General features: G+C 34.5%; 1 protein-coding gene across 6 annotated transcripts; it reads right to left on the bottom strand.

Moving 5' to 3' along the window:
* Nucleotides 1-43,788: 43,788 nt before the first annotated feature.
* LOC133676128 (actin-related protein 4-like) lies at nucleotides 43,789-52,287 on the bottom strand. Of its 6 annotated transcripts, XR_009835547.1 has the most exons (21): nucleotides 52,055-52,285; nucleotides 51,860-51,951; nucleotides 51,554-51,655; nucleotides 51,389-51,462; nucleotides 51,202-51,282; nucleotides 50,499-50,559; nucleotides 50,338-50,387; nucleotides 49,625-49,679; nucleotides 48,651-48,728; nucleotides 48,481-48,534; nucleotides 48,225-48,278; nucleotides 48,086-48,146; nucleotides 47,217-47,268; nucleotides 47,034-47,100; nucleotides 46,223-46,285; nucleotides 46,057-46,119; nucleotides 45,747-45,809; nucleotides 45,175-45,239; nucleotides 44,424-44,492; nucleotides 43,908-44,245; nucleotides 43,789-43,864 (listed from the first exon to the last, which is right to left on the bottom strand). XR_009835547.1 is itself a non-coding variant. In XM_062097715.1 (20 exons), exons 1-20 carry the CDS (start codon nucleotides 52,065-52,067, stop codon nucleotides 44,200-44,202), a joined length of 1,230 nt encoding a protein of 409 aa, XP_061953699.1. In that variant the 5' UTR covers nucleotides 52,068-52,285; the 3' UTR covers nucleotides 43,789-44,199. The 6 variants fall into 6 exon arrangements, 5 of the variants coding, with proteins under 5 accessions (XP_061953699.1, XP_061953700.1, XP_061953698.1 ...); XM_062097715.1 differs by having other exon boundaries at nucleotides 43,789-44,245; nucleotides 51,202-51,235; nucleotides 51,389-51,476; XM_062097716.1 differs by having other exon boundaries at nucleotides 43,789-44,255.
* Between the last annotated feature and the right edge of the window lie 19,802 nt (nucleotides 52,288-72,089).

The following is a 72,089-nucleotide window of genomic DNA, read 5'->3' as shown; positions in this document are numbered from 1 at the left end:
CATTGGTGCTTAAAAATTGAAAATTTGTGTGCTTTGATGGGATATCTTGTCTAAAAAAATCATTTTTTTTAGAATGCTATACTTCCTTTGGTTTTAACCTTTTCTTTTCCTTTCTTTTACCTCACCTTAACCTTAGCCCCATGACAACCAAAAAGTAAGACCTTTTGATTCATGCATTGCTTGTAATATTTTAGTAATGTAGATGGGATTGAAGAGCAAGCTTATGCTGGAACATATTCATTGATTAAATTTCAGAGATATAAACACATAAGCCTTAAACACATGAGTGTTGCAGTGTATATCAATGAGAGGACCTATCACTTTGGCATGACATAGATTTCATTTAAATCCCAACGATTAATTGCATTTTGAAGTTCGCATGTAAATAAATTCATGAAAATTTATACTCTTTATCCTTCTGGATTGTATTCTTGTTTATAATGCATATATTCTTGGACATTGATGGGAGATTAAGAGATTAATCATAGTTATTTTATTTATTTAGTTTAAGTTTGATTTTGTCTATCCTTTCTCGAGGTTGAGCAAGAGCTAAGTGTGGGGGTATTGAATGCAGCCATATTATTCGATAGTTTTACCCACATTTACCTTATGTTTTGCCAATGTTTTATATATAAAATGCCTTGATATTCTTTGTTTTATGTTTTGAAGGCACTTTTGGATGTAAGATTCAAATTGGAGATAATTGACAGATTCAAAAGAACTGTGAGATTTATTTTACCTTTTCTTATGATGAATGAATATGTTTTTTCTCCTATGCTTATTTTATATGATTGTTTATTTTAATTGCTAGAGCGGACTTTAAATTATTATTGTGAATAATTTATTGCTAAGTTTGCTACCAAAACCGGAGTTATAGTATATAAACTTGTGAAGCAACTGAGTTTAATAATTATGACAGATCTACATTATTAATCTTAGGGAGAACATTCGAACAAATCAAACATGAATTGTGAACAGTTATGTTGTCTAGATTAATCAATTTATCTAGTTCTTAAGACTTCCATTAAATTAAATTACTAGTGCGAACACTATGGTTGTTTGATGGTTAGGATTAGTTATACAACAAATCTGTTAACTAATCAATGTTAAAAAAGATAAATATTTGTTTTGTTTCCATGATCAGTTCTGATTTCTGTAGGTGGATGTTTACTTAGGACCAATGTTTGTTTTCTTGATAAATTTCGGTTTTATTTGATTTAGCATTGATTGTTTCTTTATGTTTACTATAGCATAGCATAGATAACTTCAAAACCCCCAAGTTGCATATCATATAACATAAAAATTTAAACTAAACCTTCCTTGTGGGATCGACCCTTACTTTCTCTATACTATCTTGTTTATTTAAGCTAGGGTAATTAATTTGTTCGACTGCGATATCGCAACAATCTACAGCGAGTCAGCATTCATTGCTGAAATTTGTGTTGTCTGCAGTGAATGAACATTCACTGCTGAAATTTGTGTTGTCTATAGCGAATCAACATTCGCTGCTGAAATTGTGTTGTCTGGAGCAAATTAGCGTTCGCTGATGAAATTATGTTATCTATAGCGAAACAACATTCATTGCTGAAATTATGATATCTACAGTGAATTAGTGTTCGCTGTTGAATATTTGTTGTCTATCGCGAACCAGTTTCGCTAACTAAGTTCTGCAGTAAATTTACATATTTGGATTGGCCCCAATGATTAAAACAATTGTTTTTTGTGATTGTAGTACGTAGAACACTGGAATATGAACTCGTGTATGCTTGAGACATGTGTGGTGACGAGTTGTGTGATTATTGAATATGAATGTATTGATTTGTGGCCATTGATGTTTTAGAGGGGTGCATTTGGGATCGAACCTTTGTCAGGACAAGGACACCCCATGGGTGGAACAAGTAGGTGGTTTCCTATTGCGATATTGTGGTCGCACAAATTAATTACCATAGCTTAAAACACAACACACAAGGTAGTATAGAGCAAGCAAGGGGTCTATCTAACAAGGAAGGTTCAAGTTAGATTTTTATGCTAGATGATATGCAATTTTTTTTGGGGGGGGAGGTAGGGGGTGGATGTTATCTAGGCTAAAGCAAAAGAAAATAAAAAAACTATCAAGCAAAATTAAATAAAATCAGAAAATTATCAAGAGAACAAACCTTGGTCGCAAGTAAACATCCACCTACGGAAATCAGAACTAATCATAGAAACGAGATGTCAATTTATACTTTGAATATCTATCTTTTCTTATATTGATTAGTTAGCAGATCTGTTGTATAACAAATCCTAACCATTAAACAACTAAAATGTCCGCACTAGTAATTTAATTTAATGACAGCCTTAAGAACTAGATGAGTTGATTAATCTAGACAACATAACTGTCTGTAGTCCATGTCTGATTTGATCAATTGAATGCGCTCCCTAAGATTACTAATCTGGATCTGCCACAATTATTAATCTCAGTTGCTTCACAAGTTTATATACCACAACTCCGGTTTTGATAGCAAACTTAGCAATAGATTGTTCATAATAATAACTTAGAGTCCGCTTTAGCAATTAAAATAAACAATCATAGGAAATAAGCATAGGAGAACAAACATATTCATTCATCATAGAAACTAAAAAGAAAAGGTAGAATAAATCTCACAGTTCTTGAAATCCGAAAGTTTCTGTATCCTTGCAACCAAGAAAAAGAGTTTAGCCTTGCATGTTTGTTGAACAACTAATAAAAAAAGAAGAAGAAAACATGATTTCAGGTTTGTGGAGGAGAAGGGGTATTTTTTCTCTCTTGGTTGGTTGCCCTCCTTATCTTCTCTCATTGTTTTTATATCATAGGAAACTCTAATCTCTCTATTTTACAAATTAGTCTTCCCTTAAATAGACAATTTACATTTCAGTACTTGAATAATTATTGTCTAAAAATGAAGAAATAACCTTGCATGAAATCTTCAAGCTTTGATTTAGAGGAGCTAAATTGCTGAAATAAAAACTTGGATGTTGGTTTGGATGTTTTGGGATGTAATTTGGATTCGTTTCTTCATAAAACCTGTTTGCTGGCAGAATTCATTTGTCATCTTAGAAAAATCATATCTATCTCATATGAGATCCTTTTTTGCTGAAATTTCGTACGTGGATAGATCTTTGAGTCAGGAATCCAAAACAATTGAGTTTGCATCAAATGGAATTTTTTAGCTCAAGATATTGAAGTCGAAATGGCCAAAGGTCAACAATGGTAGATTGCGGGATTGACTTTGAAGGCTGTGATTTCCATGCTCTTTCTTATTTTATTTTCTTGCCTTATATGTCGAGAAATGTATGAATGCTAGCTTTTTAATGCCACTAAAGTCACTTCATTTTGACCTCTAGATCTTATGCTTTGCATAAAATATCGACTGAAAGTCAAATTTGCCAATTACCTCCAATTTACTCCGTTTTGCATCTTTCATCCAAAAGTGTCTTTAAAACATATATAAAAAAAGAATATCAAGGCATTATATATATAAAACATATGCAAAACACTAGTTAAATGTGGGTGAAACTATCGAATAATATGGTTGCATCATTTCCACCTTTTTCTTGTATGTTGTTTATGTTTTGAAATGATTTACTTATAATGATATATTATTGAATCCTTGATGAATGATGAAACAATGATGAAGTGTTTGATTGAATTCTTGATGATTGTTGAAACAATTATGAAATGTTTATCGAGTTCTTGATGAATGTTGAAACGATGTCGAAAATGTTACTATTCTGAAATGACCTGTTTGAGGTGGATGTATATGTTATTGCATTGTAATGAATATTAAACTGATTTTGAGATGTTGATTTCGCTGTTATGAATTTGGATTGCTGATGAATGATTGTATGAGTATTATGAAGGATTTATCATTGTATAATGTTGAAGGTTATTTGTTATGAATGTTTATATAAGTATTGCGAAGGATCTATTATTGTGTTATACATAGCCCTAAATTGTTATGAATTTTGTATGAGTATTATGAAGGATCTACCGTTGTATTATAATGAATGTTAACTGTTACGAATGATTGTACCATTGTATTATAATGAATGTTAACTGTTACGAATGATTGTATGAGTATTACGAAGGATTTATCGTTGTATCATATTGAAGGTTATTTGTTATAAATGTTTATATAAGTATTGCGAGGGATCTATTATTGTGCTATACATAGTCCTAAATTGTTATGAATTTTGTATGAGAATTATGAGGGATCTGTTGTTGTATTGTATTGAACATTAACTGTCATGAACGGTTGGAGGAGTAATACAAAGGGTCTACTATTATGTTATAGTGAATGTCAAATTGTAATGAATCGTTTGAATGAGCATTTCAAAGGATATTATCATGTAATAGTTATTTCATAAACTGTATCTGGAACATTTGATTGGTAAATGATTGGCTTCGGCTAATGGCATCCGAAGTGGATGACCAGGATGAACAAATGATTGGCTTCGGCTAATCCTAAGTGGATGACTACATGACTAGCTTCAGCTAATGACATCCTACGTGGGTGGCCGAGATGAATAAATAATTAGCTTTGGTTAATGGCATCCTAAATGGATGACTAGGATGAACAAATGATTAGCTCTAATAGCATCCAAAGTGGATGACTGGGATGAACAAATGATTAGTTTCGGTTAATGACATCCTAAGGGGATGACCGAGATGAATAAACGAATGACTTCGGCTAATGGCATCCTAAGTAGATGACCGAGATGAATAAACGAATGACTTCGGCTAATGGCATCCTAAGAGAATAACCGGATTTTATAAGTTAGTTTTAAGAATTGATGCGTTCATGTACACTATGTTTTGTTTATACCAAATATATGAAGAACTATGATTGTTATTGTCGCACGTCATAAAATCCGTGCAGCATCGGCTTGCAATTTTATCGTTGTTATGCGTTGATTTAGGGTCTTGAAAGTCGCCACCTAGTATTTAACTGAAGGCTACTAGGAAACCCGGGTACTGGTCTTATCAGAGATTTGCGGGTAAGGGCCTGGTTGTGGTTAGGGAAGGTATTAGCACCCCTAACGCACCCTACCTGAGGTAAGCTGCTTCATGGACTTGATGTGTTAAAGAAGTTTTAAAAATTCTGTTCTTTCATCGAATTTTAGAAATACGACTTACATGTAAGTTCATAATTCTTTATCCGTGAAGAAATCAAAATATAAAATTCTTCTTTATTCTTGCAATTTTATCATAGAAAAAAAAACATTCATTAATAAAATACAAATCACACATTCACTTTCACTATACTTTTCTTTTTTTTTCTTTTTTCTTTTCCCTTTTTCTTTTCTTTTCTTTTTTCTTTTACATCCACATTACAAATTATAAAAATTCAACAACTAAACAAACATTACATCAAACACTTTAGAAATTACAAAACAGACCCCCACAGATCCTTTACAGTGCAGGGAAAACTTTTGGACCCGTATGAACAGTGGCAGCGCGTCCTCCCACGCGCCACCGCCACTGGCGGCGCGTTGGCTCACGCGCTGCTGGCGAGGAAGGTGACAGAACCAGTAGATCGGGGTCTTCTTCCTCTTCTCTGTCTTCTTATGCCGGCGGTGAAGGTCACCGTCGCCTGCAACAAAGGAAACAACGCACAACAACAATTGATTTTAATTCTTTTGTTTTGCAGATCTGCTTCTCTGGTTTGGTTTTTTTTTTCTGCAGCTCAGTGTTTTCTTTTCTCCCCTTCTTCTCTATTTTCAGGCGGGGGCTGTCGGCAGTTGTGCCTCTGTTGAGTCTGGCTGGCTGTGGGAGATGAAGACTTGGTTCGGTCGGCGGGTTTTGTGCTGATGGGGAGGAGATCGCCGGGTCTGTGCAGTGAGCGGCTGGAGGAGGGGACCGTGGATCTGTCACCGGTTGAAGAGGGAAGATTTGTTGGCTGTGCGCTGCTGGAGGAGAAGGGCTGTTGTGGTGTTCGGCTATGAGAGGAGATGGCTGGTGCTGAGTGCAACCGAGAGAGGGAAGTGGATGGCTGCTGTGGTCGGGTCTGTTCGTTGACCCGGAGAGGGAGGCCGATGGGTTGGCTGAGAGGGAGGAGCTCGACTGCTGCTGTGATGAGCTCTGTTCGTTGGCCGGTTGCTGTTGATACGACCAAAGGAGACGAAAATGTGGCGGTTGTGGCTTGGAGAGAGAAGGGAGAGAAACTGTGAGCGGGGAAGGTGAAGGTCTGTGTGCAGGGAGGCTGAAGGGTGAGGCTTGTGTCCGGTGGCTGAGGAAGAAGAAAATCAAAAGGGAGGGGTTCGGGGCTGGGAAGGGGAGATGGTGGAACCGGCTGGTGGTTTTGGTCAGCTGTGTTTTGTGTGATGTGAGGCTGTGAGTGGCGGCTTGGAAGAAACAAAATCAAAACCGGGGAAAGGGAAGATCGGCTGCTGGAAAAGAGAGGGGTTCTCTGGTTCCTGGTTTGGTTTTGAAGATGAGTGAAAATGGGGGGAATGGTGATGGCTGGTTTGGCCGTGTGTGGGGGAGACCTGTGGCTTGTGTTGGCTGGGTGAGGGAGAAGAAAAAAATGTGGGGAGGGAGGCGGCTGCCTTGGGTTAGATAGGTTTAGGGTTAGGTTTTCCCCTTTTTTATGTTGTCTCTCCCTCCAACATTCAAAATTCTCTATGCATAGGTAAAATATTGTTTGGGCCTCAAAATTGATTCCTCAACTTTTTTTTTTGTAAATTTAATTTTTCTTAATTTTTTTTGTATTTTTAAAAACGAGCAATATCAACATCGACTCAATAAGGAAAATCAATGATTTTAAAATTAACGCGTTAAAAGTTGAACGCGTTCGAAAGACCTTTGAAAATTTAAATTCTTTTTAGACGACGCTGAAAATGCTAAAAACGATGCAAATGTATTAAAAATGTATTTTTTGGGTTTTCAATGCTTTTCTCTATTTTTGGATTTTTTCTGAAAATTTATTAAAACATGGGTCAAAAATTGGGTAGCAACAGATGCCCCCTCTTTACAACGCTTACAAAGCAAAACTCCTCAATGTTTTGCGTAGTAAGCTTTGTAAAGAAAAACTTGTCTTTCTGTCTGCTTAACTTGCTCAATATCCACTCATCTAAAGACCTTGCTCTCTTTTTTTTTTTCTGTTCTCTCTTCCTTCTCTTTTCTTCCTCTTCTTTCTTTCTTTCTTTCTTTATCTCTCTTTTTTTCTCTTTTTTTTTTCGTTAACCTGAGATCCCATCTGGTGACCTCATTCAACTAGAACTAAAAAATGTGTAGCTCGGTCAACCTGAAATCCCATTTGACGATTCCCTTTAACCAAAGCTACATGAGATCCCATCTGGCGACCTCATTCAACTAGAACTAAAAAATGTGTAGCTCGGTCAACCTGAAATCCCATCTGGCGATTTCCTTTAACCAAAGCTACATGAGATTCCATCTGGCGACCTCATTCAACTAGAACTAAAAAATGTGTAGCTCGGTCAACCTGAAATCCCATCTGGCGATTCCCTTTAACCAAAGCTACATGAGATCCCATCTGGCGACCTCATTAAAGTGGAACTAAAAAATGTGTAGCTCAGTCAACCTGAAATCCCATCTGGCGATTTCCTTTAACCAAAGCTACATGAGATCCCATCTGGCAACCTCATTCAAGTGGAACTAAAGAATGTGGTAGCTCGGTCAACCTGAAATCCCATCTGGCGATTCCCTTTAACCAAAGCTACATGAGATTCCATCTGGCAACCTCATTCAACTGGAACTTAAAAAATGTGTGTAGCTTGGTCAACCTGAAATCCCATCTGGCGATTCCCTTTAACCAAAGCTACATGAGATCCCATCTGGCGACCTCATTAAATCAAAACTAAAAAATGTGTGTAACAAATGGTCTCATTGTAATGGGTTACCTACCCAGGTGGAAAGAATGTGGAAAACGGTCTCATTATGATGGGTGACCTACCCAAATGGAAAGAATGTGAAGTGTGGTCTCATTATAATGGGTGACCTACCCAGGTGGAAGATAGAAAAAATGTGAAGTGGTCGCGTTATAATGGGTGACCTACCCAAGTGGAGGATAGAAAAAATGTGAAGTGGTCTCATTGTAATGGGTGACCTACCCAAATGGAAGATGGTGGTCTCATTGTGATGGGTGACCTACCCAGAAAAAATGATGTTTGTTTTTTTTTTGTTTTTGTTGTTTTTTTTTCAAAAAAAAATGATCTCATTGTTACGGGTGACCTACCCAAAAAATAAAATAAAATAAAATAATGGTCTCATTGTTATGGGTGACCTACCCAAATAAAAAAGAAAGAGTGGTCTCCTTGTAATGGGTGACCTACCCAAGTGGAAGAATGACCTCATTGTAATGGGTGACCTACCCAGATAAAAAAACATGGAGAATGGTCTCATTGTAATGGGTGACCTACCCAAATGAAAGATGTGATGTGACAAGTGTGAAAAATGGGACTTACCTGGCGAAGTCCTGAAGGGATGATAGAAGAAGGGTCGAAAAACTTGGTGCTTCTTGATAATTCCTGATCGCAGGACTTCGAAAACTCAATGCTTCTTGATTGCATAGTTGATCTTTTCATTTCTTTGAGATTTTCCTAACAGTAAGGTTTATCTCCTCTTCTTCTGGTTCCAAGGTCACAACCATGATTCTCTGTTATTATCAGCTCAATGATTCTCCTTTTTTTTTCTTTCTTTTTTTTTTGTTCCCTAATCTTGCTAAACTACATTGAGGATTTTTCCTGCAACAAAAATAAAAAATGTGTGCAATGTTTTAACGTTAGATGACATGCATGCATCCTTACCTGATGTGAAATATAGGTCCCCCCCTTTGATGATCCATCCTCATAGGGTGCCTTTGTTTGCATTCCAAAGCTTTTTTTATTCTTTCGATGCATTGGCTCGTTCATGTGCTAGCCATCCCCTCAGCTATAAGTGCAGTGCCCATCCTGGGCTGTCCACGACGATTACTGCTCTCGCTGTTTATCAAGCTTGACCATGCCCCCAAGTGTGGTGTTGCTTGATTCATCATGAAGAATTTTCTCTTTTGGATTCTTTTGAGAATTACCCTCTAATTGATTGTGTGCCTCATGCCAACACCCATCAAGATTGTCAACCAGTCATGAACTTGCCTCCAATTGAAACAATACTCTTCAAGTATATGTTATCATCAGTCTTCTTGGAACTGTCAGGTCGTTCAGACAAGGATCTCATACCTTGCAGTAAAAGGGCTCATCGTTGTAAGCTCAATGTTCTTCTTCATGGATTCTTCTTAGCTTGTCAAATCAGATCATGAAAGGAAATGCGTTGGCATCATCAATGATGTTCATCACCTATATTCATGCGGTGAAGTGCGCATTTAAGCTTTAGAATAGATGGTCCCACAGTCAGTCTTGGTGGCGTGCCTATGTTCGATGTTCATTCAAATGCAACGATGCGATAACATTTGTCATAGCCATGTTTCAAAAGATGATGGTATGAAAGTGTCCTTTAGGTACATCTTTGATCCACCACAGTCTTGGTGGAGTGCACATCTTTTCAATATTCATTCAAATACAACTGCATGCCCACATCGATAGCCATGTTTCAAAACATGACGATATAAAGATGTCCTTCAAGTGTATCTTTGCTTTCCCGATTGTTGACAGGGTTCACTAGATCATGGACTATCTTCGAACAACATTGCCCCCAGTAATGATCTGAATGCTTGTCCTACTGATTAGCTTTCTTTAAACACCATTGTCCTCAGTGCATTGATTTATCATTTGATCATCTTTAATTGCCCCCAGCTGATCTAAATACTGCTTGTTTTTCTTCTCAGGGTCCACTGTATTGCGCGCCCAGGTGGTCAACTTTTCAAGGAGTGTCGAGAAATGTTGATGTCATTCTTGTCAAGGATTTCACAGACTCAATCGATGTTCTTCTTTGTTCGACAATCTTTCTTGTTCTGGAATCAAATCTCATATTTCAACGGTCATGTCTATTCAAGTCTAATTGTTGAAATGAAATCAAAGAGATGTCAATTTTTGAAAGTGTTTTTGGAAATCAAGCTTCTTTGGTCAAAGACCCAACACACACTATTCAATGTAATCTTTTGACTGTCTTGTATTTTGAAAGCAGAAATGACCCATTGTAAGATTAAAATGACTTTTTTTCATGGTTCTTTGTATCAGTTTTAATCTTTGATCTTGGGTATATCTTTTGATGGTCTGCGATGAGGTGACCTTCTGTTAATTTCAAGGAAAACAAAAGGCTCAAGTCAAAACTTGAGGATTCATCAAGAAAGATTGTTTTCTTTTTTTAGCACCAATTTTATCAGCATGCATAATAACCAGTAGCTTAATTCATGAAGCCACGACTCTTATGGAAAAAACTCTTCAAGTTTTGAGATCGCCATTTATCGGTTCAGATTGATTACTTGATCAAAAAGGGCTTTTAAAAGCACGTAATGCAGGCTATGGTTCATGGCTATGAAAGAAAGGAAAATTCAGGCTCAAAAGGTGTTTGAGGGTTTCAAAGACCTAAGATCAACATCAAACTATTCATCAACTCTTTTTCTATTGTTGTCTTTGTAGAGGAAATGACATATAACCTTATTAACCTTAAATATCAGAATTCTCTTAACATAGGTTATATGCAAATCCAACTTTTTCTTTGATGAATAACCAATCTCAATCATCTGATAACTTCAGGGGCTTTATCATGGATGCCAAAGGTCATGGCTTTCACATAGCATTTCTCATAGTTTTCTAACACGCCCCCAATCTAGGTCTTCTTTCTTTTAACTCTCTCTCAAACGTTGGACTTTTGTTCTAAGCCTTCTCTTTCACTTTTGTCTTTTCTTATTTGCCCCCAGTGCGGGGTGTGATCCTAGTCAGGGTTTCTTGAAAGAAAATATTTTATCAGGCTCAAATGGGGACCACAAGGGATAATATTTCAAGAAATGTGAAAAGATAACAAAGATGGCCTTTTCTCATTTCAAGCAAGGTCGGTTAGAACCGATAAATTTTGACCTCGTCCAGTGTAATGATTTGGACTTGTAAGAATCATGATTCACGAGTCCATGACTACTGAATCCACTACATGTCATTATGCATACTGTTAAAACTTAGCTATATGATGTGTGGTTCAGTTTTAGGAGGTATGAGTTCAAAATTGTTTGGTCACCTCATGTCATTTTCAAGCATCGAGTCATTTTTGCAATCAAAATACTTTTAATCTTCAAGATTAATTAATCTTAATCGTATGTTCGAGCTTGATCAAAATTTTTTTGTCAAAATAGCCTTTGAAAGAAACATCGCTTGATTTCAAAACAACAAGAAGACAAAGAGAAGACATGTTTCATTCAAGGATGAGATGTGACCCCAAAACAAAATGCAGAAGGGCAAAAATTCCATAACCACATGATTGACAGTTCAACGCCCTTCTTGGATCAACTATTCTGGCAATATCTGTGTTTCGCCGAGCAATTTCAATCTCTTGTCATTCTGAGAATGTTCTGTGACAATATAACCAATGACAAACCTCCTTCACAGACTCTACTTGTCTCTTACTTACCAACTTCCAGACTCGATTCTTGAAATTCTTGCCACTGTTCAATTGAAATGGCCGAGGACCCTACCATGACATCACATCTCTTGTTTGGATTATACCACCTAGAAAATGATGGTTGCATGGGATTTGTCGGAGTCAGGTAAAAAAGTCTGGAATCTGATAGATGCTAGTAGTCCAACTTGGGTGGCAGAAAGATGTCAATCTTGGCAAAGACACTTGAGTAGCTGGTGCTACAGTGAGACTTGACTAAACCACATAACTATGGTTTCTCATCTTCAGAGTCATCTCCTGATTCATCTCTCATCATTGTTCTGGAATTCTTGACAGAACCTTCAATCTTTCTCACCTTCATAGCTAGCTTAATTCTTTTGACAATCTTCACAACATCATGTCAATCTTCTGATGTTGTTGTGGTTGTTTGTGGATTGTTGGAAACCTTCCAACAGCTTGGTAATCTTGGCAGTGCCCAGAAACATGTGGCATCGCCATTACCGACGTGTGGAATCACACATTGTCAAAACTAGAAGAGAACCTGATGAATCTAAAACTCCTTTGTCTCCTCTTTGATTCCTCACTGACGGTGCATCAAATAGACACATAGAGAGGGAGTTCTGCTCTGTTGAAGTTTCAGTTTTCTTCATGTATTTCAGTCTAGTCATGTCCCTTCTCTCTACTTGTGCATTTTCATGCTGACATTGGTAGGAGAAAATTGTAGATGATCCGAAACTACTGCATTCCTTCTTGGATTCTCCACTTGCAGAGCCACAAACAGATTTCTGCAGAGAGAGCTCTGCCATGGTGAAGTTCTATATTTGCTCCTGCTTTCTAGCTCAGGTCTAGCTTTTCTGCCTACTATAGTGTTTCGATGCTGAAACTGGTGGCATAAATTTTCATATGGTCTGAAGCTACTACATCCCCTCTTGCATTCCCCCCTTGCAGAGCCATAAACAAGTTTTTGTGGAGTGAGCTCTGCCACGTCAAATTTTGATGACTGCTCATGTTTTCAGACTAGGTCTGACTCTTCGGCCTACTCCAGTGTTTCGGTGTTGAAACTAATGAGACAAAGTTTTGTAGCATATGAAAATACTGCATCCCCTCTTGCATGCTCCACTTGCAGATCCCCAAACAAATCTCTACAGAGAGAGCTCTGCAATGTAGAAGTTTGATGTCTGTTCATGTTTTTTCAGACCAGGTTTGGCTCTTCAACCTACCACAGTGTCTTTGTACTGAAACTGATGAGAGATTTTTATAGCATATGCAACTAATAAATCCCCTCTTGCATTCCCAACTTGCAGAGCCATAAACAGATTTTTGTAGAGAGAGCTCTGCCACATTGAAGTTTGACGACTGCTAACATTTTCAGACCAGGTCTGACTCTGCTGCCTACTACAATGTTTTTCTGGTGCTACTGGTGAGAGAAATTTTTAAAGCATATGAAACTACTACACCCCCTCTTGCATTCCCCACTGGCAGATCCACAAACAAATCTCTACAGAGAGAGCTCTGCAATGTAGAAGTTCAGTGTCTAATTATGGTTTTTTTTTCGGTATTTTTTTTTTACATCTTGTGCTGCTGAACTGGAATTGAGCTCACAGTGAGGGTAACCTCAAAGAAGGCTAATGCACCATGCACAGAAGGCTAGTAGTTATTTGGTGCCATTGAAAGATGTGGATGCGATGAACAATTAACAGGGCGGCTAACCAAGAACAAAAGTTGTCATTAATTGCTGACTGAAGGCATTGTTGTTGTTGTTCATGACTGAAAAGGAGAGGTGCAGCTTCAATTGGACGTGGACAAACAGTGTTCCCACAGAAGACTGTGTAGACTTCAATTTGATGCTCAACACTTGTTCAAGCAGATCTGAGCCTAGCTACTTCCCCTTTAATGCTCTCAACTTTCTTTGTGATAATGAGCCTCTATCTGACATCTTTCTTCATTTCCATCATCTTTTTCAATCACGTGTAGCAAACGAGAGACAGGGGAACCTATTTTTCCTCATGGTAAATGCATGATAAATGTATGAACATGTAAACTATATGATGAACTCGCCCTTCGAGAGGTGACATATGGTCGTAACTCTTGTATGATGAAATAAGAATCTTGATTCTTGCCCAAACTTTACAATGAAAATTTCCTGAGTGACGGCCATTGGGTCACCCACAAGTCCTGAATTCAAGATGCTTCAAGAAGGGCTTGCTCAGATGCAAAACAACTATTTACGAAGCATACATCCTAACGACAGGTTCTAATCTTTTTACGTGAGACAAAGGGTAGGTTTACTACTTGGTCTCTAAACAAGGGTCTCTCGCTGTCCCAGTGATCGCCCTTGTAAAGGCAATATGGGGGTTCAGCAGATAGTGTGATGGCACATGTACCAATCACTATCAGTCTAAACACTCAGCAAAGAGTTGGGGTTTACACAAACTTAAACCTTGACTCAAGTCATAAGGCAAGCTGCTAGTCCCCCACCTAACCTGAAGCTTGTGTGTGCTTTCAAAAATTAAAACATGTGATGCATGAGACAATTCTACACAATGCATGAATAAAAAAATAAGACAAAAAGCAAAAAAATTAAACACATCAAAAAATACAAAGTTTAGTCCAATAAAGTTGAAAACAATACCTTCCCTAGTGGAGTCGCCATTCTGTCGCACGTCATAAAATCCGCGCCGCATCGGCTTGCAATTTTATCGTTGTTATGCGTTGATTTAGGGTCTTGAAAGTCGCCACCTAGTATTTAACTGAAGGCTACTAGGAAACCCGGGTACTGGTCTTATCAGAGATTTGCGGGTAAGGGACTGGTTGTAGTTAGGGAAGGTATTAGCACCCCTAACGCACCCTACCTGAGGTAAGCTGCTTCATGGACTTGATGTGTTAAAGAAGTTTTAAAAATTATGTTCTTTCATTGAATTTTAGAAATACGACTTCCATGTAAGTTCATAATTCTTTATTCGTGAAGAAATCAAAATATTAAATTCTTCTTTATTCTTGCAATTTTATCATAGAAAAAAAAACATTCATTAATAAAATACAAATCACACATTCACTTTCACTATACTTTTCTTTTTTTTCTTTTTTTTTTCTTTTTTCTTTTCCCTTTTTCTTTTCTTTTCTTTTTTCTTTTACATCCACATTACAAATTATAAAAATTCAACAACTAAACAAACATTACATCAAACACTTTAGAAATTACAAAACAGACCCCCACAGATCCTTTACAGTGCAGGGAAAACTTTTGGACCCGTATGAACAGTGGCAGTGCGTCCTCCCACGCGCCACCGCCACTGGCGGCGCGTTGGCTCACGCGCTGCTGCCGAGGAAGGTGACAGAACCAGTAGATCAGGGTCTTCTTCCTCTTCTCTGTCTTCTTATGCCGGCGGTGAAGGTCACCGTCGCCTGCAACAAAGGAAACAACGCACAACAACAATTGATTTTAATTCTTTTGTTTTGCAGATCTGCTTCTCTGGTTTGGTTTTTTTTTTCTGCAGCTCAGTGTTTTCTTTTCTCCCCTTCTTCTCTGTTTTCAGGCGGGGGCTGTCGGCAGTTGTGCCTCTGTTGAGTCTGGCCGGCTGTGGGAGATGAAGACTTGGTTCGGTCGGCGGGTTTTGTGCTGATGGGGAGGAGATCGCCGGGTCTGTGCAGTGAGCGGCTGGAGGAGGGGACCGTGGATCTGTCACCGGTTGAAGAGGGAAGATTTGTTGGCTGTGCGCTGCTGGAGGAGAAGGGCTGTTGTGGTGTTCGGCTATGAGAGGAGATGGCTGGTGCTGAGTGCAGCCGGGAGAGGGAAGTGGATGGCTGCTGTGGTCGGGTCTGTTCGTTGACCCGGAGAGGGAGGTCGATGGGTTGGCTGAGAGGGAGGAGCTCGACTGCTGCTGTGATGAGCTCTGTTCGTTGGCCGGTTGCTGTTGATACGACCGGAGGAGACGAAAATGTGACGGTTGTGGCTTGGAGAGAGAAGGGAGAGAAATTGTGAGCGGGGAAGGTGAAGGTCTGTGTGCAGGGAGGCTGAAGGGTGAGGCTTGTGTCCGGCGGTTGAGGAAGAAGAAAATCAAAAGGGAGGGGTTCGGGGCTGTGTTTGGCTCTGTTTTACTTCTGGCAAAGGAAAGGGGAGATGGTGGAACCGGCTGGTGGTTTTGGTCAGCTGTGTTTTGTGTGATGTGAGGCTGTGAGTGGCGGCTTGGAAGAAACAAAATCAAAACCGGGGAAAGGGAAGATCGGCTGCTGGAAAAGAGAGGGGTTCTCTGGTTCCTGGTTTGGTTTTGAAGATGAGTGAAAATGGGGGGAATGGTGATGGCTGGTTTGGCCGTGTGTGGGGGAGAGCTGTGGCTTGTGCCAGCTGGGTGAGGGAGAAGAAAAAAATGTGGGGAGGGAGGCGGTTGCCTTGGGTTAGATAGGTTTAGGGTTAGGTTTTCCCCTTTTTTGTGTTGTCTCTCCCTCCAACATTCAAAATTCTCTATGCATAGGCAAAATATTGTTTGGGCCTCAAAATTGATTCCTCATCTTTTTTATTTTTTGTAAATTTGATTTTTCTTAATTTTTTTTCTTAATTTTTAAAAACAAGCAATATCAACGTCGACTCAATAAGGAAAATCAATGATTTTAAAATTAACGCGTTAAAAGTATTAAAAATTAACGCGTTCGAAAGACCTTTGAAAATTTAAATTCTTTTTAGACGACGCTAAAAATGCTAAAAACGATGCAAATGTATTAAAAATATATTTTTTGGGTTTTCAATGCTTTTCTCTATTTTTGGATTTTTTCTGAAAATTTATTAAAACATGGGTCAATAATTGGGTAGCAACAGTTATGATTTAAACAGAGATTAATGCTAGTTCGGTTAACAGTATTCGAGACGGATGACCGAGATTGAGTTCGGTAATTAGCCTCAGTAATTGATGAATTATTATGGTGGTATTTACATAAGTAAAGATAAATGAAAAAAATATGGTTTTTGGTCCATGAACGAAATGTAATGTTAATATTGCTTTATAAGTTTTTTTAAATTGCCTATAATGCTTGAAATTTCCTTGTGCTGTAACAGGGACATCATACCACCATGGTGCGTAAGGAAATCTGTTTCGCGACTCACTCATTTTGAAAAGAACTATATAATGGCATGTTATGGGTGATATGAGTTTTGTATGAACAAACATGTTAATCGCTTAATTAGTCGTCTGACACCTTTTGTAAAGACTTGTAATGAAAAATTGAAATGGAAAACTTGATTTGCTGCGGTTAACACAACTTGGCAATGAAATCCTGATTTACTGCGGACAACACAAGTCGGCTGCAGACAACACAAGGCGGCAGCGAACACTTGATTCGCTGGGAACAACATAATTCGGCAGTGAAAACCTGATTCACTGCGAGCAACACAATTTCGCAGTGAAAACCTAATTCGCTATGACCAACACAAATTCAGCAACGAACACCTGATTCACTGCGGCTAACACAAGTCGGTAGTGAAAACCTAATTCGCTGCGGACAACATAATTTGGCAGCGAAAACCTAATTCGCTGCGAACAACACAACTTGGCAGTGAAAACCTAATTCGCTACGAATAACACAATTCTGCAGAGAAAACCTGATTCAATACGGACAGCACAAGTCGGTAGCGAACACCTGATTCGCTGCAAACTACACAACTCGGTGGCAAAAACCTCATTTGCTGCGAACAACACAATGTAGCAGTAAAACCAGATTGGCTGCAGAAAAAACAAAGTCTGCAGCAAACACCTGATTCGCTGCGGACAACGCAACTCAGCAGTGAACACTTGATTCGCTGCAGACAACACAAATTCAACAGCGAACAACTAATTCACTGCGGACAACATAATTCGACAGCGAAAACTTGATTCGTTGTCGACAACACAATTCGACAACGAATGATTTGCTGCAGATAACACAATTTGGCAGGAAACATTCGCATGCGTTTTGGTTCCAGCACACAGTTTGCCCTAAAAATCCACTAGAATCATATATTTTCAAGACTGAACAACTACATGCAATTCAGTTCTAGCACACAGTTTGTTATAAAAATCCACCTGAATCACATATTTTCAAGCATGAACAACTATATTGAATTTAGTTCCATCGAACACCTGATTGGCTGCAGACAACACAAATTCGGCAGTGACCACCTGATTCACTACGGACAACACAAGTTGGCAGCGAACACCTGATTCGCTGCAGACGACTCAAATTAGGCAGCAAATACCTAATTCACTTTGGGCAACACAACTCTGCAGCGAACACCTGATTCGTTGCGGACAACACAATTGGGCAACGAAAACCTAATTCTCTGCGAGCAACACATTACGACAGCAAACATTTGATTCGTTGTGGCTAATACAAATTCGGCAGCGAACACCTGATTCACTACGGACAACACAATTCGATAGAGAACACCTGATTCACTACGGATGACACAAATTAGGCAGCAAACACCCGATTCGCTGCCAACAACACAATTCGACTGTGAACGTTAATTCATTACCGACAACACAATTCAGTAGGAAACATCCGTATGCATTTCGGTCAGTTTGTCCTAAAACTCCAGCATAATAAATTATTTTCAAGACTGAACAACTACATACAATTCATTTCCAGCACACAGTTTGTCATTAAAATCCAGCAGAATCATATATTTTCAAGCATGAACTACATGCAATTTATCACACAATGTACTCTAGGCATCCTTCTACTATGGTTGACCCTCTTTCATGCTTTGTTCATTCCATTTATTCATTTTTCTTCGTTAAGTGTTCTAGAATTTTTTCCTATTTCGTCCCTATTTTCTTTTTCTGCAAGTTGATTTTGGTTTCCTTCACAGCTGACCTAGAAATCCTAGGTTAATTTTCTTAGGGTCTTCTTCTTCATTTTTCAGTTCTGGGGTTTCAAGAACAAAAGGAAAGAAGTCACATGACCCATACCTTTTAAATCTAAGTAGGTATGGGGAAAGTTTAACAATATTCTTTCTCTTCTTCTCCCTTTCTCGGTTCTAGCCCTTTTCTCCTTCACTCTACGCACTTTTCCGATCTCCTTCTCAAGTTCTCAACTCCCACTCTCTCTCTCACGCACACGTTAAAAAAGGCACTATTCGCTTGTTTGGTTTAGATTTCTATTGGGAAGGAGGAAGAGAAGAGAAGCATGCAGCTGCTGGTGGTAGATTTTTAGGAAGAGTGACCCTTTCTCTCTTTGTATTTATAACCCCAATAAGTGTGCTGGGGTGTTTGGATGCTGGACCAAGGTTGTCCTTATCCCCCTTTCGAGTTATCTTGGGCTAGTTTTTATTCCTATTCTCCTCTAGGATAGGCCAATCCAACACAAATTTTTGTTAGGTTTTATAGTGTCACTGCCGTTTTAGAAATCGACAGCCAAAAACTGTGTCACTACTGATTCAAAAATCGATACCCAAACTATGTCGTTGCTGATTCAAAAATCAGCAGCCAATAACTGCGTCGCTACCGATTCAGAAATCGACAGCCAAAAACTGTGTTGCTGCCTATTTAGAAATCAGCAGCAATCATTTTGGCTTTACTTCTCTTTCTTTTTTTGGGTGTTTACACACTCCCTTTCACAGCTTTCCTCGTCATATAAACTATGTCGTATTCTACTAACAAAAATTAACCATGTTGTATGATACAACATATACTGCATGAGTTTTTTTGCTGCCCATACAAGTGAACAACATATCTTTTCTATCATAGTGTATCTATACTCACATACCATGAACTTCTTACTCAATATAGTAAATGGCTCTTTCCTTTTTTCTTTTTGATTTCATTATGTTGGCCTAGTACACATCTCATAGCTACTTTAGTCATTATCAAATATAATATTAGAGGCCTTCCTGATACAAGAGGAACAAACAGAGATGGGTTCTGTAAGTACTAGTTGATTTTATCGAAGGCTTTTTAACACCTTATTCTAGGTTCCAAGATTCTTTTTGCTCAATAACTAGAAGATTTGTTCATATGTTGTTGTTAGTCGAGATATGAACCGAGCAATATAGTTCAATCTCCCTAAAAATCCCATCACCTTCTTCTTTATCTTAGGAGTTGGCTTGGATTGAATAGCTTTTAATTTATCAGAATCCACCACTATCCCCCTATCAATTACCACGAATCTTGGTAACTTTCCAGATTTTACTTCAAATGAATATTTTATAAGGTTGAGCCTCAATTTGTACTTAATCTCTTTAACAACTTTTTTAAAACCTGGACATGACTCTCCTTTCTTAGATTTGTCAATCATATCATCCACATACACCTCAATTTTTGTGTGCATCATATCATAGAATAGAGTCACCATGGCCCTCTAGTAAATGGCTCTTGCATTTTTTAACCCAAATGGCATAACCTTGTAAAAGAAGGTTCCTTAGGGTGTGATAAAGGTTGTTTTCTCTTTATCTTATAGAGCCATTTTTATTTGGTTGTATCTCAAGAATTCATCTATAAAGGAATACATGGAACTGTATGCATCATTGTCAACCAAAACATTTATATATGGTAAGAGAAAGTCACTTTTGGGGCTACCCTTATTCAAATCACTAAAGTCCATGTAAACATTTATTAGGAGGGGAGAATGTAAACCCTGGAAAAAAAAATCATGGCTGGATTAAATTAAAGAAAATAAACTAAACTAAAAGTTATAGGTGGAATTATAAGAAAAGAAAAGAGGTACAACTTAATTATAAGAAGAAAAAAAAGATGTGGAGGCAAAAATGATACACTTAAAGAAAATAGGTCTTAAATGCAAATAAGAATAATTATAGAGCATAAATACTCCTCTTCTCATAAAAAATCTGCAGAAAATGTAAGGAAAGAAAAGAGGGAGTTTTTGTATCCACTTTTGCAAATCAAGAGAGAAACACCAAAATTTCAAGAACCCATCCAAGATTAAGGGTTATAGGTAGAATAAACACTAGTGGGCAAGGGATTAACAAGAAAATTTGAACAAGAAGAGAAGAGAGGAGGGTCGACTGTCATTTGAAAGAAAAGGAGGGATTTGAAGATCGAAACCTTGATTCTTACCGGGTAAGGTGTTCTAAACATGGTTTTATGAGTCGTTTCAAAGTCGATTATGAATTGATGCATGTATGTTGACTAACTAAGGAAATTGGTCTTGCTCAATTTGGAGTTATAAAACTCTAGCCATGGGCCACCAACCGAGATTGGGTCATGACAGATCCTGTAGGGCAATAGATATGCTTTGTTAATAAGCAATTTTGATTGTCTTAGAGGAAGAACTTGGTTCTCCTTCCTCAGAGAACTTGTAGCCTTGTGTCTTAGCTTTCCAACGAGACCAATCTCACTTGAAATAGAGTTCTATAACTCTAGATATAGTTAAAAATCTAAGGAGAGGTGAGACAATAACAGTTCGAGGTTTAAATAGTAATAGTTCAAATATTAAGAAATGATTGAAAGAAAGACTTATTAACTGTTGATATGGTTATTATAAAACATATATTTGAGCGAGGAAAATTTATGAGATAAACCTGTGATTTGCAGGAGGGACTACAGACGTGGTGCAACAACAGTAGTAGGGGAGCACGAGTAGAGCTTCTATTGCAGGTAGGTAAATCACACCTATACTTTCTGGTTAAATTCCATGATTTAATATGTCACCAATGTGAAATGTGAATTACAAAATATTGAATATTAGGTGAATGGTTGTTGTGTGAATTGTCAAGTAATGAAATTATCACTGACAATGGAAATATGTGAAGTGTAATTTAGGGCATGAACTTGCATACATTTAGTGTAGGTTAGGATCCCGGGTAAGGGGATCACCATGTTTGGACTAGTGTACATTTAGTGTATGTTAGGATCCCAGATAAGGGGTTCAAACATGTATTGGCTAGCATACATTTAGTGTATGTTAGAATCCCGGGTAAGGGGATCAACCATGTATTGACTAGTGTATTTTTAGTGTATGTTAGGATTTCGTATGAGGGGATCACCATGTATTGGCTAGCATACATTTAGTGTATGTTAGGATCTCGGGTAAGGGGATCAACCATGTATTAACTAGCATACATTTAGTGTATGGTAGGATCTTGGGTAAAGGGATCAACTATGTATTAAGTAGTATACATTTGGTGTATGTTAGGATCCCGGGTAAGGGGATCACCTTACATCGATTCCTACGGGGTGATAATGATGATACTAGTGAAATTTGTATCGGTAATGTGTTAAGCAGAAATAATCATGATTGATCTTATAAAATCTGGAAATGGAGGTTGATAATGGGAGGGGAAACGATTTTTAGTAGTTGAACAAGAAAGAGATACTAATGAAAATCAGAAGGGAGAAGTGAACAAAATATGAATGCATGTTGCCCCTTTTAAATTGTTAGATATTTATGTTGCTATATTCATTGTGATATTCATGTTTCAATAATATGTATCTTGTTTCAGGACCATCGCATGCACTACAGGAGTAGATCCTAACTTATGTTCACTTCTTGTAATTTAGGTTTTAGGGAGTATACCTTTGTATTTTGTAAACATGGAAATATTTGTATAACTTAATTTGTATAATTAATGTTTAAACTTGATTAAATGAACTTAACTCTGTAGTTCATATAACCACGTTCCATGTATGCATATTTATATTTTTATCTATAATGATATTTGTATATAATGTATATCATAAATATTATGGTTGATATGTATGATGATGTTTGTGGGATTGAGACCTAGGATGATTGGGTCTGAATTGAGTTAGGAGATGCGGGTTATTAGAAGTGTAATCAGGTTAAATGTTGATAACTTGGGATCTCCTGGTTTAGGGGAGACTCCGTAGAAATTTTCAGTAGACTTTAATACAAACACCATGAATAGATATAGAAAAAAAATTAACTACTCTATTTTTTTTTTTACCGGAACGGGGGATGTTACATAGTTGGTTTAAGTGCCTTTTGGTCTGGATATTAGCCTCATTTGGGTTGGTCCTGGCAGCTATGGGTTCCTGCTTCGGAGTTGGGATTTGTTCTTTTTCCAGCTGGTTCCTGCTTATGCTGTTGCTTTTTCAGCTATGTGTTTGTCTGCTTCAGTGTTCCTGTTGCAGTTTGTTCTCTAGAAGTTATGTGGTTTGTTACATTGCTTTCGGTTTCTATGGTTTGCTGGAGTTTGCTTTGCTCTCTAGCTTGGGGTGTTGGTGCTTTGGTTCTATTTGGTGCTGCTGTCTTATATTCTTGCAGGTTCTGTGGGTTTGCTGGGGCCTGTTGCTGCTAGTTTGTTATTAGCTACATCCATCTATTGTTTGGTCTGGTTCTGATGGCTGGTTGCTGGCTCTGTTTAGCCTACTATCATGTTTTTTGTTTCAGGAAGCATGTTTCCTCTTGTTCAAGAGACTTTGTTCCCTTTGTTTTGTTTTCGCCTGTTCAAGGGTGCTTGTTCCCTTCGTTCGCCTGTATATTCATGCATGTATATTCTGACTTGCTGGTTTCTAGCTTTGTTTCACTTTGATATATACAATTCTTACATTTGATAAAAAAAAAAAATTAGGCACTGTTCAGCAACTTTAGCCAATTTCTTTATGTCGCTGTCACGTAGTGTCATGGGTATTTTCCAACAATTACTAACAATATTGTCCTAAACCTATCAGTGAAGTACATATCACAATTACTAACAATATTTGACGGGACCTAAAGTATTTCACCATATTTTAGTAAAACATCCCCGCTACCACTTTTATTGTGCAAACTGATGGAGCAACAACAAACACTGTATATTTGGTGAATCTATCCATAACCACCATCACTGCATTCATGTCATCTACTTTTGGAAAGTCCACAATAAAATCCATAGAGACTGACACCCTAGGCTTGTCTGGAATCGGTAGTGGCTGAACCAAATCTACCTGATGCTGCCGTAAAACCTTGTCTTGCTGGCTTACTAGACAAGTTCCGACATATAACTTAATGTCTTCATCAATCTTTGGCTAATAATATGTCTGAGACAACAAACGTAGCATATTTTGCCTCCCTAGATGTCCAGCCCACTACGAATCATGTGTCTTGAACATCAAGGATTTTTACAGTTTCCTTTTTGGCATGTAGATTCGACCCCCTTTGATATAGAGGAGATCATTTTCAAACCAATATCTTCGTATTGTCCCTTCTCGTACAAGATTAGCCAACTTTTTATAAGCTACATCCTCTTTAGCAGTTTGGTGAAGTCGTTTTAGCATGTCTGACCCCACCTACACAAGGGAAAAAACAAAAGCAAGCACCCCATGCCTTTTAAATGCATTTGAAACTTAATTATGTCACCCTAGCTTATGTTCCCATACAAAATCATACTTGGCCAAGAACTTTTGTCATCGAGCTTACCGTTGTAATAAAACTCGAGAGCCTGTAAAATAGATGGCAAAAGCTTTTTACGTGAAAGTACTAAATCAACAAAGACATTACCATGGGGAATGGTTTACAAAGCTTGCAAAGCCAATGCTGATTCTTGCATGTTTTGGGGAACACATATGTGCCTCTCCATCTTTTCTATCTCCGTAAAATCATAGTCATAGCCCGAAGCTATACTTAATCCGTCCTCACAATCAAAATCAAAATCAAAAACTTGCTGCACATACTTATGAACTTGGTCATAACATGTGATAGAATAAACGTTATTGTAAGGATATTTCATTACATCATGAAAATTAAATTCAATATTTTCATCTCCTACCTCCATGGACAAAGTATCCTTACCACAATCAATTTTTGTATTGGCAGTTTTCAAGAATGGTCTCCCAAACAATATAGGAGTATTGTTTGATAAATTACTAGAATCACGTTCCATATCAAGAATATAAAAGTTGCATGGAATAATCAAACTATCAATCTTGACTGGGACATCTTCTATCACACCAAGTGGATGAACAAAACTACAATCCGCAAGTTGTATTACAATGCTAGTTTTAATCAAAGGCTTAAAACTAAGAGAATCATAAACATGTTTAGGCATAACACTAATGGATGCACCTAAATCGCATAAGGCCATTTTAAAACTAGCATTACCAATAACACATAGGATAGTAAATGCACCTAGGTCTTTTTGTTTCAAAGGCAGATTCTTTTGAACAATAGCAGATACAACTTCACCCATACTTACCATTTCGTAACCTCTTAGCTTGTAAGCTCTCTTGTTAGTACACAACTCCTTCAAGAATTTGGCACACTTGGGAATTTTCTTGTTACCATCAATCAAAGGAGTGTTAAGTTCCACTTTCTTGAAAACCTCTAAACTCTCTTTTTCTTTATCCTCTTTCTTAGACCTAAAATAACTCACAGCAAAGGGGAGAATTTTCTTTAAACTGGAATTCATTGAGTTAAGACTTACCTTTAGAGTATTGGTCATTGTTTCAGTTTGTGGAGGAGTAAGGTGTATCTTCTTTATACTCAGTTTGGTTTCTATCTCTTCTTCTTCCTTCATCTCAATTTGTTTCGAACTTTGCTCTTTAAGTTCTTTCCCACTTCACAACGTGATCACACTAACATTCTTTTTTGGATTCAATGCTTAGAAAGGCAATTTTCCATTCATTTGTACTTCCAATTTCCCTACACTTAAAGCTACTTGCCCCATTTGCTTCTCGAAGTTATGAATACTTGACCTTGTTTCTTGTTGAAAAGACATGACTTTTTGTTGTAAGGTCACTGTGTTAAAAGCTAAGGTTTTCATCATCTCACGAAGATCATCACTCAATAACCCCATAACATTGGAATTTATAAATGCAGGGGGTTGTCTCGTTTGATAATTCTGTTGGGACTAAAATCCATGGGGATGGAATTGTTGGCCTTGATTGCTTTGTTGAGACGGGTTCTCATAGCGTAAGTTTTGATAATCTCTCCATCTAGGATTGTACGTGTTAGAAAAGGGATCATACTTACGCTGGGGTTGTCCATTGAATGCTCCATCAATCGTATTAGCTTGTTCAATGTAATCTTCTTCCATTGTTGGGCACATATCCGAAGCATGTCCTTGTAAAGAGCATATGCTATAAACTTTCACCTGCTGTATATTTTCACAAGCCAAAGAACACACAAGAGAAGTAAGATCATTAACTTTATTCTCAAGGTTAGAAATACTTACCTCATTTACTTGTTTGCTTGGGAAGTCTCCACGTGTGCCAAATTTTTTCGAGTTGACTGCCATATTTAAGATCAATTGGCGTGCAACCTCGGGTGTCATATCTAATAATGCCTCTTCACTTGCCACATCAATGATTCTGCGGTTAGTAGGCATCAGTCCTTCATAGAAATATTGAATTAGCAGCTGATTAGGTATCTGATGATGAGGGAATTGAATGCATAATTGCTCAATTCTTTCCTAATACTCCAAAAGTGTCTCCCCATGAGATTGTCGAATCCCACATATTTCTTTCCTTATGTTGGCAACTCGAGAGGTTGAGAAATACTTTTCAAGGAAAATCTTCTTAATGTCATTCCAAGTTCTAATGGAACTTGGGAGACTAGAGAAAAGTCATGTCTTTGCTGCCCCTTTTAAAGAGAAAGGGAAAGCTTTCAATTTAACTTGTTCTTCGTCAACTCCGTGCGGTTTCATGCCAACACAAACCATATAGAACTCCTTGAGATGAGTATGAGGATCTTCTCCAGCAAGTCCATTGAATATTGGCAGTAAGTGTATAAAGCCAGACTTGAGCTCAAAATTGACATTATTATCAATGTTTATGCACAATGGTTGATTCTCCATATTAGGAGCAGTGAGCTCCTTGAGTGTTTGTTGTCATGCAACATCCATGGTGTTGACGCGAGCTTTTTTTTGTAACTTACATAAAGTATTTTTAATTTCAAAATCTACTTGCACTTGTCTTTGGTTAGTAGAACATGTTTTAGGCATAAATCGTCAAGAAAACTCAAAATAAACCTACCATACAGGAGATTTAAAATAGTGCAAATTGAATGAAAATCCTACGCTATAACATTAAAACTGCCTAAAACAAACCCTAGAAAACAACAGAATTTGGCCTCGATAAGGTGAGGCTAATGGCCAAAGGCTATTAGTCTTGTTCAGAATGTCTTATTTCCCTTCAGGAAACAAAAGGTCGAGACCTAATTCCACCAAAAAAATGGTTTTGAACAATAATTGTATAGTACCGCCACAAGCAACACTGTTTCTGTTTCTTTTTTTTCAACAAAATAAATAACAATCACAGCATAACAATAAACTAAAATCACTTCCCTGGGAACAGCTCCAAAATTTATTGCGATGTCACAATCACACAAATTAATTACTCTAGTTTAAATAAATGAGATAGTAAAAGCAATCAAGGGGTCGATCCCACGAGGAAGTTTTAGTTCAAATTTTTATGCTAAATGTTATGTAATTTGGGGGGGTTTGAGATTATCTAGACTATAGAAGAATTAAATAATCAAGCGAAATTAAATAAATCACAAAATTATCAAGAGAACAAACCTTGATTTCAACATCCACCTATGGAAATCAGAAACCGATCATTGAAATGAAACATCAATTTATATTCTGAATCTTTATCTTTTCTTAACATTGGTTAGTTCATAGATCAGTCATATCACGAACCCTAACCAACAAGTAATCACAGTGTTCACACTAGTAATTTAATTCAATGGCAACCTCAAGAACTAGATAAATTGATTAGACAACATAACTATCCGCACTTCATATTTGATTTGTTCGAATGTTCTCCCTAAGATTAATACCGTAGATCGGCCACAATTATTAAACTTGGTTGCTTCGCAAGTTTATATACCTGAACTCCGGTTTTGATAGCGAACTTAGCAATAGATTGTTCACAATAATAACTTAAAGTCCGCTCTAACAATTAAAATAAACAATCATAAGAAAAAATAATAGGAAAACAAACATATTCATTCATCATATAAACTAAAAAGAAAAGGTAAAATAAATCTCACAGTTCTTGAAATCTGAAGGTTTATGTATCCTTACAACCAAGAAAAAGAGTTTAGCCTTGCATGTCAATTGAATAACTAATAAAAAAGAAATAAGAATGCATGATTTCGGGTAATTGAAGGAAAGGGTGTGTTTTTCTTCTCTTTTCTGGCCACCCTCTCTTTCCTTTCTCTCTTTCTTTTTATATCCTAGGAAACCCTAATTCCTTTTCTAAAATATAGTCCTTTCCGAAGTAGACAATTTATACTTAAGCGTTTTAATAACTATTTTCCTAAAAAAAGAGAAATAGTCTTGTATAAAATCTTCATGCTTTGACTTTTGACTTTTGACTTAGAGGAGCTAAATTGTTGAAATAAAGACTTGGATGTCGGTTTGGATGCTTTGAGAAGTATTTTGGACTTGTGTCTTCACAAAATCTGTCTGCTGGCAGAATTCATGTCATTTTAGAAAACTCATATCTCTCTCATATGAGCTTGTTTTCTGCTGATATTTGGTATGCTGATAGGTTTTCAAGTTAGAAATCCAAAACAATTGAGTTTGCAGTAAATGGACTTCAAGATAGCTCAAGATATTCAAGTGAGAATGGTCAAAGATCAACACTAGTATAATGCGATATTTGTCTTTGAAAACTATGATTTCCATGCTTTTTCTCTTTTTATTTTTCTTGCCATGTATGTGTAGAAAGGTATGAATGTTAGCTTTCTAATGCCACTAGAATCACTTCGTTTCGACCTCTAGAGCTCAAGCTCTGCATAAAACATTAACTGGAGGTCAATTCTATCAATTATCTCCAATTTACTTCTTTTTTAATCTTTCATCCAAAAGTGCCTTTCAAAACACAAAACAAAGAATATCATGGCATTTTATATATAAAACATAGGCAAAATACTAGGTATGGGTAAAACTATCGAATAATTAGGTTGCATCAGTTACTTTCGACCACCGAAGTCTTATGATAAGACACAAAACTTAGGCATATTTCAGTAGTAACCAGAATCCCCTCGAGGTATGACATCAACACATTCTTAGCCTTTTTCAAGAAGTCCAAGCCAAGAATTATGTCAAAATCATCAAGGGTCACAACCAATAAATCATGCTTCCCTTACCACTTTTCCAGTGCTATAAACACAATAAAGGCAATTCCCAATATCTGTTGTGCCTTCTCCTTCATTGCCTTAATTATTGTATTATTGTTGCTTAATCGCAGACCTAACAGTGTCACCAATCTATCAATAATAAAGTTGTTCGTAGCACCAAAATCTGACATTACAATAATTTCCCTATCCTTCACTCTAATTTTCACATACATTAGAGTGCTCATAACACCCAACTTTTCATGACACAAAGCATCCAGATACACCAAATTAGTGTCAACAATGTTGAATTTGTCCATCGAATCCTCCAATTTCACAACCAAACAATTCAACATATGCATTGGGTTAACATGCATGATTGTTGTCATAACCCAATTTTTGACCCACTGTTTTCTAGATATTTTCAAAATACAAAAAATAAAAATATATATGTTATTGATATATTTGTGTTATTTGTAGTGTCTTCTTAAAAGAATTTAAAAATTAAAAATTTGGTTTTGATGTGTTCAACTTCTAACACATATTTCAAAATCATTGATTAATTCTTCTCATTGAGTCGACGTTGATGTTGCTTTAAAAAATATAGGCAAAGGGACTAAAAGTGAAAAAGAAGAAAAGGAGGAACCAAAAAATATAAGTTGTTTAGGGACCAAACATTTGGAAGGAAAAAGACAAATGATTTTGCCTATAAAAAAATATAGTTATCTCACACAAAAAAAGGGAGGCGGCTAAAAAAGAAAAGAAAAGAAAAACCCAGAAAACCTTTTCTCACATTCTCTCCCCACATACACCAAAAAAACCTAGCCCTATTAAACCTAAATCCAGCCACTAGCTATAAAAAACACTCACGACAGCCCTTCTCCTTCTCTGATATGGACCTCTTGACCACGTGGTCAAGTAACCTCAAACAAAAATGATGATTTCCCAAGAAAGTCAAAAATCAGGTTTAAGAACCTTGACTCAGAGTTAACTTCTAATTAAGAATCGGAGGTATTGAAATTCATGAATTGACGCCAAAAGTTAGTTATACCTTGATAAGCTTGTCATAATAAAGAACATGTTTGCTTCAAGCAAAACACAATAATATTATTATTAATTTGAAGGTAAATGAAATTCACAGCAAGGAAAACATTATATAATCCTAAGATAATTAACCCTAATGGACCCATATTGTGTTGCAAACCATTGAGCTTTCAACTAACTCAAGCTTAATGCCTAAAATAGATCTAAAACACTTAATTTGGGCCAAAACAAACCCAACTGAACATAAAAACCTAAACTAAAATATTATGATTAAAATAATACTTAAAATAACATAAAAATGAAGTAAAATATTCAGCATAATACAAGGAAACAATCAGTCCCCAAAACCATCCCTAACTTGATTAATTTCCTTGTGTAGCCGGGTCTGACTTACGTAGGAATAATGTGTGCTTGCCACCCTTTTTAGACCTCTTTCCATGCTTGGAATATGCTGCCTTCAATGCTTGATCTTCTTCCCTTGTTTGATGGAATTAATGCTTTATAAAATAGGGAAGAGAGTTACTGGATTCTTCCCTTTTAAAAGCCTTCCACAATCTCTCTTAGTAAGGAAATTTTATAAGAGAAAGGAAAGAAAACAATAAGGAAAGTCCTCTAAATCTGGCTACCTCTTGTTCTCCTTGTAAGGAAAGGAATCCTTGCTTGTAATGGACAAATAAATAGAGGAATTTACTCCCGCATGCTTCTGCCCTTTGGTTTCCAAGTTAGATATAGAATCCTTGTCCAATATAGAATTCAACCTTGTAATCCCTCATCATGAACCAAACATAACTATGATTTTTGACTAATCCTTGTAGGAAAAGGATCCCAAAACCCTAATTAATCTTAGCCACTTTTGGACCCCATGTAGCTCAAGCCCATGCACATCCACAAGGGCCAAGTTAGATCTTGCCAAAACATACTCCTCCATAATTAGGTTGAACTCATCAACACCAAGAAACCCAATTTGGACTAATGCATTCTAATATGAAAACCCAACATAGTTTAATGGAATACAAGCTAAAACCCAAGGGAAAATCCTCACTTGGTTGAATGGTCTTCCCCTCAAACACAAGCTCCCAATTGAATCCCCATCATAAGTAACCCAAGGTTGAACCATAGGCACCGTATCATCCTCCTTTTATTTTTTGAAGGATTCAAACTCGAATCTAAAACATGAAAATTATAAACTAAAAGTACATCATCATTATAAGGCCGAAACAATGTATAATCATCAAAACCCTATAAAACCCTATCCATAAAGAATATGTTATGAATCCCTCCTTCAAATACAAACTCTCTTTTTCCGCTCTTTTATCCTCTCTAAGTTTCAACTATCCTCATAAACTTGTTTAAGAGATAAAGAAACAAGAACTATAGATTTCTCATCATTCACAAGCAAAAACCTATTCTGAAATCCATCATGCATAGTTTTGTCAAGACCTACCCAATAATAAGTGACTAGCATGAATAAAAAACTACATCACATAACACTTCATCACAGTATTTTCTAATGGAAAAAGATACAAGAACCTGTTTATACATCTTCACCTCTCCACAATTGACACGACCAAAAGATTGATGTCTTTTCCCAAGAGCAGGAGTGTCGAAGTAATAAATAACCCGGCAAGACCGGGGTCGAACCACAGGGAGGTTACTTGTATAAATTATAAGCAACAATAATACTACAACAATAGTAACAATAATAATAATAATAATAATAGTGATAATAATAATAGTGAAGAAGAAGAGGAAGAAGTTGATGAGAACTTTGAGATGAAAGATTAACGTTAGGATTAAACAATGATAACAACAAATGTCAAGGTTAGAGGATCCACTAATGGTATTTCAAACAAGTATAGTATAAACCCTTATTATTCAATTGAAAACCACACACAAGGAGGTTCCAATCAGATTATAAATTGTTAACATGATTACATTAGCTATCTTATTCGAATAATGCTAATACTTGTAAATGTTTTCAGGCATTCATGATTATAACTTATGTTAACAACAAATCAAGTTCCTTTCATAGCTCAGGTGTCGGTTATACCATACAGTATGGGCTATGAAAGTGCCAAGTATTTGTTGTACCAAGTGTTATACAACATAAATCTAGATTAACCATTTAACAAGCAAAGTATTAAAACTGAATAAGATAACAAATATAAAGCATGTTAGTATCCAACATTAAAGTTCATGTTGAGTTTATATTATACTTATTCTTACACCATTAGTGTACCCTTTTCACCTTGACATAATAAACTTAGTTAAACATAATGAAAGAAAGAAACATAAATAAACAAGGAAAGGAAATGAAAAGCATAAGCAAGAGATTAATATAAGCAAAACTTAAGCATTACAAAATATAAAGAGAGAGCAAAAGCATGATCTTGATCTGAAAACCAAGATGCTTAAATACATGGCAAATGCCTCCTTTTATAGGCCAAAATTCGGAACTATTGATTTGTTGACTAATTGATGAGTGGGTGGCCACATCTTGACTTGGTGACAATTCTTATCTTCTTGTCTGCCAAAAACGTCACTGATGATGTCATAATTTGAACAAACTTCAATCATGAAAGTTCTAAGAAATTGTCTCATCTTTCTAGGGTAAAACTTTGAGATCATTTGGACTTCTAGAACTTGAGATATGGGCTGAACACTGAATAGTGTCTAGGCTGCAGGACAGATTCAGACTTCTTTGTTGTTGCTACAATTTGGACTTGAAAACAGCCTTTTTAAATCTTGGGCTCCACATGAAAGTTGTAGGCCTATGTCTTATCTTTCCATCCATATAAAATGGACCTAAATCCAAGATCTTTAGCTCCAGATATGACCCAATTACCGAATAGTGTTCTAGTTTGGACTACACCAGCATCTCTTTTCTAAGTTTGGCCATCTCTTTGTCCTTTCAATTTCAGTACTTTAACTCATCAATCAATTCTTTCATTTATGTGATAGGCCTGCATTTAAGATGAACATTTACCATAAATTAAAGGTATCTTATAGTATTAGATATGTTATTATAAAACATGTTTTAGTTAAGGAGTTATTGATACTTCAAGTGCAAAATGATGATATAAAACCTTGATAAAAATGCACTTTTAAGTACTAATCACACCCCCCAACCAGCTTATTACTAGTCCCTAGTAATGAAAACGTTAAAATAGAAAAACAATTTGCAAATTTCCACAAAGCAAGGCATTCATCATTCAACTTCCATTAATCTATCCAGATAAACAAACTCTCATTAAATTTTATATATCTGCTCAATATCTCCTAAACAAAATATTAATAAACCTTCCTTGTTATGTGCTCAATGTATGAAACATAGATGATGGGGCTTTTATTGGAAGAAAACAATATTTTGTTCTAATGTTTAAGGTTTACTTCCTTGGGTTGGGATTATTTTATTTTATTTTACTCTTTTTTTTTTAATATCTATACATATAACTTAAAACGCAATGCATCTTTAACCCATGTAACGAGCTTTCGGCTAATGACTCCCAGACCAGTTGGTCTTAGGGCATTAGGTGTTGAGACACCCCTACAAGCTTAGTAACTCGGGTTGCAGATACTGATACGTAGATAATGCAATGTTTGATTCCCTTAAGCTTTTCTCCTTAACCCATGTAACAAGCTTTGGGCCAATAGCTCCCAAGTCAGTTGACTTTAGGGTATTAGGTGTTAAAACACCCCTTCGGGCTTAATTGCTTAGGTTAGGGAGGCTACGAAATCAAACTTATCTACATTTTTATTATCATCATTTTCTTCTTTTTTTTGTTTTTTTGTTTTTTTGTTTTTTGTTTTTTGCGAATTATAGACTATCTTTATCCCTTAGTTGTTACCTTTAACAAAAGAATATAAATAATGTAATAATCCAATGTGCAACCCACAATCATATGTTAAAGTGTGTGTGTGAAAATAAAGGTTTAAGAATATTTGTTAAATGAGTATATGAGCAGAACTAAGTGATAACAATGCGAGAGTTTGTAAACCTGAATATTTCAAGAAGTATTCTAATAGGCCTTGTTATGAATATTGCAAATAACCATTAGAAAATGTTTACTAAGATGCGTCTCAAGAGTCATTCCCCCTTACTCTACCATCCTAGTAATAACAGTTTTTCCAAATGGTTTTTGAAAACAAAAACAGTTAGTTGGTTAGTTTTTTCTTTTTTTTAATTACTACTACCCTCTCCCCCCAACCAAAACGAGACATTGTCCTCAATGTCCTAAGGTAGAAAGATAGAGTATAGAAGACATCACCTGAAACAACGAACACTGACAAACCTGAAACACACTTAAACAAATATAAGAAATAACAGAACAAAATATTATGCTAGAAATAAAACCAAAAGACACAAGGATTCACAAACGAAGGCTCAAATCCAATCTAAGCTTTTTACGGCTTTCTGTAGTTGACCAATTTATGCGACTCATGGAAGGATCAATTACAGGGGTGAAAGATTGTAGTTTGTCGATCAACTGTTCAGCAGTAGCAGCAAAGATTATGATTTGTCGTGCCGAAGATGTTAGAAATTCCTGTTCCACAGCTTGATCAAGAAAAGACAACAAATTATCATAAAAACCATTAACATTGAGCAAACCAATAGGTTTATGGTGAATGTGAAGTTGGGCCCAAGAGGAAATATGAAAGATCTCTTCCAATGTGCCCAGACCACCTGGTAAGGCAATGAAGGCATCAGCATGATTAAACATTGTATTCATTCGATCAAACATTGTGGAGACCTGTAGTTCCTCTCCAATTGTTCTTCCAATGATGTCCCCTTTTGTTAAAGCTTCGGGGACGACCCCCAAAACTTGACTACCTCTTAAAAATGTAGCTATTGCCACACCCCCCATTAACCCAAGGCTGCCTCCCCCATACACTAAATGAATCTTTTTCTCAGCTAGTACCTGACCAAGATGATTTGCTGCTTCTAAAAAAGTTATTTCCTTCCCAAGACTGGATCCACCGAAAACACAAATATTTTTTATGTGATAACTTGAGGAACTTACCATTTCTACACGCTTCTATATCTGTCTAATGTAAGGGTTGAGTAGAAATGAGGGGAAGGAAGAGAAGATTTTATAGATGCAGAATTGAAAATGCAATCATATCATCTATATGTAGGCCAGCTGGAGTCTCACTCTCTCTCTCTCTCTCTATTTATTTATTTGAAAAAGCATGTGTATGTACAGGTAGTTGTGATTGTGGCTCACATCTTCCCTTGGTTTTACATCCAAGAACGGCTTAAACGCCCTCTATGGGTCGGGGATAGGCTTCCCATCCAGTTTTCTTAAAAACTGGCAAACAGGGTCTTTTTTTAGTCAGATTCCCAAGACTAAGTCGATCACGTTCTTTATGGAAATGGGGTCATAAGTCTTGAAATGCACAATGCACATCTTCACCAGGATATGTCTCCAAAGTCAATAGAAGATTATCTAAAGATTCCTTATGTTTTAAAATAAATCCTGACTTTTGACAATTTTCACATGCTTTGCAGAATGCATGCGTGTCCCTGAACATGGTGGGCCAATAAAATCCATTTTGAAAGATTTTTGCAATGGTCTTTTTTGACGAGAAATGACTCCCACATGCTTCAGAATGATCAAATTTAATGACACTACTTACCTCATTGTCCGCAATGCATCTTTGAAATATTTGATCAGGACAATGTTTGAATAAGTTAGGGTCATCCCAATAAAAGTTTCTCACTTCATTCAAAAACCTTCCTTTATCTTCGGTACTCCAATGAGTTGGCAAATCTCCTGAGGCAAGGAAATTGATATTTTTAGTAAACCAAGGCATTGAACTAAGAGAAAGTAAGGATTTGTCAGGAAAGTAATCATCGGTTGGTGTGATGTCAGATATCGAATCTGTTGTCACTCTTGACAAAAGATTCGCATCAATATTTTCAATGCCTTTTTCATCCGTGATTTCTTCCTGAGAATAAGTCATTTGCAAATCTTCAAATTCATCAAACTCAGTATTACTCAAAGTAGATTCAAATTGATCATAAACCAATTCTTCAATAAAATCTACTTCTTGTAAATCATTATCATCTCCAGGTTGCTTGCAAATGTTGAAAATATTCATCTCCAATGTCATGTTTCCAAAAGATAGCTTCATCAGTCCATTCCTACAATTAATTAATGCATTAGAAGTTGCAAGAAACGGACGTCCTAAAATAACAGGAAATGAATTACATGCTTCAACAGGTTGTGTGTCTAAGACAATAAAATCCACAGGATAAATGAATTTATCGACTTGTACTAACACATCTTCAACTATTCCTCTAGGCACTTTTACAGATCTATCGGCAAGTAAAAGAGTTACAGAAGTTGGTTTTAACTCACCTAGATTGAGACTTTGAAAAACTGAATATGGAAGTAAATTCACACTAGCTCCAAGATCAAGTAAGGCTTTTTCAATTTTATGTTCTCCAATAAAGCAAGAAATTGTAGGACAACCAGGGTCTTTATATTTCAAAGCATTATTGTTCTGAAGAATGGCACTTACTTGTTCGGCTAAAAAGGCTTTCTTTTTCACATTCAGTTTTCTCTTCACAGTGCACAGATCTTTCAAAAATTTAGCATAAGAAGGAACTTGTTTAATAGCATCCAGCAAAGGTATATTGATCCTTACCTGTTTGAAGGTTTCAAAGATTTCAGAGTTGTGATTAACTTTCCTTTGTTTCGTCATGGCATGAGGAAATGGAAGTGCTGGCGGAGAATCAGTCTTTTCTTTGCAATGATCAGATTCAACCCCTTCCTTACCCTCAGAGATTGACTCATCATCATTCTTACAAGGTTCAAGAATGAGTTTTTTAATAACCTTACCACTGCGAAGAGTGATGACTGATTTGGCTTGATCCATGTGTTGGCTTCCAGAACTACTTGCATTCACATTGTATTGTCCCTTTGGATTTTGTTGTGGTTGAGATGAAAACTTACCTTTCTCTTGGAAACTGAGAGCAGATGTCAATTTTGCAAGAGTATCTTTAAAATCTGTCATGCTTTGAGCAAGTTGAGTGTTAATTGCCTCTTGCTTTTCCATAAATGCATGCAATGTTTCCTCAAGATTTCTTCTAGGAGGGGGAGCATAAGGAGGTGCATATCCATGAGAATTTTGGAAATTATGGTGTGCTTGAAACGGTGGCTGTGAAGTTTGTGCATTATTGTTATCACTCTTCCAATTGAAATTTGGATGATTTCTCCAACCAGGGTTATATGTTTGCGAATATGGGTTATGGTTGGGCCTTTTAAAACTGTTTAATGCATGGGCTTGTTCATGAAGACATTCTTTAAAAGAAGGCAAGGTTGGACAATCATTGGTTGAATGTTCTTTGGTTTCACAGATTTGAGATGCAATGTCTTGAACAAATTTTAATTGACCACTCCTTTTCAATTCTAGCACTTCGACTTTTTTAGCTAAAGATGCAAACTTGGCTTGGAGGTCATGATCTTCCCTAAGGTTGTACATACCCCTACTAGATGTATGAGGTTGGGTTTTACTTGGTGCCTCATAAGTACTTGTTATGTCCCAATTTTGCGAATTTTCAGCTAGCAAATCTAAGTACTCCATTGCTTCATTAGGGTCTTTATCCTCAAAAGTTTCATTGTACATCAATTCAACCATTTGCCTATCTCTAGGAGTTAACCCTTCATAAAAATGTGAAACTAATCTCCATGTTTCAAAACCATGATGGGGGCAAGTATTAAGCAAGTCTCGATACCTATCCCAACATTGGTAAAATGTTTCTCCTGGTTTTTGAGAGAAAGTAATGATTTGTCTTTTGAAAGAGTTTGTTCTGTGGGATGGAAAAAACTTCTTTAAAAATTGTTGTTGCATTTCATCCCAAGCACGAATGGATCCAGGTCTCAAATTTTATAGCCATGTATTAGCTTTATCTTTTAATGAAAAAGGAAAAACCTTCAATCTAATGGTGTTCATGCTACAATTTGATTCATTATACGTGTTGCAAACCTCCTCAAATTCCCTTAAATGCAAGTATGGATTTTCCAAATCTAAGCCATGAAAAGATGGTAAAAGTTGAATAATGTCTATCTTAAAATTAAAATGAGATGCATCAGGAGGAAAAACTATGCATGAGGGTGCACTTGTTCTTGTGGGATTCATGTGGTCTCTAAGAGTTCTAACCCGAATATTCTCATTATTTTCATTATGAAGTGATTGGTTATCTTCTTCAGCCATATTTTCTGAAAATGATGAGGATACCTACAAAGTCTACCACTTAATGTACGTGACCACACTCTCAAGCACGTGTAAGAAGAGAATAAAAGGTAGAAGAAAACAAAAGAAAAAGAAACAACACCAAAGAAACAAAGTTAAATACAAGAAAAGTAAAAAGCGAAAATAAAATAAATACTATAATTTGTACAAGAATTTACCTCCCTGGCAACGGCGCCAAAAACTTGACACGACCAAAAGATTGATGTCTTTTCCCAAGTGCAGGAGTGTCGAAGTAATAAATAACCCGGCAAGACCGGGGTCGAACCACGGGGAGGTTACTTGTATAAATTATAAGCAACAATAATACTACAACAATAGTAATAATAATAATAATAATAATAATAATAATAATAGTGATAATAATAATAGTGAAGAAGAAGAGGAAGAAGTTGATGAGAACTTTGAGATGAAAGATTAACGTAAGGATTAAACAATGATAACAACAAATGTCAAGGTTAGAGGATCCACTAATAGTATTTCAAACAAGTATAGTATAAACCCTTATTATTCAATTGGAAACCACACACAAGGAGGTTCCAATAAGATTATAAATTGTTAACATGATTACATTAGCTATCTTATTCGAATAATGCTAATACTTGTAAATGTTTCCAGACATTCATGATTATAACTTATGTTAACAACAAATCAAATTCCTTTCATGGCTCAGGTGTCGGTTATACCATACAGTATGGGCTATGAAAGTGCCAAGTATTTGTTGTACCAAGTGTTATACAACATAAATCTAGATTAACCATTTAACAAGCAAAGTATTAAAAGTGAATAAGATAACAAATATAAAGCATGTTAGTATCCAACATTAAAGTCCATGTTGAGTTTATATTATACTTATTCTTACACCATTAGTGTACCCTTTTCACCTTGACATAATAAACTTAGTTAAACATAATGAAAGAAAGAAACATAAATAAACAAGGAAAGGAAATGAAAAGCATAAGCAAGAGATTAATATAAGCAAAACTTAAGCATTACAAAATATAAAGAGAGAGCAACAGCATGATCTTGATCTGAAAACCAAGATGCCTAAATACATGGCAAATGCCTCCTTTTATAGGCCAAAATTCGGAACTATTGATTTGTTGACTAATTGATGAGTGGGTGACCACATCTTGACTTGGTGACAATTCTTATCTTCTTGTCTGCCAAAAACGTCACTGATGACGTCATAATTTGAACAAACTTAAATCATGAAAGTTCTAGGAAATTGTCTCATCTTTCCAGGGTAAAAATTTGAGATCATTTGGACTTCTAGAACTTGAGATATGGGCTGAACACTGAACAGTGTCTGGGCTATAGGACAGATTCGGACTTCTTTTTTGTTACTACAATTTGGACTTGAAAACAGCCTTTTTAAATCTTGGGCTCCACATGAAAGTTGTAGGCCTATGTCTTATCTTTCCATCCATATAAAATGGACCTAAATCCAAGATCTTTAGCTCCAGATATGACCCAATTACCGAATAGTGTTCCAGTTTGGACTGCACCAGCATCTCTTTTCTAAGTTTGGCCATCTCTTTGTCCTTTCAATTTCAGTACTTTAACTCATCAATCAATTCTTTCATTTATGTGATAGGCCTGCATTTAAGATGAACATTTACCATAAATTAAAGGTATCTTATAGTATTAGATATGTTATTATAAAACATGTTTTAGTTAAGGAGTTATTGATACTTCAAGTGCAAAATGATGATATAAAACCTTGATAAAAATGCACTTTTAAGTACTAATCAACAATCAATCAACCATCACAATTTATAAGGAACATGATGTTTAGTAGTTTGTAAATAAAACTTATCCATCAAACCCACACTAGCTATATTAATGCAACTATCATTGTCAATGATCAAGCTACATATCTTATTTTGCACGTGGCACCTCGTATGGAATATGTTTCCACTTTGTTCCTTCAAGCCTCCTACCTTCACATGCATATTAAGTGCTCGTTTTACCACAAGCACCTCCCCGTCAAAGGGATACTTGATACACTTATCACTAGCATCCGCCAACAGTGGCATCTCCACCTCAATATTATCCTCCTCTTCAGACGTAATCTCATCATGGGCTCTTGTAACTATGACCCTTTTGTTTGAACACAATGAACTCATATGACCAAAACCCAAAAAATGATAACATTTAATGTCATGACTACAAGAAGTAGGAGCCTTAACTTTACCTTTACCATCCGCGAAGGTGTTTTTCTTCTATTTAGGAGTCTCAGAACCCCCTCTCATAGTTGGCTAAACTTGAGCAGCCCTATATCTCATCGAACTAGGCTTCCAAGATGAAGAAGTTCTCAAAATGAATGGTGGCCATGCTCCCCCTCTCCTCTTGATCTTCATCTCCATTTTCATGGCTATATGCATCATGTCCTCCAACTCTACATGGTGTTGCAACTCCACAACATTTGTGACCTCGTGATTCAGCCCCTTAAGAAACCTAGCCATATTGGTCTCCATATCCTCTACTACATTAGCTTGAATCATCATGATCTCCATCTCCTTATGTTACTCACCAACACTTTTAGAACCCTGACTCAAACTCTGTAATTTCTTATATAACTTCCTATAGTAGTGACTCAGTACGAATCACTTCCTAATCAAAACCTTCATATCAGCTCATGTATCTATAAGCCTTTCTCATTCCTCTGCCTAGAAGTCATAATCTGAACCCAAGCTCCTAACTGAATCCTCATCACGAGTAACTCAAGGCCAAACCATAAGCTAAACCGCATCATTTTCCAACCTGATATCAACATCTTCTCCTCCCATCATAGTATCATCCCTTAGTACAGGAAGAAAGAGAAAGAGGAGGTGATCCTGATCCACCAATTTTCCATCTTCACCATGGGTGGCACGTGGCTCCAAGCGCCACCAGTGACGGTGGCGTATAAGATCCATGCGCCACCACTTTTCTAGCAATTTCAAAAGCTTTTAGTTGGTTCCCGAGTTCCAGAGATTTCTCTAGATTATTTTGTGAATTTTGGGAGGTTTATTTAGCAAATTTTAGAATTTTGATGTGTGTTTTATTTATTTTTAAATTTTGAGTTTTTATTGTTTGCAAACATGTAATTGTGGGGTGTGTAAGTAAAACAAATATTGTAAAAAGAGAATGTGTGTGTGTTGCTTTTTTTATTACTTTTTTTTTATCTTGTGTTAAATAGATGATAAAAAAAGAAAAAAGATCGAAGAAAAAAACTTAATTACCCCAAATGTTTTAATTGCAAACGACCAAGTTCTACAAGTTTTTCATGCATATTTTCTAAATAAAAACAAGAAAATGCATTTTATAATGTTTTAAAAATACAAAAATAGATATTGTAAACAATTTATAATTGTCTATTAAGATTTGGCCAAAATTAAAAAAATCCCACAGCAATAGTTTGTTATTCAGAGTTTTTTTTTTTTGTTGTATACGGGGAGAGAAAGTGAGAAAGAGTTTTTTGGGTTTTTCAATTTTTTTGTCTCCTCCCTTTTATTGTGTGTGAGATAACCATCTATTTATAAGCAAAATGATTTGAATTTTTCCTCCCAATTGCTTGGTTCCCAAGCAACTTAAATTTTCGATGCCTCATTTTTTTCCTTTTCACTTTTGGTCCCTTTGCCCATTTATTAAATTTTTTTTTCTTAATTTTTTTGTATTTTAATTTTTTTAAAAAAAACAATATCGATGTTGATTTAACAAGAAGAATTAATCAATGATTTTGAAATATATGCGTTAATAGTTGAACACATCAAAAACAAATTTTTGAATTTTAAATTCTTTTGAAAAGACTTTGAAAAGGACAAAAATACATTAAGAATATTTTTTTATTTTTTTTATTTAGAAAATATTTATAAAAATAAAAGATTAAAAATTGGGTTATGACAATATTTCCTCATGTTCATTGTCATTGGCCCCGGAATAGCATTCAATTTCTCCATTTTCAGACATCCCCTAGCATAGTGCGGTCTCCCACATATAAAACAGCCAGCATCCGACTTGGTTTCTTTCGTTGATGCATCTGTTTGCTTAGCTTTACACTCCCACCAAAACTTATTTTTCTTCCTATTTTCATCCATTTTATCCTCAGTCTTGAATTTTAAAGGAACAATAACGGACTCATCTCGCGTCACTATCTTGAAATCAACCAAACTTTTGCGACAACAATGGTAGAAGATAAATCTTTAACTTATGCCTTTGCAATTCAGCCTAAGCCCAAGGCTGCAATCTTGACATAAAATTGAACAACTTATCCTCTTCAAACATGTTCTCAATGTCCAATATCAAAGAACTGAAATCTTTGACATATCCCTCACCAAGTTGTCCTGCTTTAGTTTCTTCAAATCCTCTTTATCCAGCCAGGACGTGTTGTTTGGTAAGAACTGTTCTTTCAGTTCTTGCTTCAAACAATCCCAAGTCATAATATTAAGACATCCTGTGTTCATATCCTCTTTGATTCGAGTTCTTCACTACAACTTTGCATCACCTGACAAATACATTGTTGTGATGTTTACCTGTTCATCAGCCCCAATTTTAGCCATACTAAAGCATTATTCCATGTCCCGAAGAAAGTTTCTCAATTCCTTGGAACTTTTCGCACCACCAAATAACTTTGGCTCTAGTAGTTTTGGTTTGGATGAGCTATCACCCCTAGGGACACTCGCTACTACCCTCTTCAAGAAAACAATCTCATCCTCAAGAACTTGCATTTTGTGACTTATACATGCCGCAAGATCCACATAGTACCCAGCTGACCTTTCTGCCATTTCAACAGCATACACAAGTTTGTCATTTATGGATTGGCCTTCGTTTTCATCTATGGGACTCAAAATATTCTCAAGATGAGTCTCTCTCAAATTGTCTCCATACCTGATGGCATTAGACATCAAACCAACAATTTCCAAAACAGAATGAACCAACGCTCTGATACCACTTGACACAAAGACAAAATTTCCAGCACAATTTTGATCCAGCAAGACAGTCTCGTCCCACACCAGACTCAGCTTATCTCACAATCTTAACTCTTGTTTGGCCAATAAACTAAGGTGTTTTACACACCCAAAGGAGGCTTCCCTTAAAGTCCAGCAAGTTATAGACTAACTACATCAACAGAAATAAGAATCACAAGCATAATTTACAGGAAAAAAATCAATCTTTATTAATACCAATAACAAAGGATACATAAAACTCATTGCAATGCATAATTCTCTTGCATGCCAAAAAACTCTAGCCTCTATTTATTACAAAAGAATATAGATGTTACATAGAACACTATCCTAAGACAGATCTAACCAAATCTAGACAATTGTCTAAAAACAGTAATTACTGAAAATTGTCTCTAACTACCTACTGTTGTAACTTCTCTTGATCCGCCACCTAACAGGCCATCAAACCAATCAATTGTGTTCACACGAACCCGTTATGCATTGTTGTCAAATCTCTCATTGTCCACGCATGCTGCCACTACCCATGCACATTACCAAGATTCCAACAGTGTTTTTGCTGACGCGTCCATGCACCTAGACCTGTGACAATTACCATCTTGGTCTAGAATGTGCTCCAAGAACCACCATCATGAGATTGAAACAAAGTTTATCATGGTGCAACCATGTTAAGGGGTAAAGCAACAAGATCAAAACATCCAAAGCAAGACTAGAGGTTTCAAGTTTCATTTATGGACAAAGTCATGAAACTCCATTTGTGAGACTCGAGGTTGAGGTTCTATAGTTCTATGATTTGGTTTTTGATAACAGATAGATGGTATAATTTACACTAATGATACTAATCTTGTCGGGGAATCAATACAAAACTTTAAAAGATGTTCCAAGGAAAAAATTGGATGGGAGGTGGCATGCAGGTAGAAACAAAAATACATCAAATGAAATGGGGAGAGGGTAGATTAAAAGGCCTGTAATTTTCTGCTTTAATTAATCATATATTATCGGTTTTGCTTAAACAAAAAAGAGTACCAAAATCCTCTTTTTTTTCAATTGCATCTTTTCTGTCAGAGTAATAATAGTACAGATTGTTCGCATTAACAACCTAATACATGTTTGTAAATAGTACACAAAAGGGCATTAACAACCTAATACATGTTTGTAAATAGTACACAAAAGGGCATCAACCTACGCTACAGGATCAGATTGTCACGGAATGAGTGAATGGAAAATGCTGATACAAAGCAAATGCTAACCAGAAGATAATGATATAATCTAAGCTAATGTTTCGTGGTGACAGTAGATGCTGCAAACTTGCTGGAAAGCTATATGATCCCAGAAATGTTGGAGCTCAGATGACTTGAAGAAATCTCCACCAACCATAAAATTATCCTCCCCGACAACTGATACTTCTGCGCAGCTACCTTCATAAATATAGTATCAAGGGCATTTTCTTTGTACATAAGACACCCCATGCTCTTCATACCTGTCAATTCCTTGAATTTGAGGATGATATATTTGTTCAAACTTGAATTCGTAAAGCTTAATATAAAATTTAAATTCTGGAAATCTTAGGAAAAAAGGAGCAAAACTTGAAAATATGCTCCTTGAACCTCAGTAATTAACTGCATCCATATAACAGAGTTCTGAAAGATGAAACTTACTCAGACTTTGAGAACCACGTCTGCTGGAATGAACCAAGAGATGCCAGTATACTACCTCCTATCCATACACTGCTCAAATAATCATTTGAAAAACAACCATTTTTTTTTATTTATACAAACGGATTCTAAAGAAATTATTCAAAAAAAGGACTTTTCAGCTAGAGAAATATCACAGTTAATTAAACTTGAAATGCTTCACAACATAAAGAAACTATCAGGTCTTCCACCAAGTGCTTGTACATGAAAGAATATGTGGCGAACACTACAAATAATATCAACTAAACACGTGGCAATCACCAAATCATACTTTAAATGAATGGTAATAAGCTGACTTTAGACTGCCAAGACAATACCATCTTTGTTTCTCACAAAGATGAGAACTAATACATCAAAGCACCATACATTGGAATAAACTGACTGAAGGAATTACTCCTCAAAGTTTCAAGTTTGCAGTGAGCTTTCCACCACTACTGTCTGTGCTCTTTGGAATATCTGGCTATCCATAAACATTCAATTATTGAGTTATTAGACTTATCTTTGTTTCTAAATTCATCTTCAGGATTCTCAATACTTCAACACATCTATCTCTAATGCAAACCCCCAAAACCATTTTTCAGTTGTCAACCACCTTACAAATAATGAGAATGCATTATTGTTTTAGTTCATATTTTTTTTTCCAATACAATATACACTAGAAGCCACTAGATACCAAGATACCATGATTGTTTGGGGTTAAGTAAGTTAATCAAACCTGAATCTCCTTTCAGTTGCATTTCCACTAGCCAGCACTTTTACTCTGGCGGCTGGAGGAGACTCCTGCACATGGATGAATGATCATTCCATTATTTTGTAACTTAGTCTGAAACAGAAGTTCCTGTGTTCTTTCTTTTTGAACTGTGGAAACAGAAGTTTGTTCTCATATGAAATTTGTATTCATATCTAGATTTCTGATAAGAATAATTCTATCATGCAAATATTAATGTATTATCAGTCTCAACAAAAAAAAGTGCATGCATGCAGAAGCGTGACAAAGGGCTACAGTAATACAATGAGCTTTTCCATACTATTGGCACCAAATAATAGAATTGCAAGTAAAAACGCTGCATTCCAAGTGTGTGATGGTATGGAACTGATAGTGTAAGCCATGGTAAAGTTTTGCCTTATTACTTCAGGTCACTGAATACTAAAAATATGTTGCAAGTAAAGCGAGATGGTTGAGATGATAAATCTAGTGTTGAAGTCTTGAAATGGAGAAAGCTAAAAAAGGATTCCCAATGATTTCAAAGGGTAAAAAACAAATCAAGTTTTCAGCCAAAAAAGTACCTCAAGCAAATCTTTCTCAAGTCGTTCCTTCAACTGTTGCATTGATGCTGTTCCACCAGCAAGCTAAATCAAACAGTAAAGAAAAGGAACCACATCAACATTGAAATTTTAAACAAATCTAGTCAACTAAAATCCATGTATTTCTTCCTTTATTTCTTTTTCTCATTGAAGAAATTCATCGAACTAACACTATGATATGATAATCTGCCATTATAATCAGTTATCATGCCATCCACACATTTTGCTAGTTATTTTTTTTTTTTTTTTCCAACAATACAATCAGAGTTGATAATGAGCTTGTTCACTTTACCAGTATACTACTAAACAGTTCTCTTCGGATATCAACATCACACTTATTAATGCTTTCAATAGCCTGCAAACATTGAGAAAGAACTACTTATATAGAAGTGATAGAAGGTAACTAGTTATTTTTAAGTTCAAAAAATAATTTGTCATGTAAAAAAGAGTAAATTTACCATTTGCGGCAAACCACGAGCACTAGAAGCAATCTCCACAAAATTATCCATACCAGGAATTGTCTGATTTTAGTCACAAAACAATTTGTTGTATGTGAACACAGGCTGAAGATTTTCACCAGTGAAATACCAGATAGACTTACAATACACAAACCAATTGCACTACACAGATAAATCAACAACTCATGAATATTTCATATGAACATCAAATTCACAAGTACTAAGAAAAGGATAATAATTGGTTAAATATACAAATTAAATGATCATTGAAGTGTGTTTATGTTTAACAAAATTATAATTTAAAGCACAGGAAGCATCAAAATTCAGGAAGAGACAAAAGATTTCAAGAATACTTCCTAAGATATTCTGAAAAGACCCATTCAATAACCACAAGAAGAAACAAAGTTAAATGAAAAAATAGTTATGGTAAAGATACACCAAACATATAAAAGAAGTGACCCTGAATTGTAAACATTTTATCCACTTCATTTTGGGAAATCCTGAAATTCTTGCCCACCATGAATTTGTAACATGTACTTGTGGTGGTAAAAAAGAAAGTGAGCATAGACTTTATAAAATTGCCCTCCATTGATGCAGTTAAAAGAAGAAAATAGCAGTACTTGGAGAAAATTATAGCAACTAACACGTTGTCCCATGGAGTGAATAAACAAATGGACACACCCCCCCCCCCCCCAAAAAAAAAAAAAAAACAAAAAAAACCAAAACCAAAAAGTGAAAATATTGCAGAGTTACAGAAGATGCAATGAACAGAACATTGAAGAGGGATTGTGAGTATTTGTGAGCCATGAACCTGAACCAAGGATGGATTGAATAGAATATCTGGAATCTTGAATCTATCAGCTCCAATTTCAATTGTCCTGTTTGCATTTAAGAGCAGAAGTTCAGATAGAAAAACATAGCATTCAATTTCCAAATGTAAAAAGCAAACCAAACAGCATTCAAACTGGATAATATTGAATTGCATGGGACTTACTGGCCGTCAGGAAGCTCATATGGAGTCATTGGAATGTTTGAGTATGAACTTTCTGGATTTGTAGAGGAAAGAAAAAGAAACAGAAAGGTTAGCATAAATGAATGCTTGTAACACTACACTCAATACAAATTACAACTTGTTATATGTGATATATCAAGGGTGCAACCAACATAATTATGCAAGAGATTCAGATTACAAATAAACAGTATGATTGTCATGATCTGTCAAGGAAATCATTCAGTCATCGTCATGAATTGGTTGAGAAGGCGGGGTGCAACCAACATAATTATGCAAGAGATTCAGATTACAAATAAACAGCATGATTGTCATGATCTGTCAAGGAAATCATTCAGTCATCATCATGAATTGGTTGAGAAGGCGTGTCCCTTGGCTTCTAAAGTTTGCACATTTTCTGGTATTCTATTTCATCAATTTTGAAAATGTTAAGCAACTCTGTCAGTACTTCAGAAAAAGGTGCTTTCAGAACTTTGGGATGCATTGAGAAGTAGAAGCTTTGATAGAAAATTTGGAGCAGGTTTTGCAGTAAAAGTTTCATTTGCTTTATTAATTCAACATCACCAGTGCTCCGACCCCTCAAAGGAAATAAGGTCACATTTTGTGTGGGAACAAACAGATATTGGTGGTAAATCTTATGCCTTGAATTAAATGAACCGCAACATTAATGAAAGTTGACAGCAGCTCTAATGTTTTCAAACTACAAGAACAAGACAAATTGGTTGCACCACAAACCATATCCACACACAAAAATATATACAATCCAGAAATTCTGTTAAGTAGATCATGCGATCTCAACGGATAAAACCTACAAGTAATCAATCATTGCAATTACAACATGAAGGAATACACACCATCATATGGTGTATCTGGGGCTCGACACACACATTCCTTGATATCACTTGCAATCACTCTCTGTTTCCAAAACAAACAATCAGATATAAAAAGATTCTCAACTTCACAAGGAGGAAAATTGTCTAGCCAATCACAGACCTGAGAGTAGAGTCTATAGCTTTCAGTTGTACTTGGACAATCAAGATCCACCGTCTACGACATTCAAAAAAATGAAAGAGGTCTCAATGGCATATATTAAAAAAAATCCAAATGAACAAAATGCAACTATGGAAATTAGATCTGAATCACAAAGCAAAAGAAATGTTGAGGGATATCTAGCAGAAACATGGAAAAAGGAATTGTCCTCACAACAGGTAACAACCCAAAACAATTTCCAGTGACATTTAAAAATTACCTGAAACACACCCAGCTGTATTTCCTTTCTTTTGAAAGAGTACCTTGGTTTTATCTGCATAGCCAAATAAAGAGATTACTTTGAAAAGAAAAAAAAAGAGCATGTTTTAGTTAGTTCTGACAAAACAACTAGGCCTTTCAAAGCACAAATTCATTCCTATACTCACTCACCATGACACCTTTGCTCTCCAAGCTTTTCAGCAAGCAATCAGTAAGAAGTTCTCCTCCAATAGGAGAAGAGGCCACTGCCTATAATAACAAAAGCAATGAAAAGAAAAGGGCTGTCAGCTTGTCATGGGCAGATAACTCGGCATGAGACCTTTGAGATATTAACAGGGGCATGATCCTAGCTAGATTTTATTGTTTTAAAATTTTTAGGAAAGAGGAAGAGAGCAGCACTAAATCTGCTGCTGGCAAGTGATTGGTGAAAGAGGTTGATAGTTTTTAATAAAGTTCCAATTAAGAGTTTCCTCCAGCAGTTATTCAACAGGCTTGGAGTGCTTTCTTGCTTGGAGTCCCTTTTCCTTTATCTTTTAGGAGCATGTCTCATTCCCAAAGCAATTCTTCTAAATGCTTCTTTTCTAATGAATTTCTAGACTTTCTCCAACAAAAACAAAAATATCAAAGGAACTATTTCTTTTACTGCTTGACAACCACAAATTCCAATCAAAGACATCAGTAGTGTTATCTCTTGGGATGCTGAAGACAGATTATTTCTGCAGATATCTGGCAGTTTAGGGACACATTCATAATGTTTGATAGGATACAAAGGAATGACCAAGAGAAAAACTGAAGGAGAGACCTCCATACTCACATGCAAGCACAGTGACTCTAAAACATTTCACAAATTCTCAGTTCATTTTAAAGGGATTTCATGCTGGTCCTTTCAAATCCCTCCAAATTCGATAATTTCCAATGGAACTATCCAGTATCTTCCAATGAAAATTGAACATGTCAAGATTCCAGAATTTTACTAATGATTTAAGTTAAGAGATTTCAACAGAATTAAAAAAAAAATTACAAACACGTACAAAATGCAAGACTGATATTGATTGGTTTATTATTGAAAATCTAAAGACAGACACCATAGCCAAAGCAATTATTTGCAAGTAACATATACCACTTGATCAGGCAAAGAGCAGTACCTTTTGAAGAACATAACCATCATGGACTGGGGCAATTGTAGTTGATCCTCCACCACTGGCACAGATACCATTTTTTTCAGCATTATATTAAGCAAAAAATCCAGCAAAAAGTTTAGCAAAAAGAAGGCAAATAGAATGTAAGGAAAATAATGGGCACATCATAATCTGTTATTGCAAATAAGATGGTTCTAGAAGCAATCTTCAAACATCCAAATATGTTAACATCCATGTTGTAGTCTCAAAACACTGATTAGAGCCAGCATCAATCTAAGGAGATAAATTGCCAATTAATACCATAGAATATTTCAATCTTCTAGGTTTAGCACGTTGCTATCAACTTTTCATGGTGAGGAGAGCACCAATTTCAAATTATGTTATCCACCATAGTCACAACTTTAATGTTCTAAGTTTTCGCATAGAGCTCATGGATGAAAAACGCACCAGTTCCAAACTGTTTTTTTTTTTACAAATGCCATTGCATCCTCACATTATAAAGTTAAAAGCAAGTTTGTTTCCTTGTGTTTTGTTCCTTTTCACTAAATGTGCATGGCAAGAAATGCATTGTGGAGATAAGGGACAAAGTGGTTACCTCAACTAAAATAGTGTAAGTAGTAAGAAGATTGAAGTTAAGTGCAAAATAAATGCAGAAAAGCACTGACACTGCCAGTTGAAGACGTTATACACTCATGACTCGACAATTATATAACTCCTACCCATCAACAACTAGCGAGGTAGCACGTCCTGATGCAAATGATGTTAGAACCTGGCAGCAAGAAGAACTTGAGTCACCAAATTGAATGAGATTCTCCAATCATATTAAAAAAAATTAAGGTGCAAGTTGGAGAGGTGGGCATAAGATGGAACAGGGACATACAGCATTCTTGGCCAAAAATAATGCAGGAACATTGTACTTTTCAAAAATAAGCTCTGCTGTCCTGTCAATTATGCAACAACCCAACCATAATCAGCAAACATCAAAGCAGCATGATGAAATAAGCTGAAACCAAGAAGTTTAGTTAAATTTCAATAACACAAACTGAAATTAACTTCAAGCAAAGAGTAATTTCAATAACACAAACAAAGAATATTTTTATGAAGATTCATTACCCGCACAAAAACAAGCTAAAGAATAATTATTTAAGGTCAAGATCACAAAAAAAGTTCAACTTCAAGCAAAGAAATAATGTCAATCTAAACAACTGATGAACAAAGCCTTGCAGGACAGGAAGTAACTTGCATCACTTAGAAACAAGGAATAAATCATATGATTACCATGGCAACCATAAGTGAAGAACATATTGCAAAACTAGGAGCTTTTTCCTCCTTCCTTCCTTTGTGAATAAATCACACTATTTAATTATTTCTAATTTCCAGAGAATGACCTTGATAAAACTTCATAGTCCATACCACAAGATGAGTAGTATTCAACTAATCAATGGCATTAGTAGTCGTCATTCTCATAGAATCTCAACAAGCAAGAAATCATTTATTGGATCAAGAGGGTTACTTCCAGCTAATACAGAGATAACAGATGCAGCTGGCATTAAAGTAGAGAATATCATGCATTGCCAGCTTACCTTTCTCTCTGTTGTTGACTGTTGGATGAAGGTTCTGCAAGTAGCATCGGGTGCTCCTTTGGGTCAATCAATAGACACTCTCTAAAGACAGTAAAATTCTAGATATAGAGATATTACAGAATAAAAGAAAAAAAAATTATCTTTTTTTTTTGTTAATGAAATCAGGGTGTTTGATAATGAATCTTACCTGAAAGCATGATTCCATATGCTGTCAACCATATCCCAGTCAGCAACGATCCCATCCTTAAAAGGTGATAACACCTGATGGAAAAAACCTGAATTTATTACATAGCCTAAACAAATCCCGTCTAGCCTCTCAAAAACATGACAAGAAAATAACTAGAAAACTGACCTCCATATGGTCTCGACGAAATCCTAAAGCCTGAGATCCTACATATAACTTACATTTGCTTGTAGTGTCATCAACGTCCATTTGATCCGTCGACCCAACAACCTGAGTAACATGTACCAAGAAAACCTCTAAAACAAGGAAAAATTAAAATAATAACAGTCTTCAAACCCTAGCTGATAGTCACAGGCATTTTGCCAATTTCGAAATTCCAAACAGGAATTCCTTGTTTCTAAAGCAAATTAAAAAAAAAAGGTTAAAATGCTGTTAATGTAGGATAAATAAAATGCGAGAGAGAAAGAGAATAACAGAAGGAAAGACGGCCTTCGGTGCGTCCTCGCCGGCATAACCAGCTTTGCAAGTGTGTGAGCCCAAGTCAATGACTATAGCTGATACTTCATCTGTTTTCACCAACAGAACAAAACAAAAAAACTTAAAAGAACCAAATTCCAAGACAAACGTAAAGTAGAGTAGAGTAGAGTAGTTAGGGTTTTTTAAACTCACCACCACCGTACATGATTGCTTGCAAATTTTCAAGAACGAGTGAGTGAATTTCTCAGGTTAGGGTTTTAGAAAGAACATAGGCTCGGAGGGAGTTGTTAGCCGGTCACGAGGACTTGGGTCCTGGTTTGGTTTGGTTTGGTTTCTAGCCCGAGTTTTGCCCAGACCATGAGATGGACTGACTACGTACTGCCCGTCCGTCCCTTCACCCTCATTCTTTCTGTCGGGATCTTGCTTAACCAAATTATTTAAGTTTTTTAAAAGTACAAGTTATTGGTTTAATTGATTTAATTGAATAATTTAAATAATATAAAAAAAATTATAGTAACAATAAAAAAAAACAGTATTGAAAAAAAAGCTAAAAAAAACTAGATCTGAATCTATCTACAACAACCTAATACTAACGTATCTAAAACAACATAATACTAACCAAATAGAAAGTAAATAGTATGAAGAAATAAAGCAAAGCTTCTAAAAAAAATTTAGCTTATAGAAAAAAACAAGCAAAATAAGGTGAATCTTTTAAATTTGATTTAATTTTTAAAATTTACAACTTGTTAAATCATGGACTCGGGTTCAATAAAAAAACTTAACAATTTGATTTTGAAGGATGAAAAAAATATTAATAAAAAAACTTGCAAAAGTTAAAAAAAAAAACAACAACAAAAAGAATGAGTATAAAATTTGAGAGAAAAAACCCTAACAATGATAAAATTTAAAAATATATTAAAAATGATCCAAAACAAAATAAATAACAATTAAAAAAATGAGTACCAAATTTGAAAAATTAAAAAATCATAGGGGTAAAATTGAAAAATATTTATAATTTGATAGATTATTTATAAATTAAAAAATGATAGGGTGTTAAAATTGAAAATATTATAGAGAGATAACCTAAAAGCATAAAAAAACCTAAAAAAAAGATAGAAAATAAGAAAATATCATCTTAAAAAAAAACAAGCAAACTCGGGTGAACCTCCTAAACCTAGTATAATATCTAAAACTCACAACCCATGAAATATTAAACCCGAGTTCAATCAAGAAACTCAATTGTAAACAAATTTAATTTTGAATGATGAAATGTAAAAAAAAAAAAAAAACTTGCAAAAGAAAAAAATAACAACAAAAAGAATGAGAATAAAATTTAATAGAAAAAACACAAGAAGGATTAAATTTTAAAAAAAAATTAAAATGATCATAAACAAAATAAATAGCAATTAACTGAATAAGGACTAGTTTTGAAAGATTAAAAAATCATAGGGGGTAAAATTAAAAAATATTTATAATTTGATAGATTATTTGTAGAATAAAAAATGATAGGGGGTGAAACTAAAAAAATTATAATAAAATCGCAAAAATAAGAAAATAAAATGCCAAAAAAGATTTAAAAAATTAGAAAACATCAGCTTGATAAAAAGAAAAAAAATCATGAAAACTCGGATTAACTTTTTAAATTCGATCTAATCTCTAAAACTCACAACTCATGAAATTTTGGATCGAGAAGCTCAATTCTTAACAAATTTAATTTTGAATTATGAAATTGGTGAAAAATATCAATAAAAAAACTTGCAAAGGAAAAAAAAGCAACAAACAAAACGAGGATAAAATTTAACAGGAAAAAGAGTAGGGAGGATGAAATTTGAGAAAAAAGAATGAAAATGATCATCGACAAAATAAATAGCAATTAATATAATGAGGATTGGATTAGAAAGGTTAAAATATCATAAGGGATGAAATTGAAAAGTATTTATAATTTTATAGATTAAAAAATGACAAGAGGTTAAATTGAAAAAAATTATAAGGGGACAACTCAACAAAAGAAGAAGGATAAAAATAAGAAAATATCATCTTAAAAAGGAACAAAAACAAACAAACGTAGACAAACCTCTTAAATCTTGTCTAATCTCTAAAAGTTATAACCCGTGAAATATTGAACCTAAAATAAATCAAGAAGCTCAATTATGAACTAATTGAATTTTGAATGATGAAATTGCTGAAAAATATTATGAAAAAAGCTTGCAAAAGAAAGAAAAAAAAGAGCAAAGAGAAATATAGGGATAAAATTTGATAAAAAAAACTCAAGGAGAATGAAATTTGAAAAATAAAATAAAATAAAAATGAACACAAACAAAATATATTGTAATTAAAAGAATAAGAGTCAAATTTGAAAGATAAAAAAATGTTAGAGGTGAAATTGAAAAATATTTATAATTTATGGATCATTCAGTGATTAAAAAATAGCAAGGGATGAATTGAAAAATAATGATAGCTAAATCACAAAAAAAACAAAACAAAACAAAATAAATAAATAAAATATTAATATACTTGACCATTTACAAATCAAATATAATCAATTAGTCACATCTCTTTATTAGACCAACAAAATTCAACCAATTATATATATCTCAATGATAATTCATGGCATTTTTTTTTAATAAGTTTTCGGCCAAGTTTCTTCTATATATTGTATATCAAGTTATTGATATTTTTTCATGTATTTACCAACACATCAATTTTCCATCTTTATATCCTAATCCATTAATCCCGGATCACTTTTCAACCAATGTCATTCTTCTAAATATCGCTTTCACACAATTTCATCTATTTATACAATCACATATAATTATTTGAAAGAAGATATATAATTAACAACTATGAATATATAAAAAGATTCAAAAGTTCACACCGCAGCAAGCACATGTACCTACAAAAACATGACACCTACCTTAAATGCTATATATTTACAAGCTCTACACGCCATTAAATTTACATGCTAAGTTATCAAAAGCCTACAATATTACATCAATACATCATATCTACTAAAATAATTTATACCCTATATTGTATTAATATTGTCCGAACTATGATGAACCTATAATAAAACAAATAATTTATCAAAATTTATTAATTACTTAACCCATGAAATTTATTATTCATAAACTATTCTAGATTTATATTTAATGCCACTCGATAAGGTCAATTCATCAAACTAACGTTTATATCACATACTACTAAATACCATTTTTTTTTTACATTAGTAATTCTTTATAATCATCTTTAATTGAAGAATACATTACTTTAATATTATTTTGATTATCCTTCCATGATTACTACCATTTTTGACAATCCTTCCGAATGTTATAAATCTGGCAGTCCCCTTACGGAAGCCATTAACTCCAATAATTATTTTGATTATCCATAATCTAACAATCCCTTCATGGATGCTAATAAATCTAAAAATCCTTTCGATTATCATTACTCTAGCAATCATTTCACAGATCCCAATAAATTTGACAATCATTATGATTTTCATTAATCTGGCAATCCCCTCACGAATGCCAATAAATTCAACAATTCTTCTGATTGTCATTATTTTGGCGATCCCCTCATGAGTGCTAATAAATCTGACAATCCTTTCGAATATTATTAATTTGCAATCCCCTCACATATGTCAAAAAATCTAATAATCCTTCTGATTATCATTAATTTAGCAATTCTCTCATGGATGCCAACAAAATCAATAACTTCTCATGTTACCAACATTTCTTATTATTATTCATTTAATTAATTTCTCATCCTTATTCACTTTTACTTAACACATAAATAAGATACTACAAATAAAACATTACCTCAAACGTAAGAAAAGAAAAGAAATACTCAAGTGTAATATAAAACTCTTACCTCCTATTTGTGACAATCTTGTTCCTTCCTAGCAACCTCCTTTATAACAAACAAGATTCTTTTTGTTATAACCTTGCCTATAATTCTAACGTGTCTTATTTTGAGATACATTAAATTTCAGTAGTTACATTACACCAAAAACTTCATTCAAACTCAAATCATCATTTTGCAACATACTAAAAAAAACATTTGATTATAAATCAATATATTCCAATTCAATTAAACATTGTAATTAATTACAACACACCATCAACATGTTTACACTTCCTAAATAAAAATGATTTTGCCATAGTTAGACCATAATTCATCATCTTATATCTACACTAACAACAATTCTTCATTACTTTTACCACATAATTCTATCTTATGTAAAACTTGTATAAATCATCAAATTCATCATCAAATATTTCTAATTTCATTAAACACATACCATTACATATTCATTCATAAAATTTCATAATGTCACTTTTTTTCCCAGGTAAAATTACACTTTTTTTTCTTTTGTATTAGCATCAATAAAGTTCTACTTAAACTATTTCTTACTTTCCTCTAACACAATTTACATACAATCTCTTCCAATACCTAATTGTATTGAATGCTTCCTATCATCATCTATAATGATTGTTTCTTCCTCTCTTCAAATCACCATGATTCATTCTTTAATTTTCTTAATTTCACCATAACACAATTACACAAATAAAAATAAACTACTCTAATCCATCTCTATACTTCCTTTCTGACACGACCAAAAGATTGATGTCTTCTCCCAAGTGCAGGAGTGTCGAAGTAATAAATAACCCGGCAAGACCGGGGTCGAACCACAGGGAGGTTACTTGTATAAATTATAAGCAACAATAATACTACAACGATAGTAATAATAATAATAATAATAATAATAATAATAATAGTGATAATAATAATAACGAAGAAGAAGATGAAGAAGTTGATGAGAACTTTGAGATGAAAGATTAACGTAAGGATTAAACAATGATAACAACAAATGTCAAGGTTAGAGGATCCACTAATGATATTTCAAACAAGTATAGTATAAACCCTTATTATTCAATTGGAAACCACACACAAGGAGGTTCCAATCAGATTATAAATTGTTAACATGATTACATTAGCTATCTTATTCGAATAATGCTAATACTTGTAAATGTTGTCAGGCATTCATGATTATAACTTATGTTAACAACAAATCAAGTTCCTTTCATAGCTCAGGTGTCGGTTATACCATACAGTATGGGCTATGAAAGTGCCAAGTATTTGTTGTACCAAATGTTATACAACATAAATCTAGATTAACCATTTAACAAGCAAAGTATTATAAGTGGACAAGATAACAAATATAAAGCCTGTTAGTATCCAACATTAAAGTCCATGTTGAGTTTATATTATACTTATTCTTACACCATTAGTGTAACCTTTTCACCTTGACATAATTAACTTAGCTAGACATAATGAAAGAAAGAAACATAAATGAACAAGGAAAGGAAATGAAAAGCATAAGCAAGAGATTAATATAAGCAAAACTTAAGCATTACAAAATATAAAGAGAGAGCAAGAGCATGATCTTGATCTGAAAACCAAGATGTCTAAATACATGGCAAATGCCTCCTTTTATAGGCCAAAATTCGGAACTATTGATTTGTTGACTAATTGATGAGTGGGTGGCCACATCTTGACTTGGTGACAATTCTTATCTTCTTGTCTGCCAAAAACGTCATTGATGACGTCATAATTTGAACAAACTTGAATCATGAAAGTTCTAGGAAATTGTCTCATCTTTCCAGGGTAAAAATTTGAGATCATTTGGACTTCTAGAACTTGAGATATGGGCTGAACACTGAATAGTGTCTGGGCTGCAGGACAGATTCGGACTTCTTTGTTGTTGCTACAATTTGGACTTGAAAACGGCCTTTTTAAATCTTGGGCTCCACATGAAAGTTGTAGGCCTATGTCTTATCTTTCCATCCATATAAAATGGACCTAAATCCAAGATCTACAGCTCCAGATATGACCCAATTACCGAACTGTGTTCCAATTTGGACTGCACCAGCATCTCTTTGGCCATCTTTTTGTCCTTTCAATTTCAGTACTTCAACTCATCAATCAATTCTTTCATTTATGTGATAGACCTGCATTTAAGATGAACATTTACCATAAATTAAAGGTATCTTATATAATTAGATATGTTATTATAAAACATGCTTTAGTTAAGGAGTTATTGATACTTTAAGTGCAAAATGATGATATAAAACCTTGATAAAAATGCACTTTTAAGTACTAATCACTTTCCATGATTGGCCATAAGCCTACTCACAACACCATAATCTTTGTCAAATTTTCCATCAATTCATTAGTTTCACCATAAAAACGCTTTCCAATAATAACAATTTGTACTAATCTTTCCAAAAACCTTAAATTCATTCATATCATCCCTATATGTAATTTACAAAATTTCAACTAAAAAAATCATTTAAATATCATATCAATATGTTAAAATTAAGTGAAAACACCTTGCCAAAGTACTTGTTTCAATCTGAAATGTGCTCCAATTAAATTTCAAGATTTCCCTCATTCCTTCCTTGGCTGACTTCCTCCTCTCTTTTGCCTCCTCCTCTCACTTCTTTTCCTCTTTATTTAGTGTCATAAGTATTGAATTCTCATAAATGTAAAAGATTTCTCTCCTTTCTCTACACCTTCCTAAGCATTCCCTTCTTTTGTTTCCTCTCTTTCTCTCTAGAATTTGATGGAATCTTTAAGAAAATTACCTCCCTTTTTCATTCTCTTTGATCGGCCAACATGGTCATATATATAACAAATTTCTTATTTTCCTTTACATCATAACTTTAAACCTTTCATGTTCCTGATTAATTAATTATTGTTTTATCTGATCACGAGACCCCTTTTTGTTAAATTTAGACCATACTATTTTGAATTTCATTATACTACATTTCACCATATTCCTTTCATTATTTATTCCTTTCATTTGGTATTAATCCAGGTTTTTGTGTTTTTTTTCCAGGTATTTTCATAATTTAATTTTTAAAAATACATACACGAACCTTTTATTTTATTTTCTCCATCTATTATCTTCCCTGTAAGGTAAGTATTCACCTTAATTTGTTGGGATAATCATTCCCTCATTAATTTCATAACAATATTTTTGAAGGTGTTTACAAAATAAAAAAATAAAAACATCACATTAAAAAAGAAAAAAAACAAGCGAACTTGGACAAGCCTTTTAAATGTAACAACCTCAATCATAATAATCACATTCATATTTATATGTTTACATTCTATTAGTAAAAACCAAAGAAATTTTATTTATTTATTTCGGTAGAGTTTTCCCTGCAATTTTACATACCAAGTTATTGACATTCACACTCTCAATCACTAATGTCAATTTCCAAATTTCATTCATGATCCAATCACTTTAGATCATGTCTCATTCGAGACTAACCATACTTTCCAATTCACCACGTATCCAAACATACATTGAACCACCATATGACATAAGTATTTAAAGACAATTAAAATATAAACAATACATACTCATTTAAAGGAATTCAATATATATAAACAACTACTACCTATTTTCAATTACTTGGCACATCAGACTAGTATCCATATTGATACACATTCAAATAACAGTTTAACTATCAATTCTTCTAATTATTACAAATCATACTCCCTACTAGTCTTATTTGGCTTGTGATGACCTGTATTTATACAATTATAATATAAAATTTAATTACTATTTCACTCTTTAACTTATTATTCAATATCATTCTTAATACTACTTTTAACAAGTAATACAAATCAATTCATTAAATTATTAATCACATTTTTAGATATCCAACATTAATCATTTCATTTCAACTACATTCCCTTATAAATGTCAAAACTTTGGCATTTCATTTAATCATCAATATTCCAGCTATCTTCTTCCGGATATAAATTAGTCCGACAATGTTACTGAAACATTACCTAATCATTTAATATGTCAACAAAAATCATTTAATCTTACCTTAAATGCTCATCATCTATAAATCACATGTTCAATCAAATTAAACTCTTTAATTGATTTTCTTACCTTAAATGGATGATAAATCAAGTGAACATTGTAAGAACAACACAAGTCTTCTTCAATCTCTTCAATAAACTAACTCTCAAACTTTAAACTTCCAAAACCACCTAAATACCCCATTTTGAACATGTATTGGCTCTTTTAATCGCTTTAAGTTAGCTTTTTGTTGAACATTTCATCAGGAATGAAGAAAGAAATAAAAGAACCCTAATCCTCCTCTTTTGTTTCTTGTGGTCAATTGCCCTAGAGAGAAAAAAAGTATTTATAGTGTCGTTTTAATGTTATTTGCACATTAACCCTTACCCTTTTTGTTCTTTGTACATTAGCCACTAATGTTCTATCATTTGTACATTGACCCTCACCCCTTTTTATCCTTTGTACATTGATAACTAATATTTTATTATTTGTACATTGGCCTTTCTATTGGTTTTACATTTTTATTTTGTTGCACTAAGCTTTCCTTTCTAGCACTTTAGTGCTATATTCATCTATTTTATTTATCTTTACATTGTTCACATTTTCTCTAATGTAATTTAAACCATTTAATCATTGGTTTAATTTTTTTTTACTAAGGTGTTACATTTTCCCCTCCTTAATGAAAACTTCATCCTCAAAATTTAAACCTGTACCTAAATTTACAAATAGTTTGGGAGACCTCCCCCTTATCTCTTGTTCTGTTTTCTAGGTCTCTTCCACGATGTGGAAGCTTCTCTGTAATACTTTTATCATAAGGATATTTCTATTTCTAAGCTCTTTTTCACTTTGATCTAACACCCTGATTGGTTTTACTTCCAGAGTTAGGTCTTCCTTAACTTCTAAAGGAAACTAGGGTAGTACTTAAGAAAGATCTACTTCGGCTTTCCATAGTAATGAGACATAAATATAAGATACCTTAAATTTATGGTAAATATTCATCTTAAATGTAGGCCTATCACATAAATCAAAGGATTGATTGATGAGTTTAACTACTGAAATTATGAAGACAAAGAGAGGGTTAAGCTTAGAAAAGAGATGTTGGTTCAGTCCAAACTGGAACATTGGTCAGTCATTGGGTCATATCTGGAGCTGTAGATCTTGGATTTCAATTTGGTTTATATGGTAGAAAGCTAAGACATAGACCTAAAACATTCATAGGAATGCAAGACTCAATTCTGCTGTTTAGAAGTCCAAATCTTAGCAATAATGGAGAAGTCAGAATCTGTCCTGCAACCCAAATATTGTTCAGTGTTTAGCCCATATCTCGAGTTCTAGAAATCTAAATGCACCGATTCTTTTTTGTTGGAAAGATGAGACAATTTTCTAGAACTTTCATGACAAAAATCTATTCAAATTCTTACGTTATCAATGACGTTTTGTTCATACAAGAAGATAAGGATTGTTACCAAGTCAAGATGTAGCCACCCACTCAACAATTAGTTATCAAACAAATAGTTCCAAATTTTGGCCTATAAAAGGAGGCATTTGCCATGTATTTAGGCATTTTGGTTTCCAGATCAAGATCATGTTCTTGCTCTCTATTTATATTTTCGTAATGCTTAAGTTTTTGTTTATATTAATCTCTTGTTTATGCTTTTCCTTTCCTTTCCTTTACTTAGTTAACTTATATCTTTTTTATGTTCTTATCTTGTTTACTTATGTTTCTCTTCTTCATTATATTTAGTTAAGTTTATTATGTCAATGGTGAAAAGGTTACACTAATGGTGTAAGAATAAATAGTGTAAACTCAATATGGATTTTAATGTTTAATACTAACATGTTTTATATTTGTTATCTTGTTCACTTTTAATACTTTACTTGTTAAATGTTTAATTTAGATTTATGTTGTATAACCCTTGGTATAACAAATACTTGACACTTTTATAGCTCAAACCGTATGGTATAACCGACACCTGTGTTATAAAAGGAACTTGATTTGTTGTTAACATAAGTTATAATCATGAATGCCTGACAACATTTACAAGTATTAGCATTATTTGAATGAGATAACTAATGTAATTATGTTAACAATTTATAATCTGATTGAAACCTCCTTTATGTGTGGTTTCCAGTTAAGTACTAAGAGTTTATATTATACTTGTTTGAAATACCATTAGTGGATCCTCTAACCTTGACAAATGTTTTTATCATTGTTTAATCATTATATCACTATCACATCTCAAAACTCTTTTCAACTTATTATTATTATTATTATTATTATTATAGTTAACCTCCCTGTGGTTCGACCCTAGTCTTGTCGGGTTATTTATTACTTCAACACTCCTACAATTGGGAAAAGACATCAATCTTTTGGTTGTGTCAGTTACGAAGGATAGATAATAGAAGTGTAATGACATATAATAGAAGTGTTGTCGATAACTTGATACCAACAAAAATAGAGGAAACTTTGCTGAAATTTACAAAAAAATAATAAAAATAATTCCATAAGCTTAAACATATTATTTAATACTTGACATTCGTAAAGAAATATTTGAGATTTCATAACATTATAATTTGAGGATGTTAGATAATACATCATGTAAGATTCTTTCCCATATTTTCTTTGATTAGCTAAAGTTTGGATTTTTAATTTACAAGTATTCCTTCAACATTTTCCCTTACAAGATTACATGATTTTCAAGTCCTTACAATATTTAACATTATTAAACCAATCTCATTTACTCATAATTTGTCTTCAGTCATACATTGCTCCTAACACAATTTAAGTAAATGATTTTAAGCCAAATCTTCATCAATATCAATTCCACAATTTATTCTAAATGATTAATCTACATTACACACCTTTAAGGACTAGGAAAGCCCCCATTTAAACCTTTTTTTGAGCTATCGAAACAACCCTCACTCATTCTCCACAACTATTGCTACCATGACAACCCATACTCACATATCTTGAGTCATCAAAATAATTTAGTTGGTGGCTATCACAACAACCCATATTCACACACTTTTAGGTATCAAAACGACCCTCAATCACTTAAATATTGGGCTGTTACAACAACCCTCTTTTACCCTTTTTTATGAAACAACCCCCAAACCTTCATATGTTCCTTCTTATAATGCTATCATTAGCACTGACATTTCCTTATTAGTACTTTTCTTATCACTCGCATTTAAAAAGTCTATCAAATCATAAACCACACTTTGATACCAACTGTAATAACCTTAATGTTAATAATCACATTCAGATTTATCTGATTCTATTCTATTAGTAAAAACCAAGGAAATTTATTTTTATTTATTTCGATATAGTTTCCCTTGCAATATTACATACCAAGTTATTGACATGCATACTCTCAATCACTAATATCAATTTTCAAATTTCATTCTTGATCCAATTATCATAGATCATGTCTCGTTCTAGACTAACCATACTATCCAATTCACCATATATCCAAAACATACATTGAACCATTATATGACATAAGTATTTAAAGACAATTAAAATATGAACAACACATATTCATTTAAAGGAATTCAATATATATATAAACAACGACTACCTATTTTTAATTACTTGGCATATCACACTAGTATCCATATTGATATACATTCAAATAAAAATTTAACTATCAATTCTTCTAATTATTACAATTTTCCTAAATAAAAGTATTTAATTTACATGTTATAAACACTATTCAAAATACATACCTATTAACATAAATCTATAAATTTATAATATGAGAACGATTCACCATATCTAACTAGATGATACAAATCCTTCTCCTTACTAGTCTTGTTTGACTTGTGATGACCCTGTAATTATACAATTATAATATAAAATTTAATTACTATTTCACCTATGTACTTATTATTCAATATCATTCTTAATACTACTTTTAACACAAATAATACAAATCAATTCATTAAATTATTAATCACATTTTCAACTATCCAACATTAATTATTTCATTTCAACAACATTGCCTCATACATGTCATAACTTCAACAATTCATTTAATCATCAATATTCCAGTTATCTTCTTCTGGATACAAATTAATCTAGTATCTTATCGATTATCCACAATCTAGTAATCCCTTCATGGGTGCCAATTAATTTGGTAATCCTACTGGTTGTTCATAATCTAACAATCCCCTCACGGATGCTAATTAATCCAAAAATTCTTCTGATTATCCACAATCCAACAATCCCTTTATGGATGCCAATTCATCTGACAATACTTTCACTGATAATCCCCTCATGGATGCCTATTAATCCGACAATCCTTCTAACTGCCCCAATCCAGCAATCCCCTTATGAATGCCCAATTCATCCAACAATCCTTTTGATTGTCACAACCCAACAATCCCCTCACAGATGTTAATTAATCCGACAATCCTTTTAACTATCACAACTCAACAATCCCCTCATGAATGCCAATTCATTTGACAATCCTTTTGATAGTCAGAAAATCTGACAATCCCCTCAGGAATGCTAATTAATCTGACAATCCTTTTGATTATCAACAATCCATAAATTCATCGAATTACCAATAATTCGATAACCATTTATGGTTAATAATTATTCACAATATCATTTTCCCATTGATTTTCATTCTCACTATCAAATACACAACTATTAACAAACTAATTGAAATAAAGCAATGTAATAAATTTCAAAAATTTCAAGCAAGGTGAGAGTCACCTACATGTTAGCTGCACTCTAGATGTACCTCCCTACTATTGTACAACTCCTGCGGCCCCTCTTATTTCAATACGTTTACCATATCAATTTTTCTCATTCAATAATCATTTCATATAATATAATCTAAGTCAATTTCTTTCAACTTGATTATCCTTTATAATTCAACTTGTATTGAAATTTCATTTCAACTTCTCATTCAACCCATATTCTCAATCTAGTTATGTAAACCCCGGGAAAATAAAGGTTGCATAAATTGCAAACTAAATAAATGGGAAATTAAAGTGAAGAAATTTATGCATAGGTTTCAATAAAAAGGGGAATTCAAAAATTTTTGGATATAAATTTCTGGAAGAAATATTTCAAGACATTATAAATTAACCTGAAAATATTAAGGGTTGGATTAAATTAAAGAAAATAAATTAAACTAAAAGTTATGGGATGGAATTATAAGAAATGAAAAGAGGTATAACTTAATTATAAGAAGGAAAATATATGGGGTAAAAATAATACATTTAAAGGAAATGGGGCGTAAATGCAAATAAAAGTAATTATAGAGCATAAATACTCATCTTCTCACCAAAAATCTGCAGCAACTATAAGGAAAAAAGAGGGAGTTTTTGTATCCATTCTTGCAAAATCAAGAGACAAACACCAAAATTTCAAGAACCCATCCAAGATTAAGGGTTTATAGCTAGAATAAACACTTGTGGGCAAGAGATTAACTAGAAAATTTGAACAAGAAAAGAAGAGGGAGGGCCGACAATCATTAGAAAAAAGGGGGGAGTTGAAAATCTTCAACTAGTTGAAGATCGAAACCTTGATTCTTACCGAGTAAGGTGTTTTAAACATAATCTTATAAGTCGTTTCAAATTTGATTATGAATTGATGCCTTGATGTTGAGTTATAGATTAAGGTTCTTAGACTTTAATTGGGGGAAAAGTATTAGTTGTTAAAATTAAGTTAATTCATGTGTTGTATATGATTAAGGACGTGAAATTATGATGATTTGTCAAAGGAAATGAATGGGTAATTAAGTAAAGGATGGCCAACAATATAAAGAGAAAAGGGGGAAATAGTGGTTTTTCCTTATGGAATCTATTATAGTAGGTTGTTTGTGGATGTTGTGTGTGAATGGAAAGGTTGACGAATCTGGATAGGTTCATCTCTTGACTTTCACAGAGATTTCGGGTAGAAGGATGAAGGAATTAGGATCAGGTTCCTTCATAGAAATTATAGTTATATAACTAAGGAAATTTATCTTGCTTAATTTGGAGTTATATAACTCCAGTTATAGGTCACCAACCGAGACTGGGTCATGACAGACCTTGTAGGGCAGTAGGTCTGATTTGTTGATGAGTAATTTCGACTATCTTGGGGGTAGAACTAGGTTCTCCTTCCTTTATAGGACTTGTAGCCCCATGTCTTATCTTTTTAACGAGACCAACCTCACTTGAAATGAAGTTCTATAACTCCGGATATAGTTAAAAATATAAGGAGAGGTCAGAATGTGACCTCTGCTGATAGTAACAGTTCAAGGTCTAGACAGTAACGTTCAAGACAGTAATGGTTGGACAGTAATAGTCAAGGTCTAGACAGTAACACTTGGACAGTAACAGTCCAAGATCAAGACAGTAACGGTTGGACAATAATAGTCTAATGTCTAGACAATAACAGTTCAAGATCTAGACAGTAACACTTGGACAGTAACAGTCCAAGGTTTAGACAATAACAATTCAAGACAATAACGGTTGGACAGTAACAGTCCAAGGTCTAGATAGTAACGGTTGGACAGTAACAGTCTGAGATTTAAATAGTAATAGTTCAACTATAAAGAAATGAATGATAACTATGGTTGGACAAATAATGATGATATTAATGAGTGTAATGAGAAAAACGTAAAATATAAAGAAATGAATGGTTGAAAGAAAGATCTATATTGGTTGTTGATATGGTTATTATGAAACGTATATTTGAATAAGGAAAATTTATGAGATAAACCTGTGATTGCAGGAGGGACCACAAGCATGTTGCAACAATAGTACGGGAGCACAAGTAGAGCTTCTACTATAGGTAGGTGATCCTCACCTAAGCTTTCTAGTTAAATTCAAGAATTTAACATGTTAATAATATGAGATGTGAATTTGCAAACGTTGGATATTATATGAAATGATGGAAGTTGATGTAATGATGTTGTTATTTCGGATAGTATCTCGAATGTATGTGTGATCAAGGTGAACGACCCTTATATGAATTGTCAAGTGATAGGAGTACCACTGACAAAGAAAATATAAGAAGTGCAATATGTGTTCCGACTAGCATACATTTAGTGTATGTTAGGATCTTGGATAAGGGGATCACCGTGTTTTTGACTATCATATATTTAATGTATGTTAGGATCCCGGGTAAGGGGATCATAGTGTTTTTTACTAGCATATATTTAGTGTATCTTAGGACCCTAGGTAAGGGGATCACTGTATTTTTTGTACTAGCATACATTTAGTGTATGTTAGAATCCCAGGTAAGGGGATCTCATACGTTAATGCTAATGGGATGATGATGATAACGATGAAAAGGGTATTTGTAATATGTGGGTGAAACAGTTGCGGTTGATTTTAATGGAATCTTGAATGGAAGTTGGAAATAAAAGATGAAACAATTTTCAGTAGATGAATGAGAAGGAGTTCTAACGAAAACAAAAAGGGAAAAAGGAATAGAATAAGAATACATATCTACCTTTTTAAATTATTTGAAATTTGTGCTACTATACTTATTATGATATTCATATTTCAATAATATATATTTTGTTTCAGGACCATCATATGCACGACAGGAGTAGATGTTAGCTTTTATTCACTTTTTGTTATGTAGTCTAGGGAGGATGACCTTATATTTTGTAAAAATTAAAACATTTGTATAACTTAATTTGTATAATTAATGTTTAAACTTGATTAGATGAACTTAACTTTGTAGTTCATATAACCATGTTCCATGTATACGTTGTAAACTCTAGGAAAAATCAAGGCTGGATTAAATTAAAGAAAATAAACTAAGCTAAAAGTTGTGGGGTGAAATTATAAGAAAAGAAAAGAGGTATAACTTAATTATAAGAAGAAAAGAAGATGTGGAGGGGGGAATAATACACTTAAAGAAAATAGGGCCTAAATGCAAATAAGAATAATTATAGAGCATAAATAGCCATCTTCTCACCAAATATTTGCAGCAACCGTAAGGAAAGAAAAGAGGGAGTCTTTGTATCAATTTTTGCAAATTAAGAAAGAAACACCAAAATTTCAAGAACCCATCCAAGAATAAGGGTTATAGGTAGAATAAATACTTGTCGGCAAAGGATTAACTAGAAAATTTGAACAAGAAGAGAAGAGGGGAGGGCTGGCTGTTATTAGAAAGAAAAAAGAGGAAGTTGAAGATCAAAACCTTGATTTCTTACCGAGTAAGGTGTTTTAAACATGGTCTTATGAGTCCTTCATATAAATTGTATTTTTGGATGTTGAATAACTAAGGAAATTGGTCTTGCTTAATTTGGAATTATAGAACTCCAACTATGGGTCACCAATCGAGACTGGGTTATGACAGACCCTGTAGGGCGGTAGGTCTAGTTCGTTGATGAGCAATTTTGACTGTCTTGGAGGCAGAACTAAGTTCTCTTTCCTTCACAGAACTTGTTGCCTCATGTATTAGCTTTCCAACGAGATCGATAGAAATGGAATTATATAACTCTAGATAGAGTTAAAAATCTGACAAGAAGTCTGACAGTAATAGTTCGATGTCAACACACTAACAGTTGGACACTAACAGTCCAATGTTCATTGATGAGCAATTTTGACTATTTGGGGGGCAGAACTGGGTTCTCCTTCCTTTAGAGAGCTTATAGGCTCATGTCTTAGTTTTCCAACGAGACCAATCTTGCTTGAAATGAAGTTCTATAACTCTAGATAAAGTTAAAAATCAGAAGAGAGGTCAGAAAGTAACAGTTTGATGTCAAGATGGTAACAGTTGGACAGTAACAGTCCAATGTTTGTTGATGAGCAATTTTGACTGTCTTGGGGGCAGAACTAGATTCTCCTTCCTTAAGAGAACTTGTAGCCTCATGCCTTAGCTTTGCAACGAGACCAATCTTGCTTGAAATGAAGTTTTATAACTCTAGATAAAGTTAAAAATCAGAAGAGAGGTCGGAAAGTAACAGTTCGATGTCAAGATGGTAACAGTTGGACAGTAACAATCCAATGTTTGTTGATGAGCAATTTTGACTGTCTTAAGTGCAGAAATGGGTTCTCCTTCCTTAAAAAAACTTGTAGCCTCGTGTCTTAGCTTTCCAATGAGACCAATCTTGCTTGAAACGAAGTTCAATAACTCTAGATAAAGTTAAAAATCAGAAGAGAGGTCGGAAAGTAACAGTTCGATGTCAAGATGGTAACAGTTGGACAATAACAGTCCAATGTTTGTTGATGAGCAATTTTGATTGTCTTAAGTGCAAAAATGGGTTCTCTTTCCTTAAAAGAACTTGTAGCCTCGTATCTTAGTTTTCCAATGAGACCAATCTTCCGTGAAACGAAGTTCTATAACTCTAGATAAAATTAAAAATTAAAAGAGAGGCCAGAAAGTAACAGTTCGATGTCAAGATAGTAACAGTTAGATATTAACAGTCCAATGTTCTTTGATTAGCAATTTTGGTTGTCTTGGGTTCCGAACTGGGTTCTCCTTCCTTTAGAGAACTTGTAGCCTCGTGTCTTAGCTTTCGAACGAGACCAATCTCGCTTGAAACAGAGTTCTATAACTATAGATATAGTTAAAAATATGAAAAGGGGTCGGACAGTAATATTTCGATGTCAAGACAGTAACAGTTACACAGTAACAGTCTAATGTTTGTTGAATAACAATTTTGACTATCATAAGGGCAGAACTGGGTTCTTATTCATAAGAAAACTTGTAGCATCGTGTCTTAGTTTTCTAACAAGACCAATCTCGCTTGAAACAAAGTTCTATAACTCTAGGTATAGTTAAAAATCTGAAGAGAGGTCGGATAGTAACAGTTCGATGTCAACACACTAACAGTTAGACAGTAACAGTCTAATGTTCATTGATGAGCAATTTTGACTGTCTTGGGGGCAGAACTAGGTTCTCCTTCCTTTAGAGAGCTTATAGCCTCGTTTCTTAGCTTTCCAACGAAACTAATCTTGCTTGAAATGAACTATAACTCTAGATAAAGTTAAAAATCAAAAGAGAGGCTGGAAAGTAATAGTTCGATGTCAAGATAGTAACAGTTGGATAGTAACAATCCAATGTTTGTTGATGAGCAATTTTGACTGTCTTGGGTGCAGAAATGGGTTCTCCTTCCTTAAGAGAACTTGTAGCCTTATGTCTTAACTTTTCTATGAGACCAATATCGCTTGAAACAGAAGTTAAAATTTTGAAAAGATGTCAGACACTAACAGTTCGATGTCAACACAGTAATAGTTGGACATTAATAGTTCAATGTTCATTGATAAGCAATTTTGATTGTCCTAGGTTCAGAACTGGGTTCTCCTTCCTTCAGAGAACTTCTAGCTTCCTGTCTTAGCTTTCAAACAAGACCAATCTTGGTTGAAATAGAGTTCTATAACTCTAGATAAACTTAAAAACTAAAGAGTGGTTGGACAGTAACATTTCGATGTCAAGACAGTAACAGTTGCACAGTAATAGTCTAACGTTTGTAAAAGAATAATTTTCACTGTCTTGAGTGCATAAATGGGTTCTCCTTCCTTAAAAGAACTTGTAGCCTCGTGTCTTAGCTTTGCATTGAGACCAATCTCCCTTGAAATAGAGTTCTATAACTCTAGATAAAGTTAAAAATATGAAAAGAGGTCGGACAATAACAGTTCGATGTAAAGACAGTAACAGTTGGACATTAAGAGTTTAATTTTCTTCGATGAGCAATTTTGATTGTCTTGGGTTCAGAACTGGGTTCTCCTTCATTTAGCAAACTTGTGGCCTTGTGTCTTACCTTTCAAACGAGACCAATCTCGCTTGAAACAGAGTTCTATAACTCTAGATATAGTTAAAATCTAAAGAGGGGTCGGATAGTAACATTTTGATTTCAAGACAGTAATAGTTGCACAGTAACAGTCTAATGTTTTTTAGAAGAACAATTTTGACTATCTTAGAGGTAGAACTGGGTTCTTATTCCTTAGAGAACTTGTAACCTCATGTCTTAGCTTTCTAACGAGACCAATCTCGCTTGAAACGAAGTTCTATAACTCTACATATAGTTAAAAATCTGAAGAGAGGTTGGACAATAACAGTTTGATGTCAAGACAGTAACAATTGGACAATAACGGTCCAATGTTCATTGATGAGCAATTTTGAATATCTTAGGGGTAGAACTGGGTCCTCCTTCCTTTAGAGAACTTGTAGCCTCGTTTCTTAGCTTTTCAATAAGACCAATGATTAGTACTTAAAAGTGCATTTTTATCAAGGTTTTATATCATCATTTTGCACTTGAAGTATCAATAACTCCTTAACTAAAGCATGTTTTATAATAACATATCTAATTATATAAGATACCTTTAATTTATGGTAAATGTTCATCTTAAATGTAGGCCTATCACATAAATGAAAGAATTGATTGATGAGTTGAAGTACTGAAATTGAAAGGACAAAGAGATGGCCAAACTTAGAAAAGAGATGCTGGTGCAGTCCAAACTGGAACACTGTTCGGTAATTGGGTCATATCTGGAGTTGTAGATCTTGGATTTAGGTCCATTTTATATGGATGGAAATATAAGACATAGGCCTACAACTTTCATGTGGAGCCCAAGATCTAACAAGGCCGTTTTCAAGTCCAAATTGTAGCAACAAAGAAGAAGTCCGAATCTATCCTACAGCCCAGACACTATTTAGTGTTCAGCCCATATCTCAAGTTCTAGAAGTCCAAATGATCTCAAATTTTTACCTTGGAAAGATGAGACAATTCCCTAGAACTTTCATGATTGAAGTCTGTTCAAATTATGACGTTATTAATGACATTTGTGGCAGACAAGAAGATAAGAATTGTCACCAAGTCAAGATGTGGCCACCCACTCATCAATTAGTCAACAAATCTATAGTTCCAAATTTTGGCCTATAAAAGGAGGCATTTGCCATGTAATGAGGCATCTTGGTGTTCAGATCAAGATCATGCTCTTGTTTTCTATCTTTGTATTACTTATGTTTTGCTTTTATTAATATCAAGTTTATGCCTTTCATTTCCTTTCCTTTACTTAGTTAACCTTTATCTTATTTATGTTCTTATTTTGTTTGTTTATGTTTCTTTCTTTCATTATGTTTAACTAAGTTAATTATGTCAAGGTGAAAAGGGTACACTAATAGTGTAAGAATAAGTATAATATAAACTTAACATGGACCTTAATGTTGGATACTAACATGCTTTATATTTGCTATCTTGTTTACTTTTAATACTTTGCTTGCTAAATGGTTAATCTAGATTTATGTTGTATAACACTTGGTACAACAAATACTTGGCACTTTCATAGCCCATACTGTATGGTATAACCGACACCTAAGCTATGAAAGGAACTTGATTTGTTGTTAACATAAGTTATAATCATAAATGCCTGACAACATTTACA

The sequence above is a fragment of the Populus nigra genome, chromosome 16 (assembly GCF_951802175.1).
Source record: "Populus nigra chromosome 16, ddPopNigr1.1, whole genome shotgun sequence".
In the NCBI taxonomy this organism is placed as follows: domain Eukaryota; kingdom Viridiplantae; phylum Streptophyta; class Magnoliopsida; order Malpighiales; family Salicaceae; genus Populus; species Populus nigra.
This window is presented reverse-complemented; position numbering and strand designations above follow the sequence as displayed.

Coding starts and splice junctions, on each gene's coding strand:
- LOC133676128 (XM_062097714.1), bottom strand. Junction 51,463..51,553: donor TTCGTCGAGACCATATGGAG/GTCAGTTTTCTA, acceptor TTTTTCCATCAG/GTGTTATCACCTTTTAAGGA. Junction 49,680..50,337: donor ACCTCGCTAGTTGTTGATGG/GTAGGAGTTATA, acceptor TATCTGTGCCAG/TGGTGGAGGATCAACTACAA.